A 72,089-nucleotide genomic window follows, 5' to 3' on the forward strand; every position below is an offset into this window, starting at 1 on the left:
TGTATATGAAGGATATTGTCGGATAAACTCCAACAAAGGACCCGGTGGTCTTCAAGGGATCTGATGTGAGCATCGGTACTCAACCAGAGGAAGAAAAAATGCAAGGAGATCCGATTAGAGAACAACTGACTAATTCAAAGCTCAATTGCAAAGGAATTTATGATTTCCAAATCAAGGGATCAAAAGCAATCATTCTGATCGAAAATGAATAAGCTCAACAGACTTAGAAGCACAACCGATCAAGGCATTGATTGGTCAAGAACCAGCTCACATTCAAATGACATCTGAGCCAGAAGGATGAATTCTAGGATCTAACTGAGGATTGTGAGCATTCGCAACATATTGAATCAACGGACTCAAAATGATAATGACAAGGGATGCCAATAAGATTACGAGACTTATGGGATTAACCATAATGCAAGCAAACAAGAATTTCAAGAGCAATAGGCTCCTGAGGATTTTCGGAAGATCGAATAGTATTTTGAAAACTATTGTGAAATACATGAATCAACTGGGGATGAGTCGATACTCGGTAGGTGCGAGTAATTATCCGTATGGGTATTTCTGCGGCAAGGAACTACAAGGCAGTGGTACAAGGGGTTCTTAAAAGCCGGAGAGCAATTCGATGTATCTGGTAATAACAAGAGAAACTCAGAGTAATTGTATGAACAACAAGTGTATGTCGTTATCCATATGGATATATCGGTAGTAGGGAATTGAAAAGGCAGAGGGCACAAGGGTCTCGGGAATGATCGAAGAGTATCTTCAACATCTTCTGGTGCAGTCGGCGACCATCTGTGATAAGGGGCTCTCCGGGAGAAAGTATTTACGAGAACCTACAGTTAGTGTTTTTAGCAAAATCATTTAACCCAAATAGGAAACAGTTCAGAGTCCCAAAGTGAAGGTCGAGGAATAAAAGATCCTAATACCACCCAATGGCGACGTGGGCCCATAAGACACACAGCCATGTTAGTAAAAGTTTTTCAATGACTAGACTCGACTTCTGCCAAGGAGTTTGGAAGGGGGATTCCTACAGGCAGTCGGCTCTAATACCAACTTGTGACGCTCCCGATTCAATCGTACACTAATCATGCACGCAAATGTGTACGATCAAGATCAGGGACTCACGGGAAGATATCACAACACAACTCTACAACATAAATAAGTCATACAAGCATCATAATACAAGCCAGGGGCCTCGAGGGATCGAATACAAGTGCTCGATCATAGACGAGTCAGCGGAAGCAACAATATCTGAGTACAGACATAAGTTAAACAAGTTTGCCTTAAGAAGGCTAGCACAAAAGTAGCAACGATCGAAAAGGCAAGGCCTCCTGCCTGGGACCTCCTAACTACTCCTCGAAGCCGAACTCCAAGTAGAATCATCCTCGGGATCTCTAGCTCCTGGACTCCAGCATCTGGTTGCGACAACCAGGTAGAATGGAAAGGGGGAAAAGAGGGAGAAAAGCAACCGTGAGTACTCATCCAAAGTACTCGCAAGCAAGGAGCTACACTACATATGCATGGGTATATGTGTAAAGGGCCATATCGGTGGACTGAACTTCAGAATGCCAGGATAAGAGGCGGATAGCTAATCCTGTCGAAGACTACGCTTCTGGCCACCTCCATCTTGCAGCATGTAGGAGAGAGTAGATGGTAAGTTCACAAAGTAGCATCGTATAGCATAATCCTACCCGGCGATCCCCTCCTCGTCGCCCTGTTAGAGAGCGATCACCGGGTTGTATCTGGCACTTGGAAGGGTGTGTTTTATTAAGTATCTAGTTCTAGTTGTCATAAGGTCAAGGTACAACTCCGGGTCGTCCTTTTACCAAGGAACACGGCTATTCGAATAGATAAACTTCCCTGCAGGGGTGCACCACATAACCCAACACGCTCGATCCCATTTAGCCGGACACACTTTTCCGGGTCATGCCCGGCCTCGGAAGATCAACACGTCGCAGCCCCACATAGGCTCAACAGAGAGGTCAGCACACCGGTCTAAATCCTATGCGCGCAGGGGTCTGGGCCCATCACCCATTGCACACCTGCATGTTGCGTACGCGGCCGGAAGCATACCTAGTCTAGCAGGCGTTCCAGTCCAATCCAGCGCGCGCCGCTCCGTCGGTGACGTCAAGAAGACCTTCGGTTGATACCACGACGTTGAGTGCCCATAACTGTTCCCGCGTAGTTGGTTAGTGCGTATATACCAAATGGCCAGACTCAGATCAAATACCAAGATCTCGTTAAGCGTGTTAAGTATCCGCGAACGCCGACCAGGGCCAGGCCCACCTCTCTCCTAGGTGGTCTCAACCTGACCTGTCACTCCGCCATAAAGTAACAGTCGGGGCCGTCAGGAACCCAGGCCCACCTCTACCGGGATGGAGCCACCTGTCCTTTCAGCCCCCTCATCAGAATCACTTGCGGGTACTCAACGAGCCAACCCGACTTTAGTCACCACATGTGTGACTTTAGTCACCACATGTGTGATCGTCAACACCGTAGTCGAACTGGGGGTCGCCGGCAGTCTCTGGGTCTACCGGAAAGAATTAACAGAGGGGAAACACAATAAATAACAGAGCAATCAAAGCCTCACAAAGTGTAACATGGCAATACGCGGTCTAGAGGTGACCTAACGCAGTAATAGGTGATACTGGTGAAGTGGGGAAAACATCCGGGAAAGAATCCCCGGTGTTTCGCGTTTTCGGACAGATGAATCGGAGAGGAAAGTTGCGTGTTTGCTATGGATGTGTGGCGGACAAACGGGCTGTGTATTCGGATTCGTCTCGTCGTTCTGAGCAACATTCATGTACAAAGTTTTCCCATCCGAGCTACGGTTTATTTTATATGATTTTCTAAAGTTTTAAATCATTTTTACAATTTGTTTAATTTATTTAATTCAACATTATCTAGAATAGTGTTTGCTGACGTCAGCATGACATCAGCAGTCAACAGAGGCGTTGACTGGTCAACTAACGTGTGGGTCCCATTCGTCATTGACTGTTAGTCTAATTAGGGTTTAACTAATCTAAGTACTGTTTAATTAAGCTAACTAGTTAATTAGATTAATTAAATAGGATTAATTAATTAATTAATTAAATTATCTTAATTATTATTATTTTTTATATTCATCATTTTTTAACGTTCCAGGGGCTAGGCCCACATGTCATTGGCCCTAGGGGCCTTATCGGGTTAGGGCGGCGGTTAACGGGGCGGGCGCTGGGTGCAGGCGCTCGTGCCCGAGGCGACAGCAGCAGGCCGAGCACGGCGGCAGAGGAGCACGGCGCGGGGAGACCGCAGGGCACGCGCGCGGGGACGCACGGGAGCGCACGGGGGCATGGCCAGGGCGCGGCGTCCGCGGCGACGGCGACCAGCGTGGTGCGGTACACGGGACAGAGAGGAGGGGTGTGGAGGCCGGGGGGCTCACCGGCGGCTGCAGGGGATTGGCAGGCCTCGGAAGATCAACACGTCGCAGCCCCACATAGGCTCAACAGAGAGGTCAGCACGCCGGTCTAAATCCTATGCGCGCAGGGGTCTGGGCCCATCGCCCATTGCACACCTGCATGTTGCGTACGCGGTCGGAAGCATACCTAGTCTAGCAGGCGTTCCAGTCCAATCCAGCGCGCGCCGCTCCGTCGGTGACGTCAAGAAGAGCTTCGGCTGATACCACGACTTCGAGTGCCCATAATTGTTCCCGCGTAGTTGGTTAGTGCGTATATACCAAATGGCCAGACTCAGATCAAATACCAAGATCTCGTTAAGCGTGTTAAGTATCCGCGAACGCCGACCAGGGCCAGGCCCACCTCTCTCCTAGGTGGTCTCAACCTGACCTGTCACTCCACCATAAAGTAACAGTCGGGGCCGTCAGGAACCCAGGCCCACCTCTACCGGGATGGAGCCACCTGTCCTTTCAGCCCCCTCATCAGAATCACTTGCGGGTACTCAACGAGCCAACCCGACTTTAGTCACCACATGTGTGATGTATATAAAGTTTATAGTATGTACCCGTGATCACCTCCCGAAGTGATTACGGCCCAGTAGTATAGCATGGCAGACGGACAAGAGTGTAGGGCCACAGATGGAGCACTAGCATCCTATACTGAGCAGTAGGATAGCAGGTAAGGGTGACAACTGTAGCAACAATGACAGGCTATGCATCAGGATAGGATTAACGGAAATCAGTAACATGCTACACTACTCTAATGCAAGCAGTATAGAGAAGAATAGGCGATATCTGGTGATCAAGGGGGCTTGCCTGGTTGCTCTGGCAAGAAGAAGAAGGGGTCGTCAACACCGTAGTCGAACTGGGGGTCGCCGGCAGTCTCTGGGTCTACCGGAAAGAATTAACGGAGGGGAAACACAATAAATAACAGAGCAATCAAAGCCTCACAAAGCGTAACATGGCAATACGCGGTCTAGAGGTGACCTAACGCAGTAATAGGTGATACTGGTGAAGTGGGGAAAACATCCGGGAAAGAATCCCCGGTGTTTCGCGTTTTCGGACAGATGAATCGGAGAGGAAAGTTGCGTGTTTGCTATGGATGTGTGGCGGACGAACGGGCTGTGTATTCGGATTCGTCTCGTCGTTCTGAGCAACATTCATGTACAAAGTTTTCCCATCCGAGCTACGGTTTATTTTATATGATTTTCTAAAGTTTTAAATCATTTTTACAATTTGTTTAATTTATTTAATTCAACATTATCCAGAATAGTGTTTGCTGACATCAGCATGACATCAGCAGTCAACAGAGGCGTTGACTGGTCAACTAACGTGTGGGTCCCATTCGTCATTGACTGTTAGTCTAATTAGGGTTTAACTAATCTAAGTACTGTTTGATTAAGCTAACTAGTTAATTAGATTAATTAAATAGGATTAATTAATTAATTTAATTATTTTATTTATTATTATTTTTTTTATTCATCATTTTTTAACGTTCCAGGGGCTGGGCCCACATGTCATTGGCCCTAGGGGCCTTATCGGGTTAGGGCGGCGGTTAACGGGGCGGGCGCTGGGTGCGGGCGCTCGTGCCCGAGGCCACAGCAGCAGGCCGAGCACGGCGGCAAAGGAGCACGGCGCGGGGAGGCCGCTGGGCACGCGCGCGGGGACGCACGGGAGCGCACGGGGGCATGGCCAGGGCGCGGCATCCGCGGCGACGGCGACCAGCGTGGTGCGGTACACGGGACAGAGAGGAGGGGAGTGGAGGCCGGGGGGCTCACCGGCGGCTGCAGGGGATTGGCAGTGGGCTCGAGCTCGAGGGGGAGGACGGGGACGCATGCCACAACGAAGAGGATGGCGAGGCGGCGATCCGGGCGAGGAAGGTTCGGCGAGCTGGTGGTGGCGACGACGGGCGATGGCGTCGGGTCGGTGACGTGGCGACGCGTGCGCGAGGGAGAGGAGAGGCGAGGAGTCCGAGAGGGCGGTGCCGGCACCGGCTAGCGGCGGCCTTAGCGGAGCCGCGGCTTGCGTTGGGCGCAGGCGTACGGGAAGCCGTTGGGGAGGAGGTCGAGGACGAGGAGGCGCTTGGCAGGGAGGCGGTCCGGCGAGGGGGTTCCGAGCGGCGGCGGGGCAGTCCGGCTAGCGGCGAGGTAGCGTGTCAGGGTCGAGGAGGCGACAGGCATCGGGGCGGCGGGGGATCTGGCTCCTCTACCTCGCTCCAGACGGGGGGAGGAGACAAGGGAGAGAGGGGAACGTGGGAGGAGCGAGTGGGGAGTGGGGTGCTAGGGTTTCGGGGGGGAAGTGGATAAGAGGGAGTGGGGGAGGAGTGGCCGGCTGGGCCTGGTGGGTTGGCCTAGTTGGGCCTGTGGTCAGCTGGGCCGAAGCCCGGGGGTTTCTCTTCTTCTTCTTTTTTGTCTTTTGTATTTTCTTTCTTTTATTTATTTTCTCTTCTGTTTTAATTCAATTTAAAATATTTATGCATTTTATAAAACTGTGTCTTCTACACCATAATTATCTATGTAATATTTAGTACAAACCGAACATTTTTATTTTAATGGTTGAAAACTTTTATTATTTACCAAATTTTGAATTTGGAATTTGGACCGGTTTTGATCTAACGATAGATTAGCAACAGTAATGGAGGTAACGTCGCACCATTAGCGTGGGATTGCTGTAGCTTAATTACCCGGGCGTCACAACGCAGTTTCTCCGTTCCAACCCAGCCATGTACACGAGCCCTGGCCGTACGTACGCGCGAGTAGGCGTTCGAGACCCCGCCCTTGTGTACATACTTGGCCGTATTAACTTTCTTGCACCCTGGTCGTTGTACATACGTGTACATGCTACGTGCGCGCCTCTACTACGACACGTGCGCGCCTCTACATCGACCAGTATGTACGTACACGTTCGCAACCAGAATGACAACGCTACGTACGCTTCAACCAGGTGGGTCCCGACTGTCAGGCACTTCCTTGCGTGCGAAGATGTAGCTGGTGGGTCCCAACAGTCAGGGGGCGAATCGTTTTTTTTTTGTCCGGATGCACTTCCTTGCGTGCGAAGATGTAGCTGGTAGGTCCCAGCAGTCAGGGGGAAACATTTTTTTTGCGAAATACGGTGGCCTGTCCAGTGGGTCCCCGTTGTCAGGTTCAGGAATAATTATTTTCCGCGTAATAAGGAGGCACTTCCTTGCGGCTGCCGTGGACCCAGCTGTCAGCCTCTCCACGTACAGCACTCTTTCGCTGGAAGTCGGTCGTTGACCACATTGACCACGCCGCGCCGAGAGCACCAAGGCGGTGGACGACGGCGATGCCTAGGAAGGGGATGACACGGAGCCAGGGAAGACGCAGCAGTGGATGCCCATGCGGAGAGGAGTACGAGGGTTCACTGGTTCGGCTGCGGTGTGAGGCTACCGTCGCCGCAGAATAACAGGGGGTGTGGGTGAGTAGAGGGATGGCCTGGCCAGCGGTGGGAGTATTAGGGGGCGGTGAGGCCTCCGCGGCATCACAGCCGGCCACGTGAGGCAGGAGCATGCGGCATGACCGGCACTGCTTTGGGTGGCTGGAGCAAGAAGACCAGAGGTTGAAGAAGCACTACGGCCGTTGGATAGACATCGTATGGTCACTGGAGCTAGAATCGTTCATACTGACTAAGTTAACAAAGCACTACGTCCCCGCCAACTAAGTAGGCCCACAAGTCAGCCTCCCACCAAGGTGGGTCCCAATTAGCAGGGGGAGTATTCATTTTTTGTGCGTAATAAGGAGGCACTTCCGGCGGGTCCGAGCTGACAGCGGGGGGAACGTTTTTTTTTGCGAAATACGGTGGCTCGTCAGGTGGGACCCAGCAGTCAGGGGGAAATATTTTTTCGCCAAATACGGTGGCCCGTCTGGTTGGTCCTTGCTGTCAGGTGGAGGAATAATTATTTTCTGCGTAATAAGGAGGCACTTCCTTGCGGCTGCCGTGGACCCAGCTGTCAGCCTCTCCGCGATAGTACTCTTCTGATGGAAGTCGTTCCTTGACCACGTTGACCATGCTGCGCCGAGAGCACCAGGGCGGTGGACGACTGCGAGACCTAGGAAGGGGACAACGCAGAGCCGGGGAAGACACGGCAGTGGATGCCCACGCGGAGAGGGGTACGAGGGTTCACTGGTTCGGCTGCGATGTGAGGCTGTCGTCGCCGCAGAATAACAGGGGATGTGGGTGAGTAGAGGGATGCCCTGGCCAGCGGTGGGAGTAGTAGGGGGGGTGAGGCCTGCACGGGAGGCGGAAGCAGGCGGTCCCGCCGGCGCTGGATTTGGCGGCTGGAGCAAGAGGATCAGAGATTGAAAAAACACGACGGCCGTTGGATTGACATCCAACGGTTACGTCTGCTAGAATCGTTTGTTGACATATATAATAACTAAAAAAATCTTGCATACGCGTCAACATAATAGGCCCATAAGTCAAACCATTCCCTCTTTTTTAATAATTTATATATAGCTCATTGCGACTTCTTATGCAATTTATTGCAGTCCGTTTTTTTGGTTGGCCAGGGCCAATTTCGCATATTTTGTGGGTTCCAAACTATTTTTAATACTGAAATTTCGAGCCAGATTTAAAGTACTTTGAAGATATATTTAAATTAGGTTAATGCCAAGTGAAATAGGAATCTGGAAATGTGAAAAAATCATAAATTATAATGTAATTGCCAATTTGTCATCTGTTTTTATATTTACAACCCATTTCATATTACTTTCAAGATTTGCAGGCGTCTTGAAAGAGTTGCAGCCCATCACGGCGTAGGAAAATAAGTAGGCCTGGATTGGGTATTCTTCAGAAAAAATAAACTAGGCTCATTTCACAAAGAAAAAATAGCTGGGCTGGTCACATGGTGAACATAAAATATAAGCCTGGGCTAGACGGGCCACAGCCCAGTTCAAACCCTGCTCCGTCTCAACAATAACATAAAAATACTGCTCGATCAGCTACGTCCTAGGTGTCAGCCGATCTTGTGTTGTTCTGTTGTCTATTGACTATATACACTCACAATGTCGTGGGTCCCAGATGTCAGGAAAACACTAGGAGGAAGCATTTTATTTTTCCATACGCTAACATGGTGGGCCCGTACTGTCATCCTCTCCATGTACTTCTGCCGATTCCTATTGTATGTTGACCATGTTGACGACGCGAGAGGGCGCCGCCGCGGCGAGCGCACCAAAGCACGCGGAGGACGACGGCGAGGCCTCGGACGTCGGCGTTAACGATTTAGGAGACGGTGGGGCGGCGATGCGTGCGCTGAGGCGTAGCCAGCCGTGGGAGGCAGAAGCAGGCGGCCCCGCCGGCGCTGGTTTGGTTTCGGCGGCTGGAGGAAGACAGGACTGAAGAAACACGACAGACTGTAAAATCAGCAGGAGTACTTAACAACCTTAACTGAAACCAGCAGGGGCACTTAACAACCATGGCTGAAAGCAGTATGAGTACTTATACAGGTTCAACCGTACAAAGCACGCCTCGAACAATGCTACTTTGCCTACAGTTAACCAAGGGTGAGGCCGCCAAGCCCCAGGACAAGGCCTATTCTCCAAGATGGACGGGCCTTCATTATTTGAGACCACCCATGAATAAGTATCTTTTCACCTCCAAGGGGAATGGAGTAGGTCGACATAAACATCATGTTGTGACCAAGCGCAAGTCTGACCCAACCATGGTCAGGCATCTGTATAGGAACAATAGAACTGGGCAGTTTCTGTTTCAAGAAGATCACAACTGTAAAACTGTGTATAAGCAATAGTTTATGAACAACATATATAATAGAAAACAGCTCGTACCATAAGTTTCTCGACACAGTTGGACCTGTTCAACGAGTGCAGCAGTGGCACACATATCCCACGTGGCCTTCCACCATTTAAACACCCCACAAGGTCCTCAAGACGATCAATAAAGTGTAGGAACTTGTGGATGTCATCCCAGTCAACTTCAGTGCCATCAGTAACAGCCGAGTTGTTACAGAATAACAAACGAGCAGCCTGCTTAACTCAAAAAAAACCTACACGTGCAACCAATTATAAGAAAATATTAGTTAGAAGTAGCATCTTCGTGAGAGATTCGTTGCTACTTCTAAAGTTAAATTGTGATTAGTTAGACAGAATACGTGGATTAAGAAGTAATCGAGGCAACAAGCAAGAACCAGATACAAAACTAACATGGATGAACAATTGGAACGGCGTCGGGGTGGAAGATCGCAGTGAAGATGAGATCAGGTTCTGCTATTTCCATCAACATTCGTGTGCCAACTTTCAGTCTGTAACACTTGAGAAAGTTTATCCAAGTTCGGCCATAAAAAAAGCAGCGATCTTCTTGGTTCATGAACCCAACTCGGAACTTATATCCATGGCTAGTCTTCACTATGACCATTAAACTGGTGTATTCAGTTATGGCAAGGCCGAGCATCTTGAGTACATGTGTTCTGGCAGAGCAAATAATGCACTGCAGGAAAAATAATATGAGAACACAATGTATTCCCTATCCAAATCTAGAAATAACTTCCCCCTTCACGTCAGTGTTGACCATCGTACCGGTAGTACCTTTTCTCCAAATATAGCAATCCAAATTTCCAAATTAGTCGACAGCATGTTCAAAAAAACCACCCTCTAGGATAGAAAAGAGGATTCTAGGAACATATTGTGCGCGTTTTAAAATCCTGTGTTAGGATGAGAAGGAACAAGTGTGGCGTCTCGCCGAGGGCGCAGAAACCTGTAGGGTCCTCGCACTTTGGGCACTGCAAATGAAACACACTAGATTCAGTAGGAAGAAAAATGCATCAACGGCGGCGGCTGCCATCCTAGGATTACCCGCGACCAAGGGACTTGGATTTATCAGGGATGGATGAAGAATTCGTACCTGGTTCTCCATGAGAAAACCCTATGCAGTCGCTGAGAGGGGGTTTTCTCTGAACAAGCAGACGAGGGAGAAGGGGATTCAGGCCCAGTGAAATATTGCTGCTTCGTCCGTCCAGCTTACTGCGAAAGCTGGAAAGGGGGGGTTTGTGATTTGACGGCATATTGGGCATTACTGCGGCGCTACGACCGGGGTGTGTCTACCGTGCGGTTGTGCACTCTAATTTTTGCATATGGCACGTTGACCCCGTTGCCCGATGCCCCACATATCAGCGAAAGGAAGTAGAAAGACAGGAATAACTAGTTACACAAAAATATATTTTTGACAGAGAGATACTCCCTCTGTAAAGAAATATACAATCTTTCATATCACAACTTTATACATAAGAAAAATCAAGGGGAATATATATAACATATATAATTATAAAAAACAGAGTTCTTTTTAACACAGTATAGACGAGTTGGTGATGATGCTGTGCCTGCCATCCTGCAATATAGGCCGTCCAATTTATATCTGATGGATAGTAATGAAACTATGGCAATTTTGCGAAAAGGTACCCACACACCTCTCCACATTTGCAAATAAGGCCTTCCCTCGTTCATCCTTTTCTCTCACAAGATAAAATACTCATACAAATGCATCTTGATGTTACGTGCAATGCACGGCATTATGGGGGTTCAGCTGAGAATATAATACTCGGACAGGCTCATGGTTCTGGACTTTGGGCCGCAGGCCCACCCTGCATGTTTGGGGGCCCATGTGTTCTACCTCAGCGCTTTTCATATTGCAAGCGATCGGTATGGTGCTGGTTTTAGATGCTGTCGCAAGGCGAATAAACAAAATTGAAAAAAGCACGGCAGTTGTAGGAATGAAATCGAACGACAGTTCCTAACCAGCAATGAGAGTTGCAATTCTATCAATGATATACCACGTGATAAATAATACTGTCGTATTACTTATACACACAGGACACTTGTTTCAGCATGCCAGATTATTACATCAAAATCTCTCGGAGGATAGATCAGTTCGGCAGTTGCGTGCTGCTACTAAAGAATTTCAAAGTTGATTTGGACCATCTCTCCTTGCCGAGAAAGTTCTATTTTGAGATCATCCCCTGCCACAAGATATGATTTAGATTTGAACCTTGACCATCCTTTAGCATCAATCATCATCTGACCATCCTTTGTACTTACGGTATATTGAGCAGGTTCATTCACACCAAGGTTGCGCATGGTAAGAGAAACTTGGCCGCTGTCGCCCGGATTGTTGAACGACTCCCTCGTTGCTCTAGGAATTCTCTGTTTGCAAACAAGAAGACATACCCAAACAGTTAGATCAACACAGTGAATCATGCGAAACAACATGGAAAGAAAAAAGAACGAAACACTTGGGCGGCCAATGCTTACCAAGAAGGTGGACATGTCGGTTTTTGTAAGGACTTTGGTATATGAAGTGCGAACTGCGGCCCAGTCTGTTGCCGGTGCAACTGCTCGTTCAGTTGCCGCTGCACGGGCCGGAGCAGATGCAAGTGCAAGTGTTGGTGAAGGTGCCGAAGCCGCTGCTGCCGGAGATGGTGCTCCTTGTAGAGCTGGTGCCGGTGTCGGAGCAGGTGCCGGTGTCAATGCCCGATCCTCCGGTAGATCAGCCTGATCCGCTGACGCGGTCAGTGCCCAATCCTCAGCTGGATCAGACTGAGCTGCTGCCGCTGTCAGTGCTAGAGAAACTTCCGGTGCTCGATCCGTTGCTGAAGGTGGTACCGATGTGCGAGACACCAGCGATCGTGTCTGGTCTGCTATGATCAGCTTTCTAACTTGACTAGGCTTTGTGATCGAGATCCAGTTTTTTTCTTCATTTCTTTTAAACACGAGAAGGACTAATTGTGGCGTTTTTGTTAAACCAAACTATAGTTCATCATAGGGATTCAACTTGTACTCTGGCAACAGACTGATCCAATTTTTTCCAGTAATATAAGTGATGGACAGTGCCTTCGTTACTGACACGACATAAGAAGTGAAACCTGCAAAAATAGCCATCGTAGAGCAAACCAAACAGTTTATTCTGTGATGAATGTCACATGGCAAAACCTGCATCGTAAAATTGCAGGAAAAGAAAGAAAACATGACATTAAATCAATAAGATTTAGACAGTAAATCCATAAGATTTACTTGATGTGATTTGAGTGAATCCTTACCAAGAAATCACTATCTTGAAGTACTAAACAGAAGATAAGGCCTTCCCTCGTTCATACTTTTCTCTCACAAGATAAAATACTCATACAAATGCATCTTGATGTTACGTGTAACGCACGGGCATTATGGGGGTTCAGCTGAGAAATACTCAGACAGGCTCACGGTTCTGGACTTTGGGCCATAGGCCGGTGGGCCTGCATGTTTGGGGGCCCATGTGTTCTACCTTAGTGCTCTGCATATTGCAAGCGGTCGGTACGACGCTGGTTTTAGATGCTGTCGCAAGGCGAATACAGAAAATTGAATAAAGCACAGCAGCTGTTGGAATGAAATCAAACGACAGTTCCTAACCAGCAATCAGAGTTGCAATTCTATCAATGATACCATCGTACTACTTATACACATAGGACACTTGTTTCACCATGCCAGAGTATTACATCAAAATTTCTCTGCAGATAGATCAGTTCGGCAGTACTGAAGAATTTCAAAGTTGATTTGGACCAGCTCTCCTTGCCGAGAAAGTGCGATTTTGACATCATCCCCTACCGCAAGATATGATTTAGATTTGAACCTTGACCATCCTTTAGCATCAATCATCATGCGACCATCCTTTGTACTTATGGTATATTGAGCAGGTTCATTCACACCAAGGCTGCGCATGGTAAGAGAAACTTGTCCGCTGTCACCCGGATTGTTGAACGACTCCCTCGTTGCTCTAGGAATTCTCTGTTTGCAAACAAGAAGACATACCCAAACAGTTAGATCAACATAGTGAATCATGCGAAACAACATGGAAATAAAAAAGAACGAAACACTTGGGCGGCCAATGCTTACCAAGAAGGTGGACATGTAGGTTTTTGTAAGGACTTTGGTATATGAAGTGCGAACTGCAGCCCAGTCTGTTGCCGGTGCAACTGCTCGTTCGGTTGCCGCTGCACGGGCCGGAGCAGATGCAAGTGCAAGTGTTGGTGCAGGTGCCAAAGCTGCCGCTGCTGCCGGAGATGGTGCTCCTTGTACAGCTGGTGCCGGTGTCGGAGCAGGTGCCGGTGTCGATGCCCCATCCTCCGGTAGATCAGCCTGATCCACTGACGCGGTTGGTGCCCAATCCTCAGCTGGATCAGACTGAGCTGCTGCCGCTGTCAGTGCTAGAGCAACTGCCGGTGCTCGATCCGTTGCTGAAGGTGGTACCGATGTGCGAGACAGCGGCAATCGTGTCTGGTCTGCTATGATCAGCTTTCTAACTTTACTAGGCTTTGTGACCGTGATCCAGTTTTTTTCTTCATTTCTTTTAAACGCGAGAAGGACTAATTGTGGCATTTTTGTTAAACCAAACTGCAGTTCATCATAGGGATTTAGCTTGTACTCAGACAACAGACTGATCCAATTTTTTTCCAGTAATATAAGTGATGGACAGTCCCTTCGTCACTGACACGACATAAGAAGTGAATCCTGCAAAAATAGCCATAGTAGAGCAAACCAAACGGTTTATTCTGTGATGAATGTCACATGGCAAAACCTGCATCGTAAAATTGCAGGAAAAGAAAGAAAACATGACATTAAATCAATAAGATTTAGACAGTAACTCAATAAGATTTACTTGATGTGACACGAGTGAATCCTTACCAGGAAATCACTTTGTTGAAGTACTAAACGGAAGATTGATCGTCCAACTACGGGTGGCATGCAGGGGCCCCGCCTACTCCCACAAGCAGGATAGTCCAAAGGTCCTGACAAATCGTATGGACCGAACATCCATGGGACTGGAAATCCTAGTGGGTGCGATAAACCCCGCAATGCATACAGATATTGGAGTGTAACCATAATTGATAAACCGTCCTCACAAAAAAGATGATCTGGATACTTCAAAATATACAGACTGAATTGAGTGGACAGACATTAACATAGACCGTTCTCAGGACTGACCACACACCAAAAGCGGCAGTACTAATAAACAATACAGGGTTCACAAACACAAATCAAGTACTGAACAATAGTACTTACTACAGACAAGCAAAGTTGCACTAATTAAACTCTGCAGACTATTTCTTGCCACCGACCTACGGGATGAACCCCGCATAACTGACTAGGCCATGGACTTCGTGAGAGATATCTACATGCACCATCACCATCTCGTCAACCTTGGAGAACCTAACAGAGTGGTCTTTCCACTCATAAACATGATCATGAAGACAAGCCGCATCAGATTTGTTGGGAAGCTTTACAAGAACCACACCCTTCGTAATCGAAGGCATAGCCAGGAAATTGTTGTGGTCAAGTACAGCCTCTAGAACACGCCTGACAACAATGCTACAGGAAAACACTAGTTTAGGACACATGGCGACAAGGACACAACAGCTGGATAGTTTAGCAGTAGAACTCATCCTCAGGTCTTCCAGTTCACACGGCATGACTTTGAGAACTTCATCTCCACCGCGGACCTAGTTCTAATTCAAACAGAAACCATATTTTATTACTACCTCCGTTCAGAAATATAAGATGATTTTTGATATTATACTCCATATATGACTACATATATGCACAGAAATGAGTGAACAAAGACACTAGAACATGTCTTCAATGGCATGAGAGCAGAGGGATTACTTGAAATATCCATAACACAAGTTATTGAGGCAAATATACCCTCTTCAAAGGTAGCATTGATGTTCATAAAGTACTCCCTCCGTCCCAAAATTCTTGTCTTAGATTTGTCTAGATACAGATGTATCAAGTCACATTTTAGTATTAGATACATCCGTATCTAGACAAATCTAAGACAAGAAATTTGGGACAGAGGGAGTAGTTGAAAGTAATCTATAAGAAATCAGTGTCAACCTCTTGCATGTTTTGGTCAAAAGAGGAATTTAGAACCGTCATTTGGCACACAAAAATCACATGCAAGATCACCAGAAAGTTGTACTACAAGTACTAGTACTGCGTGTTAGATGAAAAAACACGATCAAGATCGAGAAAAAGATCGTCAAGAAGAGATATTACCTGGACTTGCTTAATGAGGGATCCCGGAGAGGGGGCTTGGACAGGGCGATGGCTTTGAGCTTGTTTGCGGTAGTCTCGGCGGGGTGCTTGCGCTTCTTCGTACCATGAGCCTCGACGGTTTTGGCCAGAGCCATAGACATCACTTCGGCCGGTGCTCCAGCGTCCATCAATAAACTGTCAAATAGAAATAAAAGAAAAGAAACCATAATCACAAACCCAAAAGAAGAAAAGAGAGGGAGTTATAGGATCAGTCTCGGGGTTGCAAGACCGGGCCTTGGCCAGAATCAACACCATTGATGCACTCACCTTTCCTTCTTTGGGAGAGAAGAACAATGGCAGAAGCAGGTCAGGGTTTTCTTGAAGAAATGAGGAACAAGATGAGGGAGAAGCGAGTTGGGTAGAGAGGAAGCTGAGAGAGAAGAGTGAAATGATGGTTGCTTCATCCGTCCAACTTACTGCTGGAAAGGAGGGGGTTTTGTGATTTGACGGCTCATTGGGCATTACTACGGCGCTTCGATCGGGGTAGTCTACTGTCACTCTACTACGGAGTAATTTAGTGCACGGCTGGTGGACCCCGATGCTGGCTATCCCACACGTCGGCGAAAGTGAGTAATTTAGTGCACGGTAGAGCGTGTCCACTGTTTTTCTGAAGAAAAAATGATTACATCAAGCGTTTCCACTCTTACGACAGAGGAGTGCGAAACACAGCAGCCACTTGAACATACACAGTGCTCCTACTACTAGGCATGTGCAGTGGTTCATACGTCAGTACTACATAATCTTGTTGCTAGTGTAGTAAGATATGACGACAACAAATGATGTTGTGCGCATGTCAACTATATGAACAGTAATGTAGTAACATAGTACCGCTTTCTCGACTGTCCGGTCGAGAATAAACGGTGAGATCAATGTTAATAGAACTAGGTCTACAACGCACGGAGAGTACGGTGCTACAGTACTCCATGAAACATGAACCATATGACGCACGAATAGTGTTAGGCAGGGTGTATGAAGGGTGCATGGGGTGGGAGAAAAAGTTCCCTTCTCGACCCACTTTTAGGTGTTTGGCAGAGTGCATGAAGGGTGCATGAGTCCACACTAGTAGGTTAACACAAATACACGACGTGGAAACAACTATATTGAGATGAGAATGCAACCAAACACACCCACACGCTTTGTGCTACAGTGACTGATCTGCACTGTCTGAGTTTGATCCAACGGTCATGTTGCGCCGAGACATGGACATGCCCATGCAGAGGGCGCCTAAACACCACCGAAGTCCCTCTACTTCTCGAGGCGCATGACGTTGGTGATGCAGGGGGCAAAACGGCTGAAAGGCAATGTAATCTATGGGAAGGCGGAGGGAGCCAGCCGAGGAGCGGGGAATCTTTTGGTTTTCACCATGGTAAAACACCAGTGGACGACTTCTCACATCAGGGAGCGGTGCGTTTTACAGGCGAAGTCATCGTGACTAATTGCTGCCACGCCTGCTCCCATCAATCAAAAAATTAAAAATCCTGCCGTGCCTGCTCCCGTCAATCAAAAAATTAAAAATCCTGCCGCACTCAAACACCAGAGCAACGCCGCGGTGGATATTTAAATTTACCTGTCGGCAAGTAGATAAAAAAGGGGTGAAAAAACAAATGTGCGGCGGCCTAGCTAATCGGTCGAACTATCCCAACTAGCTAGCCACCGTGCTTCACTGATGTACTCGGCGGGAAAAGTGGTCTTTCGTGATTTGACGACTCATTTACTTGCTTCGGCGAAAACACGTGGTAGGGTGTCCCACGTCAGGAAGAATATATGTGTGCACCACCCGGGAGGACCCCGAAACCGCGCGGTAGGGTGTGCCATGTCTCGGTACGGAGGAAAAATGTGTGTGTAAAAATTTACTGTATCAGACGTAGTACCTATGGTTCGACCTCGGGGCCCAGCCGGTCGGTCAAAAACACCCCACTAGCCACACAGCTTCATCATGCTAACATGGCACGGAGGATAGGTGTGGTTAGCTCCGTCTCGACTAGCCAAAACGTCTCTTGTTCTAGGAGATTCGTCTATTTTCCAAGCTTTTTTTAGTTGTAATACAACCACGGCAAGCTAGTGCCGCTCTTCGCGTGTGCCCGTGCAAAGGTTAGACGATGGAGAGAAGAGAGAGATCGCAGACCTGGGACCCACCAGTAAGTGAGTCAACGGTCATGCACGTGTTGACGAGGCACTCCCTCTACTCTACTCAACGTAATACTGTATAAAATCAAGTTATGGGACAAAGCCAACAACCGTTGTTGTTTCAGGCTATCAACCTACGCTTTGTAGTCCAGGTTGCCAGTTCGAATCTCGTCTTTCAGATTTGTTAGTTTTAGGTCCAAATTTGATTAATGACAAGTGGGACCCCTATGTATTGTTCCGATATTTCAGTGTAGGACGGTTTTTTGAACAAACACTTTGTGCGGTTAGACAAGTAACGGCACAAGTTACACGTATTTTGCAAGTTTACAAACAAAAATGACAGCAGCATAGAATATCACATCCACCCCGCAGCTTAGATGCTATGGTGATACGAGTTTTTACACCGTTGGAAGTGAGATCCAATGGCTTGGGAGTAGTCTTTGTAATTATGCACAATTTCCAAACTCTCCAAAGGTTTTTTTGCAAATAAAACATTCAGGCCTCGTGTGTGCCGCTGCATCTTGGATCCAACGGCTCCCCGTTGCTCATATTAGGTGCTCCCCGTAGCTTAATTACCCGCTACGGTGATTTGAGCATCTAGGTCGTATGATCAGTGATTAGATGGCACATGCGTAGTACTTGTACTTTCTGCGCAATTCCCAAACTCTCTCAGCCGTATATTGCAAAAACATTCAAACCTCCTACTGTGGGCCATTAGATCTCCGTGAACTCGTATCACCATAGAATCTACGGTGCGGGAGAACCTCATATTCTCCCATGCGAGAAAACATAAGGTGCTCTCGCAGCTTGGATGCTACGGTGGTACGAGCTTCAAGGTCGTTTGATCTGAGATCCAATGGCTTCTGAGCAGTCTTTGTGCTTGTAAGCAGTGGTCGGACTCTTTGGGGGCTTTTCTGCAAAAAACCATTCAAACCACCGAGGAGGTGTTGGGTCACAAATCTAATGGCTCCGAAGAGCTTGTATCACCAAAGCATCTAAGGTGTGGTAGCACATGATATTCTTACATATAGGAGAATATGATGTCCTCCTTCATCTTAGATGCTACGGTGATACGAGCTTCGAGGTCGTTGGATATGGGATCCAAGGGCATCTGAGTAGTTTTTGTACAAATTGTGTGCAATTCTCAAACTCATCAAGGTTTCCTGTAAAAATATTAAGACATGATGTGAGCTGCTATATCTCAGATCTACAAGCTCCAAGCAACTCGTATCGGCATCTAGCATCTAAGGTATGGGGGCACATGATATTCTCCCGGGAAGGAGGGGTGGGGGGTGCACAACCAATCGGTGGTTGTGTAACGCCCCCGATTTGATCATACACTAATCATGCACGCAATGTGTACGACCAAGATCAGGGACTCACGGGAAGATATCACAACACAACTCTAAAACATAAATAAGTCATACAAGCATCATAATACAAGCCAGGGGCCTCGAGGGCTCGAATACAAGTGCTCGATCATAGACGAGTCAGCGGAAGCAACAATATCTGAGTACAGACATAAGTTAAACAAGTTTGCCTTAAGAAGGATAGCACAAAAGTAGCAACGATCGAAAAGGCAAGGCCTCCTGCCTGGGACCTCCTAACTACTCCTGGTCGTCGTCAGCGGCCTGCACGTAGTAGTAGGCACCTCCAGTGTCGTAGGTGTCGTCGTCGACGGTGGCGTCTGGCTCCTGGACTCCAACATCTGGTTGCGACAATCAGATAGATAGGAAGGGGGAAAAGAGGGAGAGAAGCAACCGTGAGTACTCATCCAAAGTACTCGCAAGCAAGGAGCTACACTACATATGCATGGGTATATGTGTAAAGAGGCATATCAGTGGACTGAACTGCAGAATGCCGGAATAAGAGGGGGATAGCTAGTCCTGTCGAATACTACGCTTCTGGACATCTCCATCTTGCAGCATAAAGAAGAGAGTAGATTGAAGTCCTCCAAGTAGCATCGCATAGCATAATCCTACCCGGCAATCCCCTCCTCGTCGCCCTGTTAGAGAGCGATCACCGGGATGTATCTGGCACTTGGAAGGGTGTATTTTATTCAGTATCCAGTTCTAGTTGTCATAAGGTCAAGGTACAACTCCGGGTCGTCCTTTTACCGAGGGACACGGCTATTCGAATAGATAAACTTCCCTGCAGGGGTGCACCACATAACCCAACACGCTCGATCCCAATTGGCCGGACACACTTTTCTGGGTCATGCCCGGCCTCGTAAGATCAACACGTCGCAGCCCCACCTAAGCACAACAGAGCGGTCAGCACGCCGGTCTAATCCTAAGCGCGCAGGGGTCTGGGCCCATCGCCCTATGCACACCTGCACGTTGCGAACGCGGCCGCGAGCAGACCTAGCAACCCACACGATCACGGCGGTTACGTCAAAGCGGTCCAACACGGCGCGCGCCACTCAGTCGCTGACGTCACGAAGGCTTCGGCTGATACCACGACGCCGGGATACCCATAACTACTCCCGCGTAGATGGCTAGTGCGTATAGACCAAATGGCCAGACTCAGATCAAATACCAAGATCTCGTTAAGCGTGTTAAGTATCCGCGAACGCCGACCAGGGCCAGGCCCACCTCTTACCTAGGCGGTCTCAACCTGCCCTGTCGCTCCGCCACAAGGATCCACTTGCGGGTACTCCTACGAGCCGACCCGACTTTAGTCATCACATGTGTCATGTATATAGTATATAAGTATATGCCCGTGATCACCGCCCAGGTGATCACGGCCCGATAGTATAGCACAGCAGACGGACAAGAATGTAGGGCCACTGATGGAAATCTAGCATCCTAGACTAAGCAGATAGGATTGCAGGTAAAGGTAACAACAGTAGTTAGCAAGGATAGGCTATGCATCAGAATAGGATATCGAAAGTAGTAACATGCTACACTACTCTAATGCAAGTAGTAGAGAGTAGAGTAGGCGATATCTGGTGATCAGGGGGGGGGCTTGCCTGGTTGCTCTGGCAAGTAGGAGGGGTCGTCGACTCCGTAGTCGAACTGGGCAGCAGCAGTGTCGGTCTCGTAGTCTACCGGAGAGAAGAGGGGGAAGAAACAGTAAATACAATGCAAACACAAGCATGACGATGCGTGACATGACAGTGAGCGGTGCTAGGGGTGCCCTAACGCGACAGTAGGTGGTACCGGTGAAGGGGGGAACATCCGGGAGGTATTCCCGATGTTTCGCGCTTTCGGACAGACGGACCGGAGGGGGAAAGTTGCTAGTTCGATAGGTTAGGGAGGTGTGGTGGACGAACGGACCGCGTATTTGGATTCGTCTCGTCGTTCTGAGCAACTTTCATATAGAAAACATTTTCATCCGAGTTACGGTTTAAAAGATATGAGTTTTCAAAGTTTATTTGAATTTCTGGAATTATTTAATTAACAGAAAAAGGGATATGACGTCAGCATGACGTAGGAGTGACGTCAGCGGTTAACAGTCCAGGTTGACTGGTCAAACTGACAAGGGGGACCCACCTGTCATAGACAGTGGGTTAACAGAGGATTAAACTAATTAGTTTTTAGTTAATTAACTATTGGGCCCACCTGTCAGTGAGAGATTAATTAAACTAATTATTTTTATTTATAAAACATTTTCTTTTTTTAATTTTTGCGGCGGGGCCCGCATGTCAGTGACTGGGCCTGCCCAGTCAGCAGTTGACTGGGTCAACCCAGTCAACTGGGGCCCGTGGGGGCCACTAGCAGTGACCCAGGGGGTGGCCCCAGGTGTGCCACGTCGGCGGCCGGCGCCGGAGCAACGCCGGCGACCAGACGCACGGCGGCGCGGCTCGGGAGGGGTACGGGTTTCGCGTACAGGGGGTCTCCGGAGGCGTGGCTGGGCGCGTTCGACACGGCTCGACGTCGCGCGTCCAACGGCGGTGGTCGGAGGGGCTGGAACGGCCGGAGTCGACCGCTACGAGCTCGGGCGGCGAGGTGCTACGGGTGCCCGACGGAAGCTACGCTAGAGCGCGCGAACGGGCAAGCGTATGGGCTGGGGGGCATCTACGTACGGCGGGGAGTGCAACGGGCTTAACCCTGTGACCAATTGGTCACCGGAGACCCGCCGGCGGCGAGCTCCACGGCGCAGTGTTCGGGCGCGCGTGGGGGAGCAGCTACGGAGCGCGGGCGAGCTAGCGGAGAGGGGGAGGAGGTAGAGGAGGTCACAGTGGAGCCGTAGGGAGTGGCAGCGAGCTCGGGGAGGGCGCGGGGTAGCCGGAGTCGGCGACGATCGACGGCGGACGTGCGGGGAAGACGAGCTCGGGGAGGTCGATGCAGTGGCGCTCGGCTCGTTCCCGATGGCGCAGTCGGCGTAGTCGGCGGCGGGGAGTCGTTCGGGCACGTCGCCGGGGCGATCTGGGCACGGTGGCCGCGGGAACCACGGTGAACGGCGGCGAGCGCGCTCGGGCAGAGGGGAACGGAGGGGAGAGGGAGGGGGATCTGGCGGGGGAGAAGGCGCAGAGGCCGAGGGAGAGCGGGGGCGAGTGGGAGAGAGGCCCGAGGGAGCGGGGGCCGCTGGCGCCCTTATCCTCTCGCGGGGTTCACCGCCGGCGAGGGGGTGCGGCGGCAGCGCGCCCCTGTTCCGACCCGGTCGGGGGAACAGGGAAGGGGCGAGGGAGGAGGTGGGCTGGGCCGGGGACGCGGGGGTGCGGGTGGCGGCCCAGCTTGGGCCGGGGGGGTTCGGGGTTTGGGCCGGGGGGGTCAGTGGGGGGGAGGCCTGCTCCTTTTTTTTCTTTTTCTCTGACTGTTTCTGTTTTCTTTTTATTTGCTTATTCCCTTTTCTGTTTTATTTCATTTAAAGCATTTAGGCATTTTATAAAAATGTGTTCTCTCCACCATAATTACCAGTGTAATATTTGGCACCCACTGAACATTTTTGTTTGAGTTTTTGAAAACTTTTAATTTTCACTTTAATTATATTTGAAGTTTGAACTAGGAGTTAGAAAGGAAGGTGATTCAAATGTGATCAAGCCCTGTTTAGCAACATGGTTAGCTTAATCACAGGGAGTTACTGTAGCATGATTCCCAGGGTGTTACAAATCTCCTCCACTACAAGAAATCTCGTCCCGAGATTTAGGAGGTAGAAGGAAGCAGTGCGGGGTATTCTTCACGCAGACGATCCTCTCGTTCCCAAGTGGCCTCATCTTCAGAATGGTGCGACCACTGGACTTTGAGAAACTTGATCGCCTTCTGACGTGTGCGGCGTTCAGCCTGGTCGAGAATGCGGACCGGATGCTCCTTATAGGAGAGGTCTTGCTGCAATTCGAGCACTTCGTGATCCACAGCTCGGAGTGGATCCTTGAAGCAACGGCGGAGCTGTGACACATGGAACACATCGTGAACCTGAGAAAGGTTCGGCGGTAGTTCCAGTTGGTATGCCACTTTTCCACGCCTTTCGAGAATAGTGAATGGGCCAATATAGCGAGGAGCTAGTTTGCCCTTGATCCCGAAGCGGTGAGCACCCTTCATAGGTGTGACTCGAAGATAAGCCTTTTCGCCAGGTTGATAGACCATGTCTTTATGATGACGGTCATACTGACTCTTCTGACGTGACTGAGCTGTCTTGAGATTCTCGCGAATAATGCGGACTTGTTCTTCGGCATCTTGGATAATATCCGGACCGAAGAGTGGACGTTCCCCAGTTTCTGACCAGTTCAGAGGGGTTCGGCACTTTCGTCCATATAACACTTCGAAGGGGGCCATCTTCAGACTAGCTTGATAGCTATTATTATAAGAGAACTCAGCATACGGGAGAGATTCCTCCCATTTCTTGCCGAAGGAAATAACGCAAGCTCGAAGCATGTCTTCGAGAACTTGATTGACGCGTTCAACTTGTCCTTGAGATTGAGGATGAAACGCAGTACTGAATGACAGATGAGTTCCCATTGCTTCTTGGAAACTTGCCCAGAATCTTGAAGTGAATAAGCTGCCACGGTCTGAGCTGATAACCAATGGAATACCGTGGAGTGAAACAATCCTGGACATATAGAGCGTTGCCAACTGGCTAGCAGTGATCGTTTCTTTGACTGCCAGGAAATGTGCAACTTTGGAAAGCCGGTCAATGACGACAAGAATAGCATCATTACCTTTCTGCAATTTGGGAAATCCAGTGACGAAGTCCATCTCAACATGGTCCCATTTCCATTCAGGAATAGAGATAGGTTGCAGAGTTCCAGCAGGCCTTTGATGTTCTGCTTTGATACGACGGCAAACGTCACACTCAGCAACATAACGAGCAATGTCTTGCTTCATATTAGTCCACCAGAATCTCTGACGGATATCTTGGTACATCTTTGTACTACCAGGATGGATACATAGAGGCGTATCATGAGCTTCTTTCATAACTTCCTGTGTCATATCCAGGTTTTTCTCTGCACATGGCACCACTAGGCGGCCCTTGAAGTATAGGGTGCCATCTTCAGAAATGGTGAAGAATGAGGGCTTTCCTTCTGCGAGGTAGCGCTTAATCTTGTAGGCTTCAGAGTCATACTTCTGTAGCCTTTTGATGCTGTCCTCGAGATCTGGTTTAGCAACTAGGGTATTGAGGGAACCCTGGGTAACAACGTGGAGGTTCACCTTGCCAAATTGTTTAGGAGGGGGAGCGAGTGCACCCGGAGGAACAATATGGAGGTTCAGCTTCCTGAATTCTTCAACAAGCGAGGGCTGAACTTTATGAACCTGGAGGTGGTTGCAGTAAGACTTGCGGCTCAAGGCATCAGCCATTACATTAGCCTTGCCTGGAGTATAGGAAATACCCAAGTCAAAGTCTGCAACAAGCTCCATCCATCTCTGCTGACGGAGGTTCTGATCTGGTTGAGTAAACAGATACTTCAGACTTTGGTGGTCAGTGAAGATCTCGCAACGATTACCGAGAAGGTAATGTCGCCACTGCTTCAGCGCATGAATGACAGCAGCAAGTTCGAGGTCGTGAACTGGGTAGTTCTCTTCGTGAGGGCGCAATTGTCGAGAGGCATAAGCAATCACTTTGCGGTCTTGCATTAGGACACAGCCTAATCCTTGACGGGAAGCGTCGCAGTAAATGACGAAGTCCTTCTTAGTATCAGGTGGAGCTAGAACTGGGGCAGAAGTCAACTTGTCTTTGAGTGCCTGGAAACTTTCCTGACATTTGTCTGTCCATTGGAACTTGACGCCCTTATGCAATAGGTTAGTCAGAGGCCTGGCGATCTTAGAGAAGTTCTCGACGAATCGACGGCAATAGCTGGCGAGACCGAGAAAACTTCTGACTTGTTTAACGTTCTTGGGAGGAGTCCAATCAAGAATAGCCTGAACTCGCTCGGGGTTGACGGCAATACCATCCTTAGAGATGACATGCCCCAGATAGGTTACTTCGGGTAGCCAGAATTCACATTTAGAGAACTTGGCATATAGTTGATGTTCTCGTAGCTTTTCCAGCACAAGTCGAAGATGCTCAGCATGTTCTTCTTCGTTCTTGGAAAATATCAGGATATCATCCAGATAAACCACGACGAACTTGTCGAGGTAATCCATGAATATGTAGTTCATCAGACGAGAGAAGGTGGCTGGAGCATTGGTTAAACCGAAAGACATGACGGTGTACTCGTATGAACCATAGCGAGTCACGAAGGTGGTCTTTGGGATATCCTCTTCGCGAACACGGATCTGGTGGTAGCCCAACCTCAAGTCGAGCTTAGAGAACACTGACGAACCCGCCAGTTGATCATACAGATCATTGATCCGAGGAAGAGGGTATTTATTCTGAATGGTAGCTTGGTTTATAGGACGGTAGTCTTGAACTAACCGGTTTGTCCCATCCTTCTTCTTGACAAAGAGAGAAGGTGCTCCCCAAGGAGAGCAACTTGGGCGAATGAATCCTTTGCGAAGAGACTTGTCGATTTCCTCCTTAAGCTCAAGGAGTTCATGCGGCGGCATTTTGTAGGGTCGCTTGGCTATAGGAGTGGTGCCTGGTTTCAAGTCGATGATGAATTCGACAGCTCTAGCAGGGGGAATCCCTGGAAGTTCTTCAGGGAAGACGTCAAGGAATTCACGCACGACGGGAATGTTTTCAATGCCCTCGAGTGGTGCAGCGTTCAATGCATTCAATGCATAGAGCCTTGCCTCGGCATTTTGCACCAGATGGGCTTGGTAAGTAACTATCTCATCTGAAGGGTGCAGCAGATGGACGGTCTTAGTGGTGCAAACGATTGAAGCAGTATGCGCTTTTAACCAATTCATTCCCAGAATGAGATCAATGCTACAGGACTTCAGTACGATGGGAGAGACAAGAAATTCCAGTCCTTCAATTTCAACAGTAACATCGCGACTAACCATAGAGGTTTAACATTGGCCCGCAGGGGTGTGTACCACTAGCGGAGTGTTTATCTCTTCGTGATTAATGCCATGCAGGAATGCAAATTCTGCTGAAATGAATGAATGGGATGCTCCTGTATCAAATAAAACGGATGCTGGTACTGAATTTACGAGGAGTGTACCCATCACAGTAGCAGGCTGGTCTTGAGCTTCGCTGAGATCAACGTGGTTGGCATGAGCACGACCATAAGACTTAGCATTGTTGTTGCGGGGCTGGTTGTTACCACGGCCAGCTGCTGGAAGGGCCAGTTGATTCTGGTTCTGATAGCAGTTCCTGGCAAAGTGACCCGGTTGACCACACTTGAAGCACAGACCATTATCGGGAGTGGGAACAGGAGCCCCAGGTGGGGGAGCTGGTAGCTTTGACTGCTTAGATGGTGGAGGAGGCAGACGCGGTGCAGCATAAGATTTCCTGGGAGCAGGTGCATTTGGACGATACATGCTGTTTGGGATCCATATCTTACGCTTCTGTGAGGGCGAGCCCGAAGATGAGCCCGTGTCACGGTTGCGCCTCTGAGAGCTCTGGTATTCCTGCAGACCAGTCTCGACATTGATGGCCTTATTCACCAAGGTGGCGAAATCGGCGAAGTCATGCACTAGAAGTGCGAGCTTGATGTCAGCTTGTAGTCCATCTCGGAACTTCTCCTGTCTGCGTGCATCAGTTGCAATGTCTTCTTCAGCATAGCGGGACAAGTCCAGAAACTCCCGCTGATAAGCTTCGACAGTTTTGTTGCCTTGGGTGAGGTTGCGGAACTCACGCTTCTTCCGGTCCATGACTCCCTGAGGAATGAAGCGGGCACGGAAAGCAGCTTGGAAGTCTGGCCAGGTGATGATTGTTCCAGCTGGCAGAGTACGCCTGTGGCTGTCCCACCATTGAGCTGCGGGTCCCTTCAGAAAGAAGGAAGCAAAGTTGACATAGCTGGCAGGGGCTACATCAGCAGACTCCATCTCATAGGTGATGTCACGGAGCCAGTCATCAGCATCCAAAGGCTGAGTTGAGCTGCGGTAGATGGTTGGGTTGAGGCGTATGAAATCTTGAAGAGTCACTTGGGCTGGCTGCTGGTTCATATTGGGGCGAGGAAACTGAGCCATCATATTTTCCATGAATTGGCGGTTCAGTTCGAACTGTTGGATCATACCAGCCATGTACTCAGGTGGTGGTGGGGCATCGCCACCACGACCACGACCACCTGGTCTAACCATCCTGCTAATATATAACAGGGGTAGTTCAGCATTTAGAAAATTTGCAATGACAAGAATCATTCATGATGAAACATGCATAATGAAAGGAGCACGATAGCTACTACATAGTAGTCGGCATAGCTTACAAAAGGGGTCATGCATAGAGTTCAGTACACGGAGTTCAGTACATAGACTAAAACATCATAGGCGGCACACAGGCTCGCGACGACTGAAACTAATACTACCATCAAGCCTACATCAGTCCCAAGAGGTACTGTGGAGGTAATCGTAGCCCGACAGCTGGTAGTGAGGCAACGGATAGTCCTCCACGTCAGCAGACTGGGGGCCGCGGATACTCAAGTGTAGAGCCCGGTGCTCAGGTGGCAGAAAAGGTCCAAGTGCGGGAGAGTAGCCTCCCACCTCTGGCCAACCAACACCGTGGGGCATCACGGTCCTGGCTGGGTAGATCGCAGAACGCGGTACCTGTCCAGACCGGACAAAGGGGTGCAGCAGCGTCAGAGCACGGTAAAGGTGCTGACGGGTGGTGTACATCTCGTGGCGAAGAGCTCGGTTAGCTCGATCCAGCCCATCAGCATGCAGAACCAGGTGCTGATGGTAGAAGGGCTCCCGGGTGACAGTGGAGTAGGCAGCAGTGTAGTATCCCTCCGCACCAACATCAGAGGCGATAGCAATGTGCCTGAAGGGGGAGGTGTCCAACTCCCGATACTCTCCACGAAGACATGTCAGAGCAGCATAGGCTGCATCGTGGACAGCCATATCGATGGTCACACCAACACCATGTGCGGTGTGCAGCACAGTAGTGGAGTCGTACTCCCGAGAGTAGAGGTGGACGATGGCACGGTACTGCTCCTGGTTAAAGTCCTGGTACTCCTCGTAGACGGTGTACTCAGGGTGCCAGCGATAACCCAGATAGGTCATCAACTCAGCTAGCACCGCAGGTGATCCCGAGGCACCAATGGCCGTCGTGTGGCGCACGACCTGCCTCAAGGGTTCCATCTGAAAGCAAAGACGTTTCAAAGGAGTCAATTGACAGTGTGTGAATTGTTCAAAATACTATTCTAAGAAACAACTATGGCTTATCCATCTTTGGGGTGAACGCGGTCACGGGATCCTAGTGTTAGAGTTAGTAAATTCGTTTAACCCGAGTAGAAGAGAGTTCAGAGTCCCAGAGTAAAGGTCGAGGAGTAAAAGATCCTAGTACCACCCAATGGCGACGTGGGCCCGTAAGCCGCACAGCCATGTTAGTAAAAGTTTTGCAATGACTAGACTCGACTTCGGCCAAGGAGTGTGGAAGGGGGGGTTCCTACAGGCAGTCGGCTCTGATACCAACTTGTAACGCCCCCGATTTGATCGTACACTAATCATGCACGCAATGTGTACGACCAAGATCAGGGACTCACGGGAAGATATCACAACACAACTCTAAAACATAAATAAGTCATACAAGCATCATAATACAAGCCAGGGGCCTCGAGGGCTCGAATACAAGTGCTCGATCATAGACGAGTCAGCGGAAGCAACAATATCTGAGTACAGACATAAGTTAAACAAGTTTGCCTTAATAAGGCTAGCACAAAAGTAGCAACGATCGAAAAGGCAAGGCCTCCTGCCTGGGACCTCCTAACTACTCCTGGTCGTCGTCAGCGGCCTGCACGTAGTAGTAGGCACCTCCAGTGTCGTAGGTGTCGTCGTCGACGGTGGCGTCTGGCTCCTGGACTCCAACATCTGGTTGCGACAATCAGATAGATAGGAAGGGGGAAAAGAGGGAGAGAAGCAACCATGAGTACTCATCCAAAGTACTCGCAAGCAAGGAGCTACACTACATATGCATGGGTATATGTGTAAAGAGGCATATCAGTGGACTGAACTGCAGAATGCCGGAATAAGAGGGGGATAGCTAGTCCTGTCGAAGACTACGCTTCTGGACATCTCCATCTTGCAGCATAAAGAAGAGAGTAGATTGAAGTCCTCCAAGTAGCATCGCATAGCATAATCCTACCCGGCAATCCCCTCCTCGTCGCCCTGTTAGAGAGCGATCACCGGGATGTATCTGGCACTTGGAAGGGTGTATTTTATTCAGTATCCAGTTCTAGTTGTCATAAGGTCAAGGTACAACTCCGGGTCGTCCTTTTACCGAGGGACACGGCTATTCGAATAGATAAACTTCCCTGCAGGGGTGCACCACATAACCCAACACGCTCGATCCCAATTGGCCGGACACACTTTTCTGGGTCATGCCCGGCCTCGTAAGATCAACACGTCGCAGCCCCACCTAAGCACAACAGAGCGGTCAGCACGCCGGTCTAATCCTAAGCGCGCAGGGGTCTGGGCCCATCGCCCTATGCACACCTGCACGTTGCGAACGCGGCCGCGAGCAGACCTAGCAACCCACACGATCACGGCGGTTACGTCAAAGCGGTCCAACACGGCGCGCGCCACTCAGTCGCTGACGTCACGAAGGCTTCGGCTGATACCACGACGCCGGGATACCCATAACTACTCCCGCGTAGATGGCTAGTGCGTATAGACCAAATGGCCAGACTCAGATCAAATACCAAGATCTCGTTAAGCGTGTTAAGTATCCGCGAACGCCGACCAGGGCCAGGCCCACCTCTTACCTAGGCGGTCTCAACCTGCCCTGTCGCTCCGCCACAAGGATCCACTTGCGGGTACTCCTACGAGCCGACCCGACTTTAGTCATCACATGTGTCATGTATATAGTATATAAGTATATGCCCGTGATCACCGCCCAGGTGATCACGGCCCGATAGTATAGCACAGCAGACGGACAAGAATGTAGGGCCACTGATGGAAATCTAGCATCCTAGACTAAGCAGATAGGATTGCAGGTAAAGGTAACAACAGTAGTTAGCAAGGATAGGCTATGCATCAGAATAGGATATCGAAAGTAGTAACATGCTACACTACTCTAATGCAAGTAGTAGAGAGTAGAGTAGGCGATATCTGGTGATCAAGGGGGGGGGCTTGCCTGGTTGCTCTGGCAAGTAGGAGGGGTCGTCGACTCCGTAGTCGAACTGGGCAGCAGCAGTGTCGGTCTCGTAGTCTACCGGAGAGAAGAGGGGGAAGAAACAGTAAATACAATGCAAACACAAGCATGACGATGCGTGACATGACAGTGAGCGGTGCTAGGGGTGCCCTAACGCGACAGTAGGTGGTACCGGTGAAGGGGGGGAACATCCGGGAGGTATTCCCGATGTTTCGCGCTTTCGGACAGACGGACCGGAGGGGGAAAGTTGCTTGTTCGATAGGTTAGGGAGGTGTGGTGGACGAACAGACCGCGTATTTGGATTCGTCTCGTCGTTCTAAGAAACTTTCATATAGAAAACATTTTCATCCGAGTTACGGTTTAAAAGATATGAGTTTTCAAAGTTTATTTGAATTTCTGGAATTATTTAATTAACAGAAAAAGGGATATGACGTCAGCATGACGTAGGAGTGACGTCAGCGGTTAACAGTCCGGGTTGACTGGTCAAACTGACAAGGGGGACCCACCTGTCATAGACAGTGGGTTAACAGAGGATTAAACTAATTAGTTTTTAGTTAATTAACTATTGGGCCCACCTGTCAGTGAGAGATTAATTAAACTAATTATTTTTATTTATAAAACATTTTCTTTTTTTAATTTTTGCGGCGGGGCCCGCATGTCAGTGACTGGGCCTGCCCAGTCAGCAGTTGACTGGGTCAACCCAGTCAACTGGGGCCCGTGGGGGCCACTGGCAGTGACCCAGGGGGTGGCCCCAGGTGTGCCACGTCGGCGGCCGGCGCCGGAGCAACGCCGGCGACCAGACGCACGGCGGCGCGGCTCGGGAGGGGTACGGGTTTCGCGTACAGGGGGTCTCCGGAGGCGTGGCTGGGCGCGTTCGACGCGGCTCGACGTCGCGCGTCCAACGGCGGTGGTCGGAGGGGCTGGAACGGCCGGAGTCGACCGCTACGAGCTCGCCGGCGGCGAGGTGCTACGGGTGCCCGACGGAAGCTACGCTAGAGCGCGCGAACGGGCAAGCGTATGGGCTGGGGGGCATCTACGTACGGCGGGGAGTGCAACGGGCTTAACCCCGTGACCAATTGGTCACCGGAGACCCGCCGGCGGCGAGCTCCGCGGCGCAGTGTTCGGGCGCGCGTGGGGGAGCAGCTACGGAGCGCGGGCGAGCTAGCGGAGAGGGGGAGGAGGTAGAGGAGGTCACAGTGGAGCCGTAGGGAGTGGCAGCGAGCTCGGGGAGGGCGCGGGGTAGCCGGAGTCGGCGACGATCGACGGCGGACGTGCGGGGAAGACGAGCTCGGGGAGGTCGATGCAGTGGCGCTCGGCTCGTTCCCGATGGCGCAGTCGGCGTAGTCGACGGCGGGGAGTCGTTTGGGCACGTTGCCGGGGCGATCTGGGCACGGTGGCCGCGGGAACCACGGTGAACGGCGGCGAGCGCGCTCGGGCAGAGGGGAACGGAGGGGAGAGGGAGGGGGATCTGGCGGGGGAGAAGGCGCAGAGGCCGAGGGAGAGCGGGGGCGAGTGGGAGAGAGGCCCGAGGGAGCGGGGGCCGCTGGCGCCCTTATCCTCTCGCGGGGTTCACCGCCGGCGAGGGGGTGCGGCGGCAGCGCGCCCCTGTTCCGACCCGGTCGGGGGAACAGGGAAGGGGCGAGGGAGGAGGTGGGCTGGGCCGGGGACGCGGGGGTGCGGGTGGCGGCCCAGCTTGGGCCGGGGGGGGGGGTTCGGGGTTTGGGCCGGGGGGGTCAGTGGGGGGGAGGCCTGCTCCTTTTTTTTTCTTTTTCTCTGACTGTTTCTGTTTTCTTTTTATTTGCTTATTCCCTTTTCTGTTTTATTTCATTTAAAGCATTTAGGCATTTTATAAAAATGTGTTCTCTCCACCATAATTACCAGTGTAATATTTGGCACCCACTGAACATTTTTGTTTGAGTTTTTGAAAACTTTTAATTTTCACTTTAATTATATTTGAAGTTTGAACTAGGAGTTAGAAAGGAAGGTGATTCAAATGTGATCAAGCCCTGTTTAGCAACATGATTAGCTTAATCACAGGGAGTTACTGTAGCATGATTCCCAGGGTGTTACAGGTTGGGAGGGTGGCGACAAATATAATCTAAGCAACCCTAAACAGAGCTTCACAATTTTATCTAAGGTCGAGGGGGTGACCCCCGACAATCATAGTTCCGCCTAATTAAACACAACATTTGCACGTACTGTAGTTCTAGACTTAATATTTATGTTTCAGTTTCGTGCTCGTTTTAAATATTGAATTGAGGACCATGCATGTCTTACATTTTACTCCCTTCGTTCCTAAATATTTGTCTTTTTAGAGATTTCAAGTGGACTGGCACATACGGATGTATATAGACATATTTTAGAGTGTAGATTCACTCATTTTGCTCTGTATGTAGTCGCTTGTTGAAATCTCTAAAAGACTAATATTTAGGAACAGAAGGAGTATTTTTGAATTCGTGTCATACATGCATGGTTTGGAAAAAAAGATGCACTATACTTATTGGATTGTTGTTGTTCGTGTGTGGGTGTCTCTCTCTCTCTCTCTCTCTCTCTGTGTGTGTGTGTGTGTGTGTGTGTGTGGTCATATGCTTGATACATACAAAGTTTTCTCACCTTCATATTGTTCATCTTTTAAATTTGAATTTGCATTGAAAAACTTACCAGGGATACCATGAAATGTGAAATCCACGTTGAGATCACTATATCACAAACTCACTCTAATTCAACAACTTGTCATAAATCAATTACCACGTTGAGATTAGTATTTGCAAGGAAAATACGGGCATTGTAATACACATAGATTCGTTCGGCAATTTAAAAGGTTCCTTTCATATTCTCGAATGGTAGGACCCAACGGCCTACCAGCTAGACCTTGGCTCGTGTTGATCCTAAAAAGAAAAAAAAACCGGGCTTGTGTCCTTTTGGTGGCGTGCGTGGTATGCACATTAGGCAACCCCAACCAGCCGAGCCTCTGCGTTTCGAGTCGAAATATCTAGCGGCCAGAATTCCAGCCCTAGGAAATGCCCCTCATGTTCCCGGTCCATAATGACTACCGATGAACAACGGAGGGATTCTTTAGTAACTAGACAACGTTACCTACCGTGCCGAGCACGGTTCAATTCCCTCGGTCGCCGCTCGCCAAGGTCACCCATCAACTGCATTGCCTAGTACTACTACTACTACACCAGGATGAGCACAAAATTGAGCCCGTTTGTTCGTGCCTAGTACTTGAGTTAATATATCAGGCAATGCATTGGTACGGAGGGATTATCAGGCAATGCACTAAGCAAAATGTTTGACCAAATCCTTTCTTAAGAAATACAACAGGACAGATGTATGGCTTGAAAATTTATTACATGATGCAGATTATGATATTGTTTCGAATCCTTGATCTTAAATTTCCGAAAATCCAAAAGTGACCATAAATTCTTGAAACTGAGCATGGTCACGTGATATGGCACAAATATTACTTCGTAATTTTTTTCTTCAATTTGAGACAAGCTGCTTATGACAAGTTGCACAAATGAAGAGCCAAGGTATTTTGGAACAAAGACCTGTCACATTAAGGCGAACGCTTTCACTATTGAAACCGTGGGCGTTTACGTGCCGACACGAGTCCCGCTTCTCATCGGCAGGTGCCGTCTGAGCAAGCGTGTGAGTCGACTGGAGGCGTGCGAGCAGACCACTTCGTCGGCTGACAGGGAGGCGTGCGAGCAGACTGCTGTGCTGGCTCACCGGGAGGCGAGCCCTTTGACCAGGCTCCGCCGCCCACCTTCGTCCCAACTGCTCCCACTTTTAATGCCGCCGGCGCCGCAGTTTAAAATCAACCCTGCACTACCCGGTATCGCTACAATCTTCTCTCTTCCTCTCTGATTCTCCTGTCGTCTACCTCCAACTAGCCTGACCTAAACGTATGCCATGCCGCATCACGATGGTCTGCCCTTAGTCTTCTAGTTTCCTGAGGAAGACACCCAGCCGGCGTCTCAAGAACATAAGGCGCTTTGGGACGAGCTTGAACTGGCCTTGCGGGAAGACGCCGCGCCTATCCCCGCTCCCGTTCCGGCTCCCGTCGCCCCGACTGCGCCAGCGCCCATCCCCGTGGCATTGATGGGCTGGGAGCCGCACATTGTCGCCAAGCTTGATGCCACGGGGTTCCACGAGGTCCCCACTGACTTTCACGCACCCGTGCACCTGCCAGCGCATGCGCCTGCGCGTGCTCTCACGCGCACGCCCGTGTCGGTGCCCGTGCACCTGCCAGCGCATGCGCCTGCGCGTGCACTGAGGTGTGCGCCCATGCCGGTGCCCGTGCACACGAATGTCTCCGCCGCGCTGTTGACAGCGCCTGTCCCCACGCGGGTGCCAGTGCCCCCCTCAGCGGCATGGATGGTCGCCGTCGACCGCTTCCTTGCACCAACGCCAGTCGCCTCGTCCCACCAGTTGACTAGCTCCGAAGTCCAGAACATTTTGGCCTTCCTTGAAGCTAGGCCAATGTCCAGGAGTACGCCAACAACGGCGCAAGGCGCCGCCGTCGCCGTCGGTCAGTGGCCCGACGACACACAGAGCACGGCAGAGGAGCCGCTTCCCAACGCAAGACGCCCCCGCCGCCGCCGCGTCATCTAAATTTGCCATGAAAAACGTTCGGATTGCCATGCTTAAAATCCGAACGTTTATCATTTCCGTTTATTTTAGATCAATCGTCGTATAATTTAAAGTCGGAGTCAGACTGAAGGAAATCTATGGTTTGATCGATTGAATGTTCTACTAGAGCCGTATCAAATTAAATATAAAACGTCATCAAGCCACATGTATTCCTTGTCATCCAACGACCTAGACTGCTTCAATGTCGAGCGCTCAACACGTTTAGCGTGCAGTTAATTTCATGCCAAAAACAGTGCTAATCACATAATAACACGGAAATAATATCCTACTTAATATCCGCATGCACTTAATATACTTCCAAATTAACATGCATTGCACGTACACACTGACTAGTGCTGCTAGCACGTGAAACTGGTGTCGTAACTTGTGAACGCGTCCAGATATGGTCAACGGCAACATCGCCCGCGAGTTCTTCGTGTTTGCCCGTGCGTCTAAATGCAGAAGGGGAGGAGAGAGAGAGCACACATGGAACCCACCAGTAAGTGAAGGCGAATAGTACTAAAAATAATATTACATGTTATCAATTAAATAGGCTGTGGTAATATAAAAACATTATGTGAACAAAGGGAGGTACAACAAACATTGTTGTTCTACGTATGTTGCCTATTGACGTGCGGCTTGAAGGCCTTGGTCGCATGTTTGACCCTCGTCCTTTATTTTTTAATTTGTATATGGGTCCAAATTTGTTTCATGACATGTGGGCCCCTCGGTGTGTAGTTTGTAGCACTTTAATTTGTGGGTCGAAATTTGTTCAATTCCAAGTGGACTATCAGTGTGTAGTTTGTAGCTTATTTATAATAATTAAAGAGAACAACAGGGTTTTTTGCAATAATACCATGGTGCGACGTTGAAGGCGAGAAAGGACGTGCGAGAGAGCGATGACCGAGCCAGAGGGAAATCAACTAGGGGAGTTGCGGGGGTTGCAACGGTGTTTCGAGTAGTTGTGGGCCGAATGCCACGAAAATATAATCTAAACCGACCGAAATAAATGCCTACACAAATTAATCCAAGGTTGGAGTGCCCCTCGCAATGTAAATAGCTCCGGCTTTGCGAGGGATGGAGAGGTAGCTTCAATGTGTGGAAGATACAGCGTGAGAAAGCGAGGTCAATCGAGAGACATATAGAAAGAGAGACAAAGTGAGTGTGATCCGACATTCATTGAACAAATATATATGCTCTGGAGAGATATTGTCCGATTGAGCTTTTGGCAAGGGTGAGGGCTGTAAGATAGAGCTTGAGAGATGATCCAGTCACAGACGTGTAGATATATTTTGTGCGTGGGAGGAAGCAAGGTCAATCGATCACATAGGGTCGTCGTGCGATCGAAAGAGTGAGACGGGTTGGAGAGAGTGACCTAGATAGACAATGTGCGTGAGAGAGTATACAATGTGAATAAGTCGAATTGGGCTCAAACATGGTGATATATCGTTTTTGTCCGAGAAAGAGCGAGGTCAATCGAGACATACAAAGAGAGAGAGAGAGGGAGAGAGAGCGAGCGAGCGTGGCCCGCCATGAGGTCGAAAGAGTGGGGGCGGCTTCGATGGACTGACCTAGATAGACAATTTGCGTGAGAGAGTATAGAGTGTGTCGATCGAGGCCCGAACAAGGAGATATACCATTTGTGTGTGAAAGAAAACAAGGTTAAATGAGACTCAGATAAAGAGAGCGAGATTGAGCGAGTGTGGCCCGCCGTGCGGAAGAAAGAGTGGGACAGTCTCGAGGGAGTGACCTAGATAGACAACGTGCGTGCGTGCACGCGAGAGGTTGGGGGGCTAGATAGGCAATGCATGTATTTAGCGCGAGAGGGTGAGAGGGAGAGGGAGAGAGAGAGAGAGCTCGGGATGGGGTGCAATGGCGGGTGTGTGAGGTAAATACATTTCATAACAGAGTGAAAAAAGGGGGTTGTGTAGTTGAGAGAGTTAGAGATCGGAACATGGAGAGAAAGAATGGATGTGTGTTGGAAACCGATAGCTTCCTAAGGTGGTTAGGAGAGGGAGATTGACCGATACAGGAAGTATGTAGCGTGTGTGCGGGGGGGGGGGGGCTAAAAACAACATTTGAATGTAGATAGTACGAGACTTAATATCGATGTTTCAATTCGGTGTACATTGTAAGATTTGAACTGAGGACCATGCATATGGGTAATTATTTCGAATCCGTGCCATACTAGGTTTCGAAAAGTTGACATTGACTCGACTTGTTGTGCTATTTTGTAGGTCATATGTTTGAATCCATCCAAAAGTTTTCTCACTACCATGGTGTTCATCATATACATATGAACTTGTATTAAAAAAGTAGTGTGGATACAGTGAAATGCGAAATCCACGTTAGAATTGGAGATCGCTATGTGACACACACTCTAATTCAAATAACTAATTATGTGACACACACTCTAATCCACGTTAGCATGGGTACCGTGGATACCGTTTTTTTTAATAACTCCTCATTAATTAATTTATAGTATCTCGTTTCGAATGACTAATTATTGCAAGGAAAACACGGGCATGGTAATACATACAAATTCGTTTGCAAATGAAAGAAGATTCGTTTGCATTTTCAAATGTAGGCGCACCAGGCAGACCAGGATCGTGTCGTGGTGGTTGCGTGTGTCGGACGGATGCTTAGCACCCAGCCACCCACCCCCCTCGCCCCCCCCCCAAAAAAACAGGATGACGACAAAATAAGTCCGCGCTTCCACGTTTCGGATTGAAATATCTGGTGGCCCCAATTCCAGCCCTGCAAAATCTCCCTTCTCCATCGTCCCCTTCCGCGCCCAGATTGCTCAAATCCCTAATTCGCCGCCAACCCAAGCAAAGTTCGAATCACCCCTCGTCTCGTCTCTTTCCCCACCTCTGTGCCAGATGACGACGACGAAGACGACGGTCGCGCTTCACCACCGCACCGGAGCTACCTCATCTACGCCCTCGTCCACCGCACCGGGTGGTCCACCGACAACGTCGGCCTCCGCAACCGACGTGCCTCACAGACACAGACTTCCACCTCATCAGGTGCGCTTCACCGACGCCGTCTCCTAGCTCACCGGGGCTACTTCACCGAGCACATCGTCACGCCTCCGGCCCCCGAGGCCGCTGGGGCTTCACCAACGGTCTCGTCCACCGCATCGTAGCACTCCGCTGCCACTCAAGATCTCCATCCGTGCGCGGCCAGCCAACGCCAGCGCATCACCCTCAACGGCTCTGAAGTGACCCGCACTCTAGCTAGGCGAGCATGCCCAAACGCCGGCCCGAACTAGGTATCCACACATCACTCCCTTGTGCACTATTCCGACGATGTTTGAATATCCTTTCACTGCTCTCTTAGCTTACACGCCTATCCAACTCTGACTTTAACTCTTATTTCTTCTGGAGATATCATCTGAAACAAGCAAATCCATTTTTCAGCGAAGCATGACGGCGCTACGGGATCTGGTACACATCCTGCACATTCGTATAACCTTGTAAGTATATGTCCTCCTATACAACAGCAAGGTCGGTTCCTCTTATTTGATCAGCCATTCGCCGTGTCAAAAATGCATAGGGGGATGCAAGGAGCACAAGGCCTGCACATCCAAGCAAGTGGTAACATGGACTTGTACATGGAACATCCCAAGCGCAAGCAGAGCTGCAGTGAGCCTGTACAACGAGCTAGCGTAAGTCCCTGCAATTCATTTAATTTGTACTGGCATTCGTGTATGATTTGTGTGCAGTGGCGGATCCACCAATTCAAGTTACCAGGGGCGAACATTTAACTTAAAAAATATGAAGGCACTTGCACTCCGAAAATCAACATAACTTGAGAAATGTGAAGCTACATGCACTTTGAAAACCAGCTAATGATCCAAAGTAGTTCAGATTATAAACACTAAATGATGCAAGCACCAAAAAACACAAAATGCAACATGGTGTACAAGGACTACAAACATGGTCTGTACCTGCTTGAATTATTCGTTCTCTGGCTGAAATATCGAAGTGTAATTGCACCTATAACCAGTGCGCAAACTGCATATCAATATATATATCCTGCACAAGTATGCAAATAATTTCAAACAACAGATTAGAAAAGTATTTATGCTACGTTGTCATGATACGGGGACTTTCTGGTAGATGGCCTCAACATTTCCTCAAGCCATGAAAATGCACTATAATTTGCTTGTCATCAATGCCTGCAAATCTCTATGTCTCTCTCAACATAGCAGATCATCATTAAACACTAAATCCTTCAATGGGAGCTTGCAAAATGCTTGCATTAGATGCCTCATTAGACACTATATGTTCATCACCACGAGCACGTAAAATGTTTGCATCAAATCCTTCATTAGCAGTCTGTTCATTAGACACTTCAGGCTCAAGAAAAACATGAGCTTGGATGTTTGCACCGGAAACTTGATTAGATACATCAGATTCAGTGAGTTCAGTATTGATTGGGGGAGTTATAAAATAAGAAGAAATTGGTTTCATTTTCTCATAGATTCCCTACATACAAGAAGTTTTACAACACCGTCAGGTTTAACTATTGGCCATAAATTGAAGAGTTGAATTAGATATAATCAGGGATGTGATGTACCTGCTCGTTGTGCATGCTACTGTTGCAAGCTGCGACTGTCCGTTTGCACAAGCTCGATGCCATGCCCGTGCTGCCGCCGCTGCCTCCCACGCAGGCTACACCCAGGGTTGGATCTTCATCTTCTTGTCCTTCCGATCGCTTGAAGCCCGGGGACCGCCCTCCAATGAGGGCGCGCGGAAGTGTTGTGTCGGTCTGTCCAGCGGCGGCTAGGTTAGGAGCAAACCAGACTGGAGGCTGGAGCAGATGAATTGGGATTTTTCCTACTGTCGATCGATATGGGAGGCGCTCGTTTGGGCCGCGAGCCTGCTATAGGGCCTGCCTTGCACTTATGTTATTGGCCTATCCAAATTGAAACATTTTTCTTCATTTTTTACATTACCTGCTCGTGCGTTGGGACGAACAAAACTAGCCTGGGCCAACCTGGACGACTCAAACTAGGTGCACACTTTCGAGCCACCCAAGGCGGCCGCCCATACCAGCCCCTATGTTGGCGTCGCCCCTTTTTGCGTGTATGATAGGGGTAGTGAAAACTATTCCAGTGGCGCTTTTGATTTACCCACAGAATGGTTGAATTGCTTGTTTCTATGAACTGAGTTCGCCAATAATGTGAAGGATGCCAGTCTTTTCTTCCTATTGTAGATTGCTTAGATCTCGATATGCCAAAAGTAATCGCATGAAATATACAGTAAAAGCCAGTGTGACGTGTGTGGCTACAACTAGTCTGACTACACGTCCTCATATAACATATCAAGGACGCACCATCTTACCAGATTAACCATTCGACTTACCATTGCAGTGTGGGAAGAAAGAAGTATTGGGACTGCGTATCCAAGCAAGATGCCATGGACTCCTTCGTACAACCTTGTAAGCGAAAAAGAAGTTGCAGTGTGCATGTACAAATAGCGTAAGTTCAGTTACCTGTTTCTTGGAATTTTAGTTAGCCACTTATTGCAAAATTGTTCAATTACGTTGCTTGGCTTAATTTAGTTTGCTACTGATTACATAATGCCACAGCCTGTTAATCCTATTATAGACTACGCCTATCTATGTGTTTGATACTTACTGTTAAGAATTACCTGTTTGCCTGAACTTAAAAGCAACTTGTTTGTTTAACTGCTTTGCTGCTGCAACAATGGGTTACAATGATGTTAATAACTACTTTTCAGCATCGAATTGAAACTCTTTAATTCCTTGTTTGTTTAACTGGTTTGCTGTTATAACTCCCAGTTGAGATGTTTTGCTAACTTCAACTTTTCTGAATCCAATCGGAACTTTAACGGCAAAACAGGTTAGCCCAAGATCAAAGAGCGAGGTCCCCATGGACGTTGTATCATCCCAAAGCAGTGGCACCGGCCCAATCGTGCATTATGAATTGCCAACTGCTGATGCTCTAGAGGCTAAACTAGTGGTAGAAAGAGATTCTGCTTGTGCACTTAGAGATGAAGTTGACATGTTGAGGAAGCAAACAGCACAATCAGTAGCAGTACTCAAGACAACCATTAAATATTTGGTGGATTTCAAAACGAAGCAAGCTGAGACTGACCACATTGTTAAGGTCCTGAAGGAAAAAAGGAAATTAAATTCCCACTTGGTAAATCACAGGTGAAATGTTCTTTCCATCGTTGAATAACCTTTGTGTTGTTTGTTCATGTAATCAAGCAAACCATTTGTTTTAGAGATCATGTAATAATTGTTTTTTGTTTTTTGGTTTGTAATTTTATTTGAGCACAAGTCTGTATTAATTGATAAGACTTGGAGACATTTCATTTTGATTGTTGTGCCAGACCTACAAATATGCCAATCGGGCTGAATGTGCATTCAGCAATAATAGTAGTATAGATGGACCATAAGTGGCACACATCGGAAAGGGCCAAGATGATGTAGTAGCTTGGCTAAAAAAGGATGCTGTTGTAGCAAAGAAAAGTACAGCGGCCTGGCTTATGTATGTTAGTTGATATTATTGATCCATATACTCTATAAGTGTTTATATGTCTGTTAGTTCTATTTCTTGGTTGATTGACTCGGTATTTGAATCTTGATACATCGCTTGTGTACATATCTAAATGGGAGTACACATTATGCTGCGTGTGACATTTTGAGTTGGACATGAAGTGTTCCAAATATTCGAATTCACCTTAAACTGGATTCTAGCTTCTGAATTTGAGTATCGGCATTTGTAAACCATATTCACATATGACAGTGGAATACATCTTTGTCGTCCTTTTGAAGATATATAAAAACACATAGAATGATTTATAAAGATTCGTATAGGAATAAAAAATGGATTCGAATTTAGTTGCCAGGGTAAATGTGGATGCTTATTGTCCCAAAATTCGAAAGAAGCGGCAAAATGTCCACTCCCACGTTGGCTGCCCGAAGCCAAGTGTTTGGGAGATGGAAATTATTGTCTACCCATTACACGGACAATCCATCGGCCCGATTTCCACTGCTCTAAATAGGGGTAGGATAGTAACTTCAATTAGACGTGACACGACCGCCTCTGAGCCCATTCCGACACGGTGGGCGTCAAACATGGGCGGCAAAACACATTTGATTCAAGCTCGTCCGAACGATCTTTGTTTCTCCCTCCATTTTCCCCATTCATACACGATGAGCGGCAAAACAAACTCAACTCGGCCGAAATCGATGTAGGCAAATATTTTCAATAGGGGCAAGTTTGTAACTTCACTCAGATGTGACACAACCGCCCTACCTGTCAGCCCCGTTCATACACCATGGGCGCCAACCACCCTCTCCTCGCCCAAAATCGCTCTGGGCAAATATTGGCGAGATGCGAGATTACCGTCGTATCCCCAACCGACGAGACGTCCAAATTTTAAATGGGGGCTAAGTTCGTAACTTTCCCATATTTCAGACAGGCGCGTCCCAAAAACATGGTTCCCCGTACCTCTCCCTCCATTTTCCCATTCATACACCATCCGCACTAGAACACCATCCCCACACCAGCCTCCGTCCGCCACCCCATCCATCGTCGCCGTCCACCACCACATCCATCGCCGCCGTCCTCCACCACATCCATCGCCATTGTCCTCCACCATGCCGGAGCGCCTACCAAGACCGCATCGTCCACTGCTAGAGATGGACGTTTCTCATCCACGACGACGGACCAAGAGCCTTGCATCACGTCCTCACACGACCTTCTCTTCCACCGCAATGGGACTTATCCCCCGATGCACCCGTCTACCGTCGCAGATCTGCTTCAACGCCACCGACAGCCATTGCACCCCCGATGCCTACACGGCACCGCAAGAGAGGTGGTACTTCATATCTCCTCAACTTTTTGATCTCAACCAGAAAATAGATCTTAACTTGGTTACTCTACTTTCTTTTCAGCTCTTAGAATTTAGTTCTTAGTTCGAAGCAAACAATGGCTGCTAAATATCATTTCTCCGGTTTCCCCCTTTTATGATCACTATACGATCAGAATACGTGCTTCGTGTCATAATAGCACTGCTCGACCCATCAAGCTAAACAAGCTTAGTTGTTCAAATATGAATCTGATATTATTAAAACAGATTCGTTTAATTGGTCAGCTAAATGTTCCTAAATTAGTTTTGAAAATGCATGTTCGCCGCTCGGGTGTGTATCTCTACAGGGTGCCCATGGTGGGCCGGCCCACCCTGGGATTTTGGGTCGTCCCAGGCCCCGATTCCCCTCTGTTTTGCTACGCGCTTCAGATCTCTACTCGCCCCCAGCCGCCTGCCTCACCAGCGACTTGCCGTACCCGGACGGCATGACTCTAGGAGGAGACGCCGGACTAACAGGAGGTCAGGAGCCGCTCGCCCAACAGCGTCACCGCTGCTCGAGCGCGCCGCCGTGCCTACCTTGCCAGTCCGTTCAGGGCTCAGGCGTGCAGCACCCACTAAGCCAACCCGATTTATCCTGAGATAAGTCCTCAACACTCAGCAGCCACTCCTCATCACCCATTTTCTAATTGATTCATTACTCATTAGGCAGGACTGTCATTAGGGTTTGTTGTGTGCTCAGTGCTACCTACACTTAATGGTTCAGATGTATTTCGGTAATCTTTAGTACCTGTAAAGTTCACAGGGTTTTCAAAATTCCGGCCCTAGGAACAAACACTAGTCATTTTGGATTGTTGGTCGTAGTGACATTGACCCAGATTAGTACTGCAAGCCAGGTTTGTTGACAATTTTACTTGTCTTTCTTACTCATTCGATATAATATCCAATTATTCACGTCGATTAGTTGCAAACAATAAGTGCTAGACAAACTTCTTGATTCAGATTTTTGGACGGTCTCTTACTGCTGTTACAATTTTGCATACTTGTCCTAGTAAGCTCACAAGTAAATGATTGATTCACTACATCTATGATTGCCTTGTCATATTTGTTGTCAATATTCTTTTAGGGTGGACCACCCTGTTTCTAAATACTGCAACCGTAGACATGAGTGAATAGTATTTCTCTATGTGATCTCTTCCATCATGTGTGGGCAACGAACACTGCATTGTATAGAAAGAAAGTGTCATTTCCAGCTTTTACATAGGCTTCGATCTTTTACATGGAATACAATCTGCCTACTTGCTTTCTGTCGCACTACCAACACTCCACCCTTGAAGCTAAACATTATGCCACTCATAATTCCTTAGTTTATTTGTTCAAATACGAATTTCATATGATTCTAATGTTCCTACTTCAGTTTTGAAATGTGTGTCCGCCTGTTATAGAGACATAAGGGGTTTGTATTTCTGTGTGTGGTCTGGTCAGCACGGTTGGGGGGTGAACTTTGCATATGCAGGGGTTTATAGGGAGACACTCTTCGAGTTGAATCCGCAATGCATTCCATAGATAATCTGACTACTTTTTATGTTTTCATGAATCTCAGATACTGAACAGCATTATAATGATTATGAGCTTGCGCGCATGAAAAGAATAAAGCAAAACAATGCCATGGTAGTCAAACTTGGCATTAAGGGACTGAAATCAAGTCTGGATGCAATGCAATGCAAACACTCTCCACCTACAGATTCATGCTCAGAATATGATCCTAACAGTGATTCTGAGCTAGAGGGAGACCTAAGTCAATGTAGCTCCCTAGTGGAGGAGTCAGAGGAAGATGCCTGTGACGCCCCGAGACCGACGCTCCGATTGCCTTCCTTGTTTGGCGAGTCAGCTGTGTTTTATTTGTGTGTTGCATTCATCATCGCATCATTTGCATTGCATCGGCACTTCGTTGCCGCCATGCTTTAAACTTGCATCCCCTCGTAGTGGCCGCCCCCCCCCCTTGCTTCCGCTGACCCTTCTGAGACCAACCTCGTTCTTCGTTTTCCCTCTTGCTTAAACCGGAGTCCCTCTTTGCACAGTGCATCGCCCCCTCGCGCGCGTCCGAAATTTGTCCCGAACCCGAACCGGACTTTCGTTACCGTCAGGTCCGGATCATCCCCTAACATCTACAAAACATCACCGTTTTCTTTGTTGGACGCCCATAGCCTATTTTTCTCGACCGTTGATTTCGATCGGAGGGACTAGCCCCTAACCTAATTCCCTGCTATTTATACTCGAGGTCCAACCCTAGAAGTTAGGAGCCTTGTCCCATCCCCATTCGGCCGCCGCCACTCCAAAAATCTCCCTCGGGATCCTCCCAGATCCATCGATTCCCCCCCCCCTCCAACCTCCTGCCCGAGCACCCAACCACAGCTCCTTCTCGCCCCGTACCCGCTGCAGCCGCTCCACGACGGCTCGTCCCCGCGCAGCCCGTGAGGCACCGGCCTCCTCATCTCCTTGCGGCCTCGTTCCCCTCCGACCTCGCCGAGCCTCCGAGCAGCAGCCGCCTCCCCGTGCGCGTCTCCTGCATCTTCGTCCTCCACCGCAGCTCCGGCCACTCGTCGCCCCTGCGCATCAAGCCGCTGCGCCGTGCTCCTCCCCTGCTGCGAGCCTCTGCCCCGACCTCGTGCGCCACCTCCTCGCTCCCCTCGTCAGCCCGAAGCCTCCACCGCCACCTCCTCTGCTTCCGGGGCCCGAGCGTCCTCTCGTCCAGGAGCACGAGCCCCTCGGCACCGCGCCACCCCGGCGAGACTGACAGCCGGCGACCTCGACCTCAGGCCGGCCCCATCGCGCCTTCTCCCTCGGTCCCTCCTCCTCGCTCTCTCTCTCTTACACACATCTCTCTCTCTTTGTACTTGCCGCAGCAAGGAACCGCCGCCCGCCTGCTCCTTCAAGTCCGTCGAGGCCGGTCCTCCATGCTGCCCTCTCGCCCGGATCCAGCCGCGCCATGGACTCCTCTGCTTTGCGCCGCCGCCAGCTCAAACTGCTCGAGCCCCGCGCGACCGTGCGCGTTGACCGCGCTCCTCCTCGTCGTGCAACTGGCCAGCCTCCCACGCGCTCGTGGGCCGCGCCACGGCCCAGCCACCCGCTACGAGATCCCCCTGCCGGCCTCCCTCTCCGCCAACCTGGGCCTCAGCCCATGGTGAGCAGCCAGTTCCAGCAGATTCGGCCTATTATGTTTTTTTTCCTGGTTCTACGAATTTGCCTATTTATCCAGTGAACAACAGATTTGCAGAAAACCCCTCATACATCATGCATATAATAACTTCACAACCGTGCATCGGATTAAAATGATTTAAACATGTAAAATACTTAGAATTTTGTGTAGATTAATAATATGCCACTTTCATCCCATGCTAAAAGGTTTAAACTTGCTGTTTATTTAATTTTGCATATATGCCATGTTAAAATGATTTATTTCATAACTAAATAACCGTAGCTCGGATTTTAATAAACTTCATATGTAAATGGGGTAGAAAAATGCATAGATTAACATGGTGCACTTCATTTTGATGTTTAACAATATTAAAATTGTGTTTAGGGCAAAACAGTACCAAAATCTAAAATATTGCACATGGGGATTTTCCGGAATTGTTGTTGTTTGTTTCCAGCCTCATTTAACTTGCTTAAATAGGTAGTTTCCTTGTGCTTCACCTCTTGCGATGTTAATCAACATTTAATATTGTTGGGTACATAACCGAGAGAGAACTAAATAATTCATGTGGTGTTTCGTCAATATGCAACTCGTTGCATATTGAGCTCCACTTAATTTGTAGTGGGGTTTGTTGCATTTTCCCATGCCATACCTCATTTAAACCGGACATGCTTCATACTTGATTGTGCATCATGCCATGTGTATGTGGTGGTTTGTTTACTTTGTTGTTTGTTTCTTTCCGGTTTGCTTCTCCCGTTAGCTTCGGTTTCGTTCCGGAGTTGTGAGGATTTGTTCGACTACATCTGTTTGTCTTCTTCATGGACTCGTTCTTCTTCCTTGCGGGATCTCAGGCAAGATGACCACCCCTCGAAATCACTTCTATCTTTGCTTTGCTAGTTGCTCGTTCTATTGCCATGCCGCGCTACCTACCACTTGCTATATCATGCCTCCCATTCTGCCATGTCAGCCCCTAACCTTTTCACCCTTCCTAGCAAACCGTTGTTTGGCTATGTTACCGCTTTTGCTCAGCCCCTCTTATAGCGTTGCTAGTTGCAGGAGAAGATGAAGATTGCTCCATGTTGGATTCTATTTATGTTGGGATATCACAATATCTCTTATCTTAATGAATGCATCTATATATTTGGTAAAGGGTGGAAGGCTCGGCCTTATGCCTGGTGTTTTGTTCCACTCTTGCCGCCCTAGTTTCCGTCATACCGGTGTTATGTTCCTTGATTTTGCGTTCCTTACGCGGGTGGGTGATTTATGGGACCCCCTTGACAGTTCGCTTTGAATAAAACTCCTCCAGCAAGGCCCAACCTTGGTTTTACCATTTGCCTACCTAAGCCTTTTTCCCTTGGGTTCTGCAGACTCAAGGGTCATCTTTATTTTAAACCCCCGGGCCAGTGTTCCCCTGAGTGCTGGTCCAAACTAGAGCCACTTGCAGCGCCACCTCGGGGAAACTCGAGGTCTGGTTTTAGTTGTACGTAGTGTTCATCCGGTGTGCCCTGAGAACGAGAGATGTGCGGCTCCTATCAGGATTTGTCGGCACATTCGGGCGGCTTTGCTGGTCTTGTTTTACCATTGTCGAAATGTCTTGTAAATCGGGATTCCGAGACTGATCGGGTCTTCCCGGGAGAAGGTTTATCCTTCGTTGACCGTGAGAGCTTATGATGGGCTAAGTTGGGACACCCCTGCAGGGTATTATCTTTCGAAAGCCGTGCCCGCGGTTATGTGGCAGATGGGAATTTGTTAATATCCGGTTGTAGAGAACTTGACACTTGACCTTAATTAAAACGCATCAACCGCGTGTGTAGCCGTGGTGGTCTCTTCTCGGCGGAGTCCGGGAAGTGAACACAGTTTCTGGGTTATGTTTGACGTAAGTAGGAGTTCAGGATCACTTCTTGATCATTGCTAGTTCACGACCGTTCCGTTGCTTCTCTTCTCGCTCTTATTTGCGTATGTTAGCCACCATATATGCTAGTGCTTGCTGCAGCTCCACCTCATTACCCCATCCTTTTCCGTTAAGCTTAAATAGTCTTGATCTCGCGGGTGTGAGATTGCTGAGTCCTCGTGACTCACAGATACTTCCAAAACAGTTGCAGGTGCCGATGATACCAGTGCAGGTGACGCTACTGAGCTCAAGTGGGAGCTCGATGCAGATCTTGTTCGTTGTGTTGTTTCTTTTCAATTTGATCAGTAGTGGAGCCCAGTTGGGACGATCAGGGATCTAGCAGTTGGGTTGTCTTCTTTCATTTTGGTTCCGTAGTCGGACCTATGTGTGTACTCTGATTGATGTATGATTTATTTATGTATTGTGTGAAGTGGCGATTGTAAGCCAACTCTTTATCCCATTCTTGTTCATTACATGGGATTGTGTGAAGATGACCCTTCTTGCAACAAAACCACAATGCGGTTATGCCTCTAAGTCGTGCCTCGACACGTGGGAGATATAGCCGCATCGTGGGTGTTACAAGTTGGTAATCAGAGCCATCCCCGACTTAGGAGCCCCCTGCTTGATCGAATCGCTGACGTTGTTGAGTCTAGAACGAAAATGTTTTGAGTCTTAGGATTATATATATCGGAGAGTAGGATTCTTTTTACTCCTCAGTCCCTTCGTCGCTCTGGTGAGGACTCCTGACGTAGAAGTTTTGACTATTCTCTCCTCAAATTTCACAAAAAAAAAAATTTAGGATCACGCGGGTATCTTGGAATCGTTTCGATGGTTTTGTGACGAGAACATTGTTCTTGGTGCCTCCTGACATTTAGGGGTTGTGGCAGTGTCCCGGGGAGTTGAGCTCCGAGGTGTTGTCGTCATAATTTTATCGTTGCAGTTCTGGAATACCTGAGTTTCGCCGACATCAAAATCTCTTTTATGCAGTTGTTGGTGAGATCACCTCGACGCCACCCAGTACTGGGGCGGGAGTTCGTGAGTATTGCCATAACTTGTATAACGGATGTTTTTTCGAAGGTTGAGGTAAACGATTTCCGGAGTTTTCTTGGTTATGTGTTGACGGATGGATACAGCTGGATCTAGGTATTGTTAGTTTGGGTGATATATTTTGTGTCCCCTGTATCCCCAACACCAGATTGCATAACCAGAAAGTTTCGGGAGTTTATAAGTGGGAATTCAAGTAGCCTTAGGATATCTTTCCGACAGACGCATGATATGAGATTAGGGTTCGACGTCTAGTGGTCTGCCTGTACACGGTTGGTTTTACAGTGGTCTCGTAGTGTCTTAAAGAGTCCTTGGCTATGCCGACTCGGGGACGCTTCGTATGTCATGTGCACAGCCTTGTACATGATGGTGTTGTACAATCAAGCCCGTGTGGGCCCCACCACGAAAACTTCGGACGAAATCTCTATCATATGTTTGTTCCGGCTTATTCTGCAAGCCAAATCCCTTGTTTTGTTTTATTTGTGGTATTCGAGTTGCTTCAATGACAAGTGTTGAATCCATACCTTTCCTAAATGGTGTTCTCATATTGCTATGTGAATACTAATCCTTCTTGACCATCGAGATCGTCATGGTAATTTCTTTTCAACCGGCGTGTTTCTCTTCAAGTGCATCCAGTCATTCCAACGTTCGCAAGATCAATTCTAAGCTTTTCTCAACGGTGTTTGTTTCATCCATCCCAAGTTGTCTTTGTTTTCCCGCCCTCCCACCCTTTTTCTTCAAGGATTCAGATTTCTTAACCAAGTATCTATTTTATTCATGTGAAGTCCCTTCATTCTTTCAATCAATGTTCTTACCCGGTGGTTCTCATGAAGATGTTCGTCAAATTTATCATTCTTCATTCTTTTTCTTCTCCGGTGGATTAAATTCAAGCTTTGTCGATCATATCCTTTCCTTGTTTCAAATGTTTTCTCATGCCGGTGTACCTCTTAATCACTCACTTCTCGCCATTCAATTGTTCCGGAGTGCTGAAGATATCTCTGAAGATTCGTGTTTCCACTCCGCATCAATTCTAACTAGTTCGAGGTTGTTACCTCATTCAATCCATTTAATTCAACCGGTGCAATCTCCTTTTCAAGTAATCATTTCAACGGTGGTTCTTTTCAGTGGGCCCTAACCCACAGGTCTTTTCCCAGGATCTTACCTGACTCTTCTAATTTTTCTGGAGTTATTCTCAAATTCATTGCAAAGTTTGACATAAGAATGAATTTTCATCAGTCATATGCCTTTCTCCAAGATCTTTCAAATTCTTTCATCGTTGGTTCAACCTTTCTAATTTTTCATCCCGGAGTATCTCAATAATTCATGGTGGTGTTTCTCATCATCATTCTCCACATTTGAAGACCGAAGAAGAATTTCTCGTGAATCTTGGTCCGTTCTTTCAGAGATTCATAGTTCTAGATTGATGCCATCCTCTCATAATTGTTTTCAATTATGAGAATTCTTTTCATACCTATACGGAGCATTTCATGAGTTGTTTTCATTTCTTGATCATCCAAAGGCCATCATTTCAGGAGATTTCTTCGTTCTAAGTTTTGAGCTTCGTTCTTCAATTATTCTAAATTGATGTCTCTTCGGTCATCTCCATATTATTTCGGTGCATCGTCCAAGTATTCTCTAATCAGCTCGTGATCTCTTCGTTCACTTGTATCTAAATTCCCTCGAGTATTTTCGCGCGTTCTTTAATTTTTACGGTGTTTCGTCCTCTTTTCTTCAATTGTTTTCAATTCTCGCGGTGGTTCGTTCAAGATTTCTCTTCCCTCATTATCATATCAATTTATTCGTTGCTTCAATCCTACCGGTGGCTCGATGAAGACCTTCCCAAGTTTGCGCAATATCTATCTTAATCCTTTCTACGAGAATAAGTAGTGTGCCAAATCCGTTGCTTGTCATCAATTTAAATTGGTGAAGGATACGCGTAATGTAATTCTTATTCTTGTTTCCTCCAAGTGTTTAATCCTTTCTTTTGGAGTTCGTTCATGATATCAAATTCTCGGTTCCAAGTTGTTCATCTTTTCTTTCCGGAGCTCCAAGTTATTTCAATTATACCATTTCAAAGCTTCATCTAATCATTGCAAGGCTTCTCCCGGAGTTCTTTTCAACTTTCCCTTTCGTTTGATCATTCTTTTATTATCGGAGTTCTTCATGGAGGATCAACATGGTGGCTCGTCAAGGATTCATTTCATTCTTCAATTGTTCTTCAAGATTTCTCTCGGAATTAAGATCCATCAAGCTATACTCTAAAATAAACATGGTGTTCAACACATGTTTCTTTTGAGAAGTTCAAGCATTCTTCATATCGCATTCCGAAGTGCAATTCTTTCTACCTCATTTTGAGATGGTGTTATGTCCTTCTTGACAATTTCCATTCATGTTCCATGATTCACTTGTTGTTAAGAATGAGGTATTTTAAATCCATCAATCTCGTCGTTGGATTTATCTTGTGTCATGTTTCACCTAAAGCTTTCCCTAAGGATTTTGCTATTTATGGTGCTTATAAATGACCCAAGTTCTTCATTTGTCCTCCCGGTGAAATAAGTTTCTCGTCTCCTTGTTGATATCAATCTAATCATTTGTTTCCGTTGGTGGCAGAAGCTCACCTCATAATTTCGAGAAAGTGTTTCCATAAGCCCACTACAAGCTTGTTCTTTTCGTTGTTGATTTTTCCAACAACTCTTTCAATCCTACTTCGTAAGGATGCTCTTAAAAATTCAATTATGGTAGGAGATGTTGGTTTCACTCTTTGTTCTATTCACTCCAACTATCTAACTATCATGTATTGTTTCCGGAGGTTTTGTGATGTTGCTCTCTTCGACCAATCATCTTGTTTTGTCAAGATCATGTAATTTTTCCTTTCTTATCCGTTTAACCGGAGTGTCGTGCCCTCTTTTCAAGTTCTTCCCATTCTGTCAAGTTTTGTCTCCTTCCTCAACCGGAGTGCTGTCTGAAATCTTTCTTACCCCTTGTGCCATTCTTTCTTTAGTTCCGGAGGCAGTGTGTTGTTAAACTCATCGAGTATCCTCTCATCTTGTCAAGATCATGTTCAATTCCTTCCATTTACAGGCGGAGTGCTGCCCAAATTATATCATTTTTATCCCTTCCCTATCTTGTTTTAACCGGAGTGGTTTTAAATATCTATCGTGTCAATTAACTCCAAAGTTCTCATGGTGTTCTTTGCTTCCGTTTACTACGGAGTTCTCTCAATTCGCTTATCTCCGTTGTGTCATTTCCTCAAGCTTTGCGACCTCTCAAGGTTCTTTGGTTTCACTTGGTTGTCAAGAAGCAATTTAGTTTTACCTCTTCTCCTCTTCTTCCGTTTCCCTCCGGTGCCATCCTAGATCTCGGGACGAGATCCTCTTGTAGTGGTGGAGTGTTGTGACGCCCCGAGACCGACGCTCCGATTGCCTTCCTTGTTTGGCGAGTCAGCTGTGTTTTATTTGTGTGTTGCATTCATCATCGCATCATTTGCATTGCATCGGCACTTCGTTGCCGCCATGCTTTAAACTTGCATCCCCTCGTAGTGGCCCCCCCCCCTTGCTTCCGCTGACCTTTCCGAGACCAACCTCGTTCTTCGTTTTCCCTCTTGCTTAAACCGGAGTCCCTCTTTGCACAGTGCATCGCCCCCTCGCGCGCGTCCGAAATTTGTCCCGAACCCGAACCGGACTTTCGTTACCGTTGGGTCCGGATCATCCCCTAACATCTACAAAACATCACCGTTTTCTTTGTTGGACGCCCATAGCCTATTTTTCTCGACCGTTGATTTCGATCGGAGGGACTAGCCCCTAACCTAATTCCCTGCTATTTATACTCGAGGTCCAACCCTAGAAGTTAGGAGCCTTGTCCCATCCCCATTCGGCCGCCGCCACTCCAAAAATCTCCCTCGGGATCCTCCCAGATCCATCGATTCCCCCCTCCAACCTCCTGCCCGAGCACCCAACCAGCAGCTCCTTCTCGCCCCGTACCCGCTGCAACCGCTCCACGACGGCTCGTCCCCGCGCAGCCCGTGAGGCACCGGCCTCCTCATCTCCTTGTGGCCTCGTTCCCCTTCGACCTCGCCGAGCCTCCGAGCAGCAGCCGCCTCCCCGTGCGCGTCTCCTGCATCTTCGTCCTCCACCGCAGCTCCGGCCACTCGTCGCCCCTGCGCATCAAGCCCCTGCGCCGTGCTCCTCCCCTGCTGCGAGCCTCTACCCCGACCTCGTGCGCCACCTCCTCGCTCCCCTCATCAGCCCGAAGCCTCCACCGCCACCTCCTCTGCTTCCGGGGCCCGAGCGTCCTCTCGTCCAGGAGCACGAGCCCCTCGGCACCGCGCCACCCCGGCGAGCCTGACAGCCGGCGACCTCGACCTCAGGCCGGCCCCATCGCGCCTTCTCCCTCAGTCCCTCCTCCTCGCTCTCTCTCTCACACACACATCTCTCTCTCTCTGTACTTGCCGCAGCAAGGAACCGCCGCCCGCCTGCTCCTTCAAGTCCGTCGAGGCCGGTCCTCCCTGCTGCCCTCTCGCCCGGATCCAGCCGCGCCATGGACTCCTCTGCTTTGCGCCGCCGCCAACGCAAACTTCTCGAGCCCCGCGTGACCGTGCACGTTGACCGCGCTCCTCCTCGTCGTGCAACTGGCCAGCCTCCCACGCGCTCGTGGGCCGCGCCACGGCCCAGCCACCCGCTGCGAGATCCCCCTGCCGGCCTCCCTCTCCGCCAACCTGGGCCTCAGCCCGTGGTGAGCAGCCCAGTTCCAGCAGATTCGGCCTATTATGTTTTTTTCCTGGTTCTACGAATTTTCCTATTTATCCAGTGAACGATAGATTTGCAGAAAACCCCTCATACATCATGCATATAATAACTTCACAACCGTGCATCGGATTAAAATGATTTAAACATGTAAAATACTTAGAATTTTGTGTAGATTAATAATATGCCACTTTCATCCCATGCTAAAACGTTTAAACTTGTTGTTTATTTAATTTTGCATATATGCCATGTTAAAATGATTTATTGCATAACTAAATAACCGTAGCTCGGATTTTAATAAACTTCATATGTAAATGGGGTAGAAAAATGCATAGATTAACATGGTGCACTTCATTTTGCTGTTTAACAATATTAAAATTGTGTTTAGGGCAAAACAGTACCAAAATCTAAAATATTGCACATGGGGATTTTCCGGAATTGTTGTTGTTTGTTTCCGGCCTCATTTAACTTGCTTAAATAGGTAGTTTCCTTATGCTTCACCTCTTGCCATGTTAATCAACATTTAATATTGTTGGGTACATAACCGAGAGAGAACTAAATAATTCATGTGGTGTTTCGTCAATATGCAACTCGTTGCATATTGAGCTCCACTTAATTTGTAGTGGGGTTTGTTGCATTTTCCCATGCCATACCTCATTTAAACCGGACATGCTTCATACTTGATTGTGCATCATGCCATGTGTATGTGGTGGTTTGTTTACTTTGTTTTTTGTTTCTTTCTGGTTTGCTTCTCCCATTAGCTTCGGTTTCGTTCCGGAGTTGTGAGGATTTGTTCGACTACATCCGTTTGTCTTCTTCATGGACTCGTTCTTCTTCCTTGCGGGATCTCAGGCAAGATGACCACCCCTCGAAATCACTTCTATCTTTGCTTTGCTAGTTGCTCGTTCTATTGCCATGCCGCGCTACCTACCACTTGCTATATCATGCCTCCCATTCTGCCATGTCAGCCCCTAACCTTTTCACCCTTCCTAGCAAACCGTTGTTTGGCTATGTTACCGCTTTTGCTCAGCCCCTCTTATAGCGTTGCTAGTTGCAGGAGAAGATGAAGATTGCTCCATGTTGGATTCTATTTATGTTGGGATATCACAATATCTCTTATCTTAATTAATGCATCTATATATTTGGTAAAGGGTGGAAGGCTCGGCCTTATGCCTGGTGTTTTGTTCCACTCTTGCCGCCCTAGTTTCCGTCATACCGGTGTTATGTTCCTTGATTTTGCGTTCCTTACGCAGTTGGGTGATTTATGGGACCCCCTTGACAGTTCGCTTTGAATAAAACTCCTCCAGCAAGGCCCAACCTTGGTTTTACCATTTGCCTACCTAAGCCTTTTTCCCTTGGGTTCTGCAGACTCAAGGGTCATCTTTATTTTAAACCCCCGGGCCAGTGTTCCCCTGAGTGCTGGTCCAAACTAGAGCCACTTGCAGCGCCACCTCGGGGAAACTCGAGGTCTGGTTTTAGTTGTACGTAGTGTTCATCCGGTGTGCCCTGAGAACGAGAGATGTGCAGCTCCTATCAGGATTTGTCGGCACATTCGGGCGGCTTTGCTGGTCTTGTTTTACCATTGTCGAAATGTCTTGTAAACCGGGATTCCGAGACTGATCGGGTCTTCCCGGGAGAAGGTTTATCCTTCGTTGACCGTGAGAGCTTATGATGGGCTAAGTTGGGACACCCCTGCAGGGTATTATCTTTCGAAAGCCGTGCCCGCGGTTATGTGGCAGATGGGAATTTGTTAATATCCGGTTGTAGAGAACTTGACACTTGACCTTAATTAAAACGCATCAACCGCGTGTGTAGCCGTGGTGGTCTCTTCTCGGCGGAGTTCGGGAAGTGAACACAGTTTCTGGGTTATGTTTGACGTAAGTAGGAGTTCAGGATCACTTCTTGATCATTGCTAGTTCACGACCGTTGCGTTGCTTCTCTTCTCGCTCTTATTTGCGTATGTTAGCCACCATATATGCTAGTGCTTGCTGCAGCTCCACCTCATTACCCCATCCTTTTCCGTTAAGCTTAAATAGTCTTGATCTCGCGGGTGTGAGATTGCTGAGTCCTCGTGACTCACAGATACTTCCAAAACAGTTGCAGGTGCCGATGATACCAGTGCAGGTGACGCTACTGAGCTCAAGTGGGAGCTCGATGAAGATCTTGTTCGTTGTGTTGTTTCTTTTCAATTTGATCAATAGTGGAGCCCAGTTGGGATGATCAGGGATCTAGCAGTTGGGTTGTCTTCTTTTATTTTGGTTCCGTAGTCGGACCTATGTGTGTACTCTGATTGATGTATGATTTATTTATGTATTGTGTGAAGTGGCGATTGTAAGCCAACTCTTTATCCCATTCTTGTTCATGACATGGGATTGTGTGAAGATGACCCTTCTTGCGACAAAACCACAATGCGGTTATGCCTCTAAGTCGTGCCTCGACACGTGGGAGATATAGCCGCATCGTGGGTGTTACAATGCCCTATCTTATTCACCCATCAAGGTGCTTGCTCTAACTTTCCAAGGTTATATTTTTCGCACATATCTTGCAACTGATGCTTTGCATTGCTTCTACTTTGTTGAACTGCCATTAGCTTAGTTTACACATCGTGTATGTGAATACGCCCTGCCTATCCATTTTCAGTACATATTCCATTTGTCATCATACCATATTTATCCATTCAAATGTTGTTCTTGTGTATCAGACGTTCAAAAGGAAGAGGGCGATTGCTGATCGTGGAGGAGCACAAGCAAAGTATTTGGAAAAGGTAGTGGCACCTGATAAATCAAATAGCCCATTAGGTGTAGTTGCAATATCACCTGACCCACAAAACACCCCAACTCTAGCAGACTCTAGCCCTACTACACTGGTCATTTCTGATGCCCCAATTTAGCAGACCCCAACTGCGGCAAACATTATGATTATGCCAGTTGACATAACACCAGCTCTACGATGCAAAACCCCCATTCCAGCAAAGAGTACACCAAATCCAGTTGCCAAATCCCTTTTCGAACCAGAGAGAGCCCCAATTGCAGCAAATAGGACCCCTGTTCCATTTCTTCCCAGTTTAGAAGACAAAGCTTATATTGTTGTCAGGAACTTTGTGCGCATCTTTCCTTCATGGAAAGATTATACCGCAGACATAGAACAATTTCCAGTCTTCCTCCGCAACTTACGCGTAAGTAATGTACTAATGTTAGTCATGGTCATTACTACATATGTTTCTGCTGACAGAAGACACAAGATTTCATTCTTTTAAATAGGCGAGGACCAAACTAGATTGTGAAGACGAGCAAGGGTTGGTTGCGCTTTTCAAGCACTTGTTGATGAAGTATCGTTCCTACCTGAGGTAAGCGCACTTCAATGGCAAGCCTCTAAACGAAATTTCTGTGAAGTCTCCGGTGCTACATTTATCGGACGGTGACTGGAATAATCTTGTTACACATTGGTCTCGGCTGCAGTGTAAGGTACTATCTATGATATCACATCACATTTTGAACTACATTTCTGCATTTGCCTTAACGTCTCACTTGTACGAAAACTGTTAGCAGAAGAACATTCATTCTCAAGGGACCACAGAATCTCGCAACTATACTGCACACTGCATTGCTCTTGTGAGTACCTCTTGCCCTGTATGACCATATTTACTTTCATAGCTGGTTGATTATGTAGCATCACTGTACATGTTAGCCTCGTTATCGTCCATTTGGTGGACATTATAAGATCCGTATGGACTCTTACATAAATTTAGAATCAACCCAATGCTTTTGAAGAGGTTTAGCTCTACAGTCCTCTTGTAAGGACTAAACGTCGTCTATCACTGTACTTATTAACAGCTACTCCCTCCGTCCCATAATATAAGAACGCTTTGTACAGTAAACCAGTGTTCAAAACACTCTTGTATTATGGGAAGAGGGATTGGTTCATTGTGTAGCATTCTGCATCTTATCTCCCTCGCCCACCATTTACTAAAAAATATCAGATCTATAAATCTTACCAAAAAGTAGAATACACAGACAATGCGAGTGCAGAAGTGTAGCCCATTTCTCTTGTCAGTACATTTTGTCCTGTAATGCTTGTACTTCCAGGGATTGGTAGTTGATTATGTAGCATCAATCTGCATCTTATCTTCATTATCCTCTATCCCTTCCAGTATTATCATATCTATAATTACTCTCTACAAAATGTAGAGTGCAGGCAATGCTTATGAAGAAGATTATGTGCTGAAATTCTTGAGTTATCCTTCCCTTGACATGGAGAAGGGCATTATAAAGCCGGTGTTAACTGTTAATGTAAGTGTCAGTCCTTCTAATACCTTTATCCTCAACTGCTGTTTAATTTGCTCATACTCCCTATCATTTACTGCTGTTTAGTTTGTTGTTCTACCAAAATGCATGTTCGCAAGAACCGTAAGTTCTAAGTTTTACTTGTAAAACCAAATTCCTTATTCATACCATGCACATTACTCAATACTCCCTATATGTATGCTTGTTTTTGTGGATCTATAATCCAGTGTGTGGTGAAGTAGCCCACGTTTGCACCTTGTCATCTCCTGTTTTATCTTACTGATGTGGCTGATGATATGAACAACATGCCATGCACATTAACCAAAATAGATACAATGATTTTCTTTGCCCTTCATCTATGCTTGTTATGTTGACATGGTAATCCAGTAGTGTGGTGAAGCTCCCCGCATTATGAATAATGCCAAATTATGCTATTGATATTTTGAACTTACTCTTTATTTTCTAATTTGAAATTCGATGGAATTGACAGCACAGTTATCATCTTTGTTTATACACGTGCAAAACCTGTCATCTCTCTGCTTTATTTCAGGGTGATATGCCTGATGGCATGCACAAGTCTGCTGAAGGCTGTGAGACAAACCCAACATATATTGCAGCAAAGAAGGCAAAACATCTTGAATATAGCGAGACAACCCCAAAGTCTTGTCTTGATGCAGTGTTCAAGTTACTTGAGACTAGCAGTCAGACAAGCTCACAGAATTTGTTGTCTGAATCAGTTCGACTTCTTCAGTCCCAAGTTCTAGCAGAAAGGCATTCTGCAACTCAACTTCGACTTGAAGTCCTATCTCTAAGAAAGATTGCGGAGAACACCAATGAGAACCTCATCGCTAAACAGCTACACCTGGAAGCTATGACCGACATGCTAGGCCGGTCTCACAGCCTTGCTCAGCAGCTTGCACATCAGTTCCCGCGCAAGGCTAAACTTTCTTGAACCGTCTTGGAAGTGGTCTCGGTTCAGTATTATTTTGTTACGCTGCAATGGTGCCCAATTTTTGTAATCTGCTTCTTCATTGCGTGTTATGATCACTGGTGGCGAACTTCGATGCCCAGTGGATGTAATATACCATAAATCATTTATTGTATAGTGTAGGTTTATTCTTAGTTACTATGCCGTAATTTCTTTATTGTATAGAGTAGGTTTGTTCTTAATTCCTACTAGTTACTGCCATCATTCGCTATCTGAAAAAAAATCAGATGTAGTCGACCGGGCCGAAACATTCGCCTCTAACGGGCCTGGTGTTTAGCGGGCCACAATTGGACCGTCCTGCATCTTTCTTGGGCCCGAATCATTGGGGCCTTCACACTTTGCGCGAGGCCCACAACTTACATCGGCCTATATTTTAGTTGGGCCTTTTGTGGACCCAGCGCTTAGTTTGTCCCAGGTAGAGTTGGGCCATTAATAGGCTGAATATTGTACTGGCCTGTTGCGGCCCAGATGAAACCATGGGCCTTTAGCAGGCCGAAATGCATATTGGGCCTCAATTTTCACTAGTCGTCGACGGGCCTTCAGCAAGCTGAAATGTAGACCGGGCCTTTTTGGGCCCAGTTATATCACGGGCAGTTACCAGGCCGAAACATATCTCGGGCCTTAGTTGGCCCACTGATATCATGGGCCTTTAAGAGGCTGAAAGCTTAGTACAGACATCAGGGCCGAATTATGCGACAAGCCTTTAACAGGCCCAAAGTCACGTTGGGCTTAACTGTTGCCACCTTTATCACGGGCCGTTAGTGGGCCCGATGTCCCGTCGGACTATATATGGCCCATGGGCAGCACGGGCCATTCCCAGGCCGAAAATCACACCGGGCTGAAATGGGCCCATGTCTACATCGGGCCTCTAACAGGCCGAAAGTCACTGGGCTGTAATTGGGCCCAAATATTCGGCGAACAATTAACGGGCCAGATCTGGCTTCGGGCCGTAAATGGGCCCAAATATTTGGCGAACAATTAACTGGCCAGATCTGGCTTCGGGCCGTAAATGGCCTTTATTAAGCAGGCCGTTATTGGGCTGGCCCACTAGTACCTGAGTAAGTACTACGGGCCTTTGACTGGGCCGGCCTTTTTAACCTATATGGGCCTCTGTTGGGCCGTGCCACGTGTCGACGTATCATAGGCGCTTTGGGTCCAATGAGTGGATGACATCTGTCCCAACGGTGAGCCGACACGTGTTTCCTCCAGCCAATGATGATTTTACACGTGGAAAATCCCCATTGGTCGGGGCTGTTAACGGGTTATCGGATCCAAAACTGGACCCGATAGCTTAATGGCGTTCCATTACGGTGGATGCCACGTGTCGGTCACCCTTGACGAAAGCACTTCCGTGACGCGCGATTTATCGTCATGGAAGTGGACACTTTCGTGATGATAATTTTGGTAATGTCATGGAACACTTCTACAACAGCACAGGTATGACTATGTTGATTCTGTCATATATTTGTCATGGATGTACATGCATGACAGAAAACGTGACCTACTGTGACAAACATGTATCATCACGAAAGTGTATTTTTTTGTAGTGTTATCGGCACATATGGTAGCGAACTGTATGGCATGGAGTCTAAAGATTCCAGACAAGTTGGTTGACGCATATATTCATCTGGCACTTAATCAGTCTGCACGCCAGGGATGCTCCATTTTAGTTGAACTGCATAAAAAATTTGGGTGGTTCATTTTCTCAACCGCCTCCTTTCTTGTCTGCAATGTAGAATTTTGGCGAGCTACAGGACCAAGATGAGCCAGTAAACTAGTTGGATGAAAGTAGTGGCCAAGTTGCTCAAACCTCCCTCAGCACGAGGCCACTATTTGAGGATAAACCTACAAGCAAAGTTCAGATTGTCTGTGCTGCCTCTTATGTACTCGAAAATTTACTCGTACAAGTATTAATTTTAGCAAGAAGTACCTCCGACTGAACACCATTTACCAGTCTGTACCCTAGGTAATTAAAGTTCTTCCATGGATGATATTGGTTGTGATCTCAATCATTTGGATGCATAAACATATTGAACATGTGTATATCTGAATCTTTTTGTGATTTATCTATGAATATTGTCGTGTGATCTATCAATCATTTGGATGCATAGACATGTTGAACTTGTGTATATATGAATCTTTTGAGTTGTTGATTGTGAATGTTGGCTGAATATGAACGTGTCATGTGAACCTGAGTTTGATGTGAATGTTTACCTTTTCTGTTGTACTTGTGTGTGAACTTGTTAGTATGGCCACTGTGGGATTTGTGACGTGTGGGTGTCAACGGCACACCTTCTTCCCGAGAAGAATTGCACCTGCTTTGTTAGGGTAGCAATGGTGCATCAGCTCTTTTTAATCTTTTTGCTCTGTCTTCCCCCCTCCCCCGATCAACCCCTACCGTAATGTTTTCGGCCTCAAAACAAACATAGTATTGCGTTGTTTTGGGGGCTTGATGAAAAATCGAGTGCTGGTTTCTGTAGATTGGCCCACCCAGAAAATGGGCTGCTGGTCCACCACGGACTGGGAGGCTAAAAATACAAGTTGTATGGTGCAGAGGCAAGTAAAAAACGCCATCAAGAGCCATCCACTCAAGAAAAAAATTGCGTCTAATGTGCTTCTTCAGTCGCGCCGCCAACCCCCTCTTTAATCCCGTTTGCTCGAGGATCTAGCTGGTATCATTTTTTTCCAGGGGGCAAACAAGTATCAGCTAGGCCTAGGTTTTGTTTTTTAACATGCGTAGCCCACAACATACGGAGACAATGGTTTCAACTTATTTTTTGAGGTCCATACCGGCCTATGGGCCTCCCAGCGTAGGTTTTACTTTTTCTTAAAGATCGGTAGCCCAATATTTTTTTAATAAAACGTAGATCTTTGTACTATTTATCTATATATAAGAATAATAATGTTGTGTCCAATTTATGTTTTCCCTTCTAACCACATTATATATATTATATTATTACTATTATCTTATATTTTACAGAGACTTATATATACATTATAAAAACATCCCACGTGTTATGAACTTATAAAAGTAAATGTTTAACAAAAGTTGGCAAGGAAAATCCTGGTTGTTTTTGACTCACATGCAAGGAAAATCCTGGCGATTGCGTACAAAAGCTTGCGAAGATTTTAAGGACCGGTGTAATAATAACGCGCTCATTTTTGTTTCGAGCAATAACTCGCTAATTTGTTAATTTTATATATAAAAAAGGAATAATTGATTTTATGCTCCTTCTAACATAACATTATATATAGAACAAGCCCAGCTAATTCATGTATTTCAAGCATTGACACGAAATTGTTTGTTCACCCAGCCCATCAAATGGACTGTACATTCTAGAAAACATGGGTTAAATATGTGCCACATTTTTGCAGGCTCACATGTGGGCCAATAGGTCGAAGCCTACGCACGGCGTTGTCAACTTGGTCAACAAATGATTATGACATCCACAGCCACTGGATTTATATCCAACGGCCGGCATGCACCTTCAATCTCTCGTCTTCTCCCTCCAGCGTCGTCGGGACCGCCTGGTCCGGCCTCCGGCGGCTAGCGGCTCTGCTTAGCACGCATTGCTGCGAAGCGCTATCCCACCGCCGGCCAGGCTATCTCTCCACACCTCCTGTTATTCTCCACCGACTGCAGCCCCACGCCGCACCAGAACCAGTTATAACCCTTATACTCCTCTCAATCTGTGACTCCACTGCCGTGTCTTCCCATCTCCGGGTCGTTCCCGTCTGGGGCCTCGCCGTCGTCCACCGCCTCGCTGTGCTCAGCGCGACATGGTTAACAAACGAGAGTCATCGGAAGAGGACTATACGTGGAGAGTCTGACGGCTGGGACCCACGAGGTCCATGGTCGCACGCAAGGAAAGTTCCTCCTTATTAAGCTGAAAAATGTTTCCTTCCCCTGACAGCTAGGACCCACCGGCTGTATCTTCGCACGGAAGGAAGTGCCTCCTTGTTATGCAAAAAAACTATTCCTCCCATTGACAGTTGGGACCCGTCAGATTTGGTGGCAGACTTGTGGGCCTACTAAGCGGACGTGTATGCAGGGCTTTGTCAACTTAATCAACAAATGATTCTAGCAGCTGGACCGTTGGATGTTAATCCAACCGCCGTGCTCCTTCTTCAACCTCTGTTCTTGCTCTTGTCTCCCGTGGGCGGCACCGCGGCAGTGCTGCCGCACACCCGAACCAGTCAAGTTTCCCACTCCTCTCCATCTGCGACTCCACTGCCACGTCTTCCCCATCTCCGGGTCGTTCCAGTCTGGGGCCTCGCCGTCGTCCACCAGCCTTGGTGCGCTCGGCATGGTGTGGTCAACGTGGTCAACAAACGAGAGTCATCGGAAGATGACTGTATGTGAGAGGCTGACAGTGGGGACGCACCACGCCCATGGACGCATGCATGCAACTACATCCTTTTTACCCTGAAAATTAATGTTTTCTCCCCCTGACTGTTGGGACCCACCATCTATATCTTCGCACGCAAGGAAGTGCGTCCTTATTACGGGCAAAAAAAATATCCCCCCTGATAGCTGGGACCCAACAGCTATATCTTTGCATGCAAGGAAGTGTGTCCTTATCCTCCTGACAGCTCGGACCCACCCGGTCGAAGCGTACGTACCGTTGTCTGTGTTGTCAAAATGTGTACATACATACTGGTCGATCGGTCGCTTTGCAACGATGAACCGTGGCCGAGTAAGTAGCGGCACATGTCATAGTAGAGCCCCCCACATAGCAGTTCAGGCTGTCCCGTCTAAACCGTGTACACGTACATACAGCCACACGCCAAAAAATATGGCTACGTACGTACATACGGGCGGGGTCTCGAATGCCTACTTGTGCATATGTACGGCCAGGGCTCGTGTACATGGCTAGGTCGAAACGGAGAAACTACGTCGTCGTGTTCACGGGAGCCAACTAGCTTGGACGGAACTGCCGATCGAAATGAGGCCTGGCGTACCGCAGATCAGAGGAAACGGCCTTGTGTTCGACCGGCCATGGTCAAAACGGGATCATGTTCATCGGGAGGGGTCTGGCGTACAGCAAAACGGAGGAAACGGACTTCTCTTGGACCTCCTACGGTCGAAACGGGGTCCTGTTGATCGGGACGGGTGTGGCGTACCGCAAAACGGAGGAAACGGACTTGTGTTGGAGCGCTACGGTCGAAATGGGTGTCCTATTCATCGGGAGGGGTGTGGCATACCGCAAAACGGGACTCCATGGGATTATATAGTGAATTTTTACCGACCAAAATAAGTATCGTGCAAGAAAACGGAGTCCGGAGGGCACACGAGGTGTCCACGAGGCAGGGGGCGCGCCCAGGGGGGTAGGGCGCGCCCTCCACCCTCGTGGATGCCTCGTGTCCTTCCCGGACTACTACTTATTTTCCTATTTTCTTAAATATTCCCAAACGGAGAAAAAATGCTATTAGAATTGTTTTGGAGTCGGTTTACTTACCGTACCACATATCTATTCCATTTCGGAGTCTTAAACGTTCTGGAAAGTGTCCCTTATGTATTCCTCCGAAGTTACGGTTTCAATAACATTAGTTTCAACATTTATGGGGTTACCTGGGATATAATGTTTGATTCTTTGACCGTTCACCACCTTCGGATTTGTGCCTTCGAAGTTGTTGATTTTTATGGCCCCAGAACGATAGACCTCCTCGATAACGTAAGGACCTTCCCATTTAGAGAGGAGTTTTCCTACAAAAAATCTTAAACGAGAGTTGTATAACAAAACATAATCACCTACATTAAACTCACGCTTTTGTATCCTTTTGTCATGCCATCTTTTAACTTTTTCTTTAAACAATTTGGCATTCTCATAGGCCTGGGTTCTCCACTCGTCAAGTGAGCTAATGTCAAATAGTCTCTTCTCACCAGCAAGTTTGAAATCATAACTGAGCTCTTTAATGGCCCAATATGCCTTATGTTCTAGTTCGAGAGGTAAGTGACAAGCTTTTCCATAAACCATTTTATACGGAGACATACCCATAGGATTTTTATATGCAGTTCTATAGGCCCATAATGCATCATCAAGTTTCTTGGATCAATTCTTTCTAGATCTATTGATAGTCTTTTGCAAAATTAATTTAATCTCCCTATTACTCAGTTCTACTTGACCACTAGATTGTGGATGGTAAGGAGATGCAATTCTATGATTAACACCATACTTAGCAAGCATTTTACGAAAAGCACCATGAATAGAATGTGAACCACCATCAGTCATTATGTATCTAGGGACTCCAAACCTCGGAAAAATAACTTCTTTAAGCATCTTAATAGAGGTGTTATGATCAGCACTACTAGTTGGAATAGCTTCTACCCACTTAGTAACGTAATCAACAGCAAATAAAATATGTGTATACCCGTTATAGGAAGGAAACGGTCCCATATAATCAAAGCCCCAAACATCAAATGGTTCAATAACAAGTGAATAGTTCATAGGAATTTCTTTACATTTACTGATATTACCAATTCTTTGACATTCATCACAAGACAAGACAAACTTACGGGCGTCCTTGAAAAGAGTAGGCCAATAAAAACCGGATTGCAATACCTTATGTGCAGTTCTATCTCCAGCGTGGTGTCCTCCATAAGTCTCGGAGTGACACTTGCGTAGGATCTATTCCTGTTCATGCTCAGGTACACAACATCTAATAACACCATCTACTCCTTCTTTATAAAGATGTGGGTCATCCCAGAAGTAATGTCTTCAATCATAGAAAAACTTTTTCTTTTCCTGGTATGTGAAACTAGGTGGTATAAATTTAGCAACAATGTAATTAGCATAATCAGCATACCATGGAGCAGTACGAGAAGCATTTATGACAGCTAATTGTTCATCAGGGAAGCTATCATCAATAGGTAGTGGGTCATCAAGAACATTCTCTAACCTAGACAAGTTGTCTGCAACGGGGTTCTCAGCTCCCTTTCTATCAATAATATGCAAATCAAATTCTTATAGCAAGAGAACCCATCTAATAAGTCTAGGTTTAGCATCTTTCTTTTCCATAAGATATTTAATAGCAGCATGATCAGTGTGAACAGTTACTTTAGAATCAACAATATAAGGTCTGAACTCATCACAAGCAAATACAACTGCTAAAAATATTTTTTCAGTAGTAGCATAATTTCTCTCGGCACTGTCTAGAGTTTTGCTAGCATATTGGATAACATTTAATTTCTTATCAACTCTTTGTCCTAGAACAACACCTACAGCATAATCACTAGCATCACACATAATTTCAAAGGGTAATTTCCAATCCGGTGGCTGAACAATAGGTGCAGAAATCAAGGCTTTCTTAAGTATTTCAAATGCTTCTACACAATCATCATCAAAGACAAAAGGAACATCTTTTTGTAAGAGATTAGTCAGAGGCATAGAAATTTTTGAGAAGTCTTTAATGAACCTCCTATAAAAACTGGCATGACCAAGGAAACTTCTTATACCTTTAATGTCCTTAGGACATGGCATCTTTTCAATAGCATCAACTTTGGCTTTATCAACTTCAATACCTCTTTCAGAAATTTTATGCCCCAAGACAATACCTTCATTAACCATAAAGTGGCACTTCTCCCGATTCAAGACAAGATTAGTTTCTTCACATCTCTGCAAAACTCGGTCAAGGTTGCTTAAGCAATCATCAAAAGAAGTTCCATACACGGAGAAATCATCCATGAAAACCTCAAAAATCTTTTCACAAAAGTCAGAGAATATAGCAGTCATACATCTTTGAAAGGTAGTAGGTGCATTACATAAACCAAAAGGCATACGTCTATAAGCAAAGGTACCGAAAGGGTAAGTAAAAGTGGTCTTTTCCGGATCCTCTTTTGACACAGGTATTTGAGAGAAACCGGAATAACCATCTAGAAAGCAAAAGTGTGTATGTTTAGATAATCTTTCTAGCATTTGATCAATAAAAGGTAAAGGGTAATGATCCTTTCTAGTAGCTTTATTTAATTTGTGGAAATCAATTACCATTCTATAACCTGTAACAATTCTTTGTGGGATCAATTCATCTTTATCATTAGGAACAACAGTAATACCTCCCTTCTTAGGGACACAATGGACATGACTTACCCACCGACTATCAGCAACGGGATAAATTATACCTGCCTCCAGAAGCTCTAGTATTTCATTTCTTACCACTTCTTTCATCTTAGGATTTAACCGTCGTTGGTGATCAACAACCGGTTTAGCGTCTTTCTCCAATTTTATTTTGTGCTGGCATAGAGTGGGACTAATGCCCTTAAGATCATCAAGAGTATATCCAATAGCAGCACGGTGCTTCTTCAGAGTTTTCAATAATTTCTCTTCTTCCTGCTCTGAAAGGTTGGCACTAATAAGAACAGGATATATCTTCTTCTCATCAAGATAAGCATATTTAAGAGTATCAGGTAATGGTTTAAGCTCAAACACGGGATCACCCTTAGGTGGAGGAGGATCCCCTAGAATTTCAACAGGCAAGTTGTGTTTCAAAATAGGTCCCTGTTTAAAGAATACTTCATCTATTTCCCTTCTTTCATTCATAAACATATCATTTTCATGGTCTAGCAAATATTGTTCTAAAGGATCATTAGGAGGCATGGCAATAGAAGCAAGACCAATAATTTCATCTTTACTAGGCAATTCTTTATCATGGGGTTGTCTACGAAATTTAGAAAATTTAAAATCATGAGACATATCCCCTAAACCAACCGTAACAATATCCTTTTTGCAATCTATCCTAGCATTAACAGTATTCAATAAGGGTCTACCAAATATAATGGGACAAAATTCATCTTGTGGGGAACCAAGAACAAGAAAATCAGTAGGATATTTAACTTTCCCACACAAGACTTCAACATCTCTAACAATCCCAACTGGTGAAATAGTATCTCTATTGGCAAGCTTAATTGTAACATCAATACCTTCTAACCAGCAGGTGCAATATCATGCATAATTTCTTCGTATAAGGAATGAGGTATTGCACTCGCACTAGCACCCATATCACATAAGCCATGATAGCAATAATCTCCTATTTTAACAGAAACAACAGGCATGCCTACAACAGGTCTATGTTTATTTTTAGTATCGGGTCTAGCAATTCTAGCAGCTTCATTACAGAAGTAAATAACATGCCCATCAATATTATCGACCAAGAGATCTTTAACCATAGCAATACTAGGTTCAACTTTAATTTGCTCAGGGGGTGTAGGTGTTCTAGCATTACTCTTACGAACCACAGTTGAAGCTTTAGCATGATCCTTTATTCTAACAGGGAAAGGTGGTTTCTCAATATAAGCGGTAGGAACAATAGGATCAACATTGTAAGTGATAGTCTTTTCTTCAACTTTAATAGGTTCAACTACTTTTACTTCAATGGGAGGATGATACTTAAACCACTTCTCCTTAGGGAGATCAACATGAGTAGCAAATGATTCATAGAAAGAAGCTACTATCTCAGACTCAAGTCCATATTTAGTGCTAAATTCACGAAAAGCATCGGTATCCATAAAGGATTTAACACAATCAAACTTAGGTGTTATACCTGACTCCTTACCTTCGTCGAGTTCCCAATCTTCAGAGTTGTGTTTAATTCTTTCCAATAAATCCCATTGAATTCAATAGTCTTCATCATAAAAGAACCGGTACAAGAAGTATCGAGCATGGAGCGATTATTGAGAGAAAGCCGAGCATAAATATTTCGAATAATCATTTCTGTTGAGAGCTCATGATTGGGGCATGAATATAACATTGACTTAAGCCTCCCCCAAGCTTGAGCGATACTTTCTCCTTCGCGAGGCCAAAAATTATATATATAATTACGATCACGATGAACCAGATGCATAGGGTAAAACTTCTGATGAAATTCCAATTTCAATCGGTTGTAGTTCCATGATCCAATATCATCACATAGCCTAAACCATGTCAATGCCTTTCCCTTCAAAGATAAAGGGAAGACCTTGTTCTTGATAACATCCTCGGACATACCTGCAAGCTTAAATAATCCACAAACTTCATCCACATAGATTAGGTGCATATCGGGATGTAATGTTCCATCTCCTATAAAAGGATTAGCTAGCAGTTTCTCTATCATACCCGAAGGAATTTCAAAGTAAACATTTTCAGTAGGTTCAGTAGGTTGACGAGCAACTCTTTGCTCTACTGGTCGGGGTGAAGATACCTCGAACAAGCCCCTCAAAGGTTTATTTTCCATAGTAACAAGTGACAGTAAATTTCAGCACACTATATAAATTTTTCCTTACCAAATTCCACTTACCAAAGGCGCTTCACTCCCCGGCAAACAGCGCCAGAAAAGAGTCTTGATGACCCACAAGTATAGGGGATCTATCATAGTCCTTTCGATAAGTAAGAGTGTCGAGCCCAACGAGGAGTAGAAGGAAATGACAAGCAGTTTTCAGTAAGGTATTCTCTGCAAGCACTGAAATTATCGGTAACAGATAGTTTTATGATAAGGTAATTCGTAACGGGTAACAAGTAACAAAAGTAAACAGGGTGCAGCAAGGTGGCCCAATCCTTTTTGTAGCAAAGGACAAGCCTGTACAAACTCTTATATGAAGGAAAGCGCTCCCGAGGACACATGGGAATTATCGTCAAGCTAGTTTTCATCATGCTCATATGATTCACGTTTGTTACTTTGATAATTTGATATGTGGGTGGACCGGTGCTTGCGTATTGCCCTTCCTTGTACAAGCATCCCACTTATGATTAACCCCCCTCGCAAGCATCCGCAATTACGAAAGAAGAATTAAGGTAAACCTAACCATAGCATGAAACATATGGATCCAAATCAGCCCCTTACGAAGCAACGCATAAACTAGGGTTGTAAGCTTCTGTCACTCTAGCAACCCATCATCTACTTATTACTTCCCAATGCCTTCCCCTAGGCCCAAACAATGGTGAAGTGTCATGTAGTCGACGTTCACATAACACCACTAGAGGAAAGACAACATACATCTCATCAAAATATCGGACGAATACCGAATTCACATGACTACTTATAACAAGACTTCTCCCATGTCCTCGGGAAAAAATGTAACTAATCACAAATCATATTCATGTTCATAATCAGAGGGGTATTAATATGCATAAAGGATATGAACATATGATCTTCCACCGAATAAACCAACTAGCATCAACTACAAGGAGTAATCAACACTACTACCAACCCACAGGTACCAATCTGAGGTTTTGGGACAAAGATCGGATACAATAGATGAACTAGGGTTTGAGAGGAGATGGTGCTGGTGAAGATGTTGATGGAGATTGACCCCCTCCCGATGAGAGGATCGATGGTGATGACGATGGTGATGATTTCCCCCTCCCGGAGGGATGTTTCCCAGGCAGAACAGCTCCGCCGCAGCCCTAGATTAGTTTTGCCAGGTTCCGCCTCGAGACGACGGCGCTTCTCCCGAAAGCTTTCTTCTTGTTTTTTCTAGGGCAAAAGACACCGTATATCAGAAGATGGGCATCGGGGGGCTTCCAGGTGGCCCACGAGGCAGGGGGCGCGCATAGGGGGTAGGGCGCGCCCTCCACCCTCGTGGACGGTGGGTGGCCCCCCTCTGGTGCTTTCTTTGCCCAATATTTTTAATATATTCCAAAAATGACTTTCATGGAGTTTCAGGACTTTTTGGAGTTGTGCAAAATAGGTCTCTAATAATTGCTCCTTTTCCAGCCCAGAATTCGAGCTGCCAGCATTCTCCCTCTTCATGTAAACCTTGTAAAATAAGAGAGAAAAGGCACAAGTATTGTGACATAATGTGTAGTAACAGCCCATAATGCAATAAATATCGATATAAAAGCATGATGCAGAATGGACGTATCACTCCCACTGACGGCGGGCGACGCCAATGAGTGGGGCCAGACCCTAATCCGGTGTGGCTCGGCGGAGCGAAGAACCTTGGCGAAAATGGTCTACCCCTTCTTCTTCCACAGCGTCTTCTCTCGGCTTGTCCCGCCCTTCTCGGAATTCTTCACCGCCGTCCTCTAGCACTACAAGATCCAGGCCTCCATCTCCAACCTAACTCCATCCTGCTCCTGTCCATCTTCGTCTTCTACTGCGTTGCTTTTGTGGGCGTGAGACCCTCAGTGGCGCTCTTCCGCCATTACTTCAGCTTGCGGTTCCACGACCGGGAGCAGCGGTCCGCGTGCGTCTCTTTCGTCACAGTCCAGAGTGGGAACGTGCTCCTGAAGGCCGAGAAGAAGGTGGAAGGCTTCCGACACCGCTGGGTCTTCCTGGACGTCCAGGGCCTCAATCCGCTCCTGGAGCTTCTGGAGGAGCTGCCCGATAATATCCCAGGGTGGGGCTCCACGAAGCTCACCGACCCACAGGCGAGACCCATCTTGGAGCAGATAGCCTCAGAAATGGAGGCCAAGTAGCTGACCGGGGCGATGATAGTGAAGGAGTTCTTGACGTAGCGCCTGGCGTCGCTCCAGTCGCACTCGAAGCTCCTGTGGGAGTAGCAGGGCGCGAGTGACGATGTAAGGCTGCGCTCCACCAGCCTGACGCACGGAGAGATTGAGGCGGCCTTGGTCGCCCTATTAGGCAGCATCCCGACGGACATATCCGAGGAGTACGACCCATTGTACCGCCGCGACGATCAGGGGGCTTTGGTTGCCGACATGCCCGCCTTCGACGACAGGGGGCTTGACCTGCCCGTCGATCCCGATTCCCTCGTGGACCTGTCCTCCAGCAACAGCGACGACGAGGAGGGCTCGGAGGAGACCAAGGACGACGGCCTGATGAGGGCGTCCCCTCCGTCTGAGCGCGAGCTTCTCCGCGCTCTCGAGGACGACGACACCGAGGATCCTCCAGCCGTGGACTCCCCTCGCTCCGCGAGGGTCCTCAGGCGGTCAGGGCCCACTCCCCGGACCATGCAAGCATCTCCCCGCGCGGCCTCAGGAAAAGGCGCGGCTGCGCCTCCTCCAGAGGGCTCCCCACACTCCAGCGGGGCGGTCGAGACGTTGATCCCGCCCCCTTCCGAGTCGCAGCCGAAGGACGGGGCGGCCGTTGCTAGGGCGGACGCGGATCCACCGGCCATGACCCCTCGGGGCGATCTCCTCACCTCTCCTGGCGGTGGCGCCACGATGGGGCCCGTCGAGGAGCATCGTGCCCGCCTCCTTGACGCGGCCAAGGCCACACTGAAGGGGAGCGAGGGCACACCGACCTTCATCGTGAAGGAGAAGAAGAAGAAGTGGATCGCGCGTCGAAGAAGAAGCAGG

This window comes from Aegilops tauschii, chromosome 2, assembly GCF_002575655.3.
Source record: "Aegilops tauschii subsp. strangulata cultivar AL8/78 chromosome 2, Aet v6.0, whole genome shotgun sequence".
In the NCBI taxonomy this organism is placed as follows: Eukaryota; Viridiplantae; Streptophyta; class Magnoliopsida; order Poales; family Poaceae; genus Aegilops; species Aegilops tauschii.